Consider the following 70378-nt stretch of genomic DNA (forward strand, 5'->3'; position numbering starts at 1 on the left):
TTTGCGGCTTAAACCTCTGAAATTTTGCTATAGTAAACAAAAATGCAAAAGCCGATCAGTTAGAATTGAGTAAAGCTTGTTTTGATATTAGTTATTTGAAATCAGTAGAGGTTTATATTTATAAAAAAATATTCTGTGCTTATGAATCGAAATATTTTGCGAAAGAAATCTTGGTGTTTATGTTTTGCGCGCAATTTTCTGTGGATAAATCTTGATTAAATATTCAAGGTTCTGAACCGATTTAAAATGCAAAAACGGTAGAAGTTTGAAATTAATTTTATTCTATTGTAATTGTTCAATTTGGTTTTGAATAGCATCAAACAACAAAGCATCCTCGAAGACCCATTGGGAGTTAATCGGGGCGTGACTAATTAAGCCGAGCGGCCAGGGGCCGAGCGGCATAATCGGCGCAACGAAAGTTACGTCACACGGAATTTAGCGCTCGGTTTACTTCGTCTTGCCACGATTAACTGCCGCTGTGTCCTCGGGATGACAATGAAGTTGATCAAGTACTATTATTAAGTGAAAAAGAAGTTTCCTAGGTTTAGTTTTGATTTGGAAGTCAAGATGGACGATTGGCCTACAAGATTAAAATAAATCGAAATTATACAATTTTTTTCTGGTTATGAATGAGGAAATTTTAAAGTCTTGGAATTCAATATGGACGAAATCAAAATCGACTGAAAATATGTTCTGTTTAAAATATAGTTTCCTATGCTTTCAATTGTCAAAGTTCTGAAGTCAAAAAGAGCAAATTTTGGTCTAAGAAAAAAAAACATATATTTAAGGGTGCGTTCCTCTGGGGTCATCTGGATCAGGATCAGTGATCCAAAATCTGTCTGGATCATGGTGCATCAAAAGAACCGATGAATCCACTATGGTCATGGATTCATCGGTTTCTTTGATGCACCATGATCCAGACAGATCTTGGATCACTGATCCTGATCCAGATCACCCCAAAGGAACGCAGCCTTAGTTAAAGAAAAAGGTTTCGATGTTTGACTGAGTTTTGGAAGACATGATAAACAATTGGCCCACAAAATCACATTTTATAGTTGGATACAATATAAAGTTTCGAGGTTTACATGTAATTCAAAGTTTTGGTAATCAGTGTAACAATTGGCCTATGCTCAGAAATTTGTTTTAGAAAACAGAAATATTTAATTGAAATTTGTCAAAATCCTTATTACTATAGACTCCCTTTACAGCCGTTTGTTTGGAGTGTCACACAACACTCCTGCAAACAAGCGTTGTGTGACAACCCAAGTGATGCCTGTACGAGGGGCTACTTAACAATTAGACCCGTAGCCCGCAAGGGCTACGGGTCAATAGCCCATGAGGAAAAGCCTCATGGGCTATTGACCCATGGCCATTGAGGGCGAAGAGACTAATTGTTTTAGTATCACCCAACTAGTCGGACAGAAAAGGTAATAATAAACTTAGCAAATGCAAGTTGAAGAAATATTCATTTGGGAATAAAACAAAAGAAAGCGTCACACTCGATTGTGCCAATTTCACTACTCGAGGACTATTACTAATAGTCCTCTAGTAGCGTAGCCAATGAAAATGCAGGATTTGCATTAGTCCATTAGTTGGGTGATACTAATTAAGATTAGCTCATTCTAAAGTTATTCTGAAAAGAGATAAATTGGTAATTTCAATCGACTGTTTAATGTAATTAGGTCGAATAACTGGCTATAATTAGGTCGAATAATTGGCTAAGTCAATAATTAAAGCTTAAATTGTTTTTAGTTCGAAAAGAAAATCCCTAACCAAGTATCAGCTCTTTCAGAGGAATCCCAGATGACTATTAGCTCAATCTAGTGTCGCTTGTGAAATTCCAGTCAAGCCAGATCAATGACCTTCACTGTTCTAAACTAACCCCAACATCCTGGAAATGTACTACCCATGACCTGCACTAAAGCACTACTGTTTTACATCCTCAACAACAAAAAATTTCCAGATACACTGATTGAAAGCAAACATCTTTGAAGCCAATTAGAATAAAGGTGTGGTATTCTGACATAGTCAAGTAAAGCCAAGAAGACATGAAAAGCAAACTCTCACCTTCCCTCATTATGCCTTCTCCACTTGAGAGCAAACGACCACATCATCAAAGTGTCCAAGTGCCACCATCAAAAATAGCGAAACAGATAAACTCACCAGGATTTCTCAGTTGGAATATTGCAGAGGAACGTCAGAAACACCGTCCTCAGAGCAAGAGTTTCCACAACCCTGCAGGGACATTGATCGGCTAGATGTAAATATGACCATTTGTGGTGTGTGTAGATGTGTGGGCCATCTCAGTTCCTGAAAATAATCTAAAATATGCTAAGTTCAGTGGAAGACATAAAAGCCACTTAAATTGGAAAACAAACAAGCTCATTAGCCCAGTAAGAACAGAAAAAGGCCTACCCCTAGTCCAGAAAAAACCTTACACCTTAGAATATCTTTAGTTATTAACTGGTTCTGAAATGCTATTCAAGTTATTATAATTCAAAGACCTACTTAACTTTGCCTTAAGACTTTTTGGCAAAGAGTTGCAAGACAATAATATTTCTGCAATTCTGAGGTGTAGTTGAAAACAGCAATACCTGAAGATTTCCCTTAGTGAAAGGATGCTCCAAACTATAACAAAATTACTCTTAAGTTTCTTGCTAAGACGCTAGATGCTCATATATATGCAAGCCTGACTTGGCAACAGCTATTAAACCCAAAGGGTGGTACCATTCTGTACCCATGGATTGGATTTTTCTGTCAATTCCCAGCAAGATTACTTTCACATGAACATAAATTTTCTGCCAATGTTTTTAAACTAGCTAAATAAGGAGTTGCTTACTTCTGTGCTAATGAGCTTGTTGTTTCACCTTTAAACAAAGTTGGCAAAAAAAAATCATAAAAAAAAACTTAGTTCAAAATTTTGTCATTTGAAATTGATCATGCAAGAAATAAAAATTTTGAGCAAGATTTCATTTACTGAACTTGTGAAATCCTAAGGATTGGTAGAAATAATTGGCTCATTAGTAATTTCTTTATCAGACAATTGAATTTAATTTGTTGAATTGTTTTACTGTTGAGAAAGTATAGTTTTAGGATGCCATCTGTGTTTAAAGGTGAAAGAATAACATTGTAGTCTCAAGTGCCATCACGCTACTCTAATCTAGAGTAAAAATGTATAAAAAATGAGAATGACTCCACCCGATTAAGTCATAAATGGCAAGGGTTTTTGGCCGACAAGATTACTGTTAACAAGTAAAAGGAAGAAACAAAAGCCTAGAGCATGATGAACATTGAAACTACAAAGTGTCTTATAAAATAAGGAAAAAATTTCTTAAAATACAAGTCCCTATTGAGCAGCTTCTTTCCCAAAAAGCAAATACATGTAGATTACATCAATTTGAAAGATTTTCTTAAGTTAATAAAATCAGGAAAAAATTTGGCCAAGCAAACTAAATTACTTGGAATTCTCTTAATATATCTCAAATTTCAAATGCAATTGTAAAGAATGCTGTCAAATGATGGATGGTACAAATTTGCCAGGCTGAACTCTGAAATTTGTTCCTATCAAAATGTTCAACAAAATAAATGAATGAGCCAGGCTCTTTCCTTTTTTTGTTCAAATTTCATTCACACCATTTCAAATCATTTGAGTTTCTCCAAGGTTCCCCTCTGAATTTGCCTGCCCCAGTCTATCTGACAACATGAATTGAGACAAAAATGAACAGAAGTATAACAGCTAGAATGTAACAAAAAAAGAGAATGCTGCCATAAGATAACTGCTCAATAGGAATCTTGAAAGCAGAATGAACTGAGTTGTCATGAGCAAATAAGTGGCTTCAATAAAATTATCTACAACTTCATATGTAGTCTTGGATTTAAATATGTCTGATCAATTTTCCCTAATATAAACCAAAAGTATCAATTGAACTTGAATGCTTTTCAGTTTTTTAACTGAAATGATTTTTTTTTTTTCATCTGTTTGGTAATTGAAGAAACTTTTGGTTTGAACTCTCCAGGAGTAATTTAAATTAATTGATCTCAGATTTGAATTTGACAAAATGCAATGACCTAGACTAAAATATTTTAAATCTTTTTTATTGTGTACATCAAAATATCTGTACACATGACAAAAAATAAATCAAAGTAAATATAGTTCATTTATAATAAAAATAACTTTTAGTTGAGGGTTTCCACAGTTTTTTTTTTTCAATCAATTTTTCAGTTTTTGATTTGAACAATAATATTCAGTTATTGTTATAATAACAAATTGAGTATTTTTGCACAAATTTGAATCTTCAGTTTGTTCTTGAACAAATTTTTTAGTCCTTTTTTCTAAATGAATTTGAGTCTTCTTTATGTACACTTAACTGTCTGCACACATGAAAAAAAAAACTTTTTTTTTTTTTGGATTAATTGAAATAGATTTTAGCTTTTGTTGAGTCTCAATTCATTTGAAGTTGGTGATTGCTATAAGCAAAATAATGTGCCCAGTCTGATGCTATGAAGGAGACAATTTTCGCAAAATATGTGACGAAAATAAAATCAAAAGATAGGCCTATCTAGAGAGAACACTAATTTGTAAGCAAGCCACTTATTTGCAAATGGATGGCACACACAACACACACTGGTCAGTTCAATACTCTGTTTATCTCAACAGCTACATGTGCAACAAAGTGATATGAAAAGTGTTTTGTAATTAATGGAATACACTGTATATGGCTGTTTAAGACTTCAAACTGTAGGCTGCAAAATGTTCAGGCAATAATTGCTAATTCTAGTCGCAAAATGCATTAGTGGACTTTTATTAGGTTTTTACATGTGATGCACCTTAGTGTTTTGTGTTTAAATAAAACGATAAATCATTGATTGTTTGATTAATTGATTGCCAATGATTGATTGATTGCTGGATTTTAACTGATTGAAGTCAAATTAATTCCAATTTTGTTTCTAGAACCCTGGAACTTCCCTTTTCCCCATGATAAAAAAAAGTCTTTGAAAATAGCTAGATCAATAATTTCTGTAGCGTTATTTGTAGTAGTTATTTTAGTCATCATCTGGCAAGTTTTCTCCTCAATTTGGGTAACAGTCCCCCCAAATAACAACTGCAGAGGAGACTATGAAATCTGAAACACTGGTGCACATGTAACTAGGCAATAAACAGAGTATTACAAATGTTTACCATGAGTAATCAAGGAGTTTTTGTCTAATTTGATGTAAAGCAGTATTGATTCCGTGTTGACAATTTCATTGAATTTCACTTATGTACATGTGTGTGAAATAAAGAAATAAATGAGGAATAATCTAGTACATGTCTTCATGGTAAACATTTGTTAGCTAAAATGTTACCTTTGTTATTTACATGATATTGTTCAGCTTTAGTGCAAGTTCTTGATGTCCACATTCTGTCCTTGGTCTTTGGTCCTCTGTCCTTGGTCCCCTGTCCTTGTTCCACAGTCCTTGGTCCACGATCCTCTGTCCTTGGTCCTTGGTCCTTGGTCCACGGTCCCCAATCCATGCTCCAGAGTCCACGGTCCACAGTCCACGATCCACTGTCCACATCCTCATCCAAGTGTTTGCTATCTCTGCCAACATACCTGCAAAATCAGTTCCATTAAATATTTTGAGTCTGTCACTCACCCTGTAAACCTTGGAATGGTTTGGACATAAAATGTCAAAAATTCTGTAAATATATTTTAATTTCTCTTTAGAATGCTCAAGTTATGCTAAAATGTTCTTATAGTTTATAAACAACAACCTTACACAGGTCCATACTGGAACACTTTCTACAGTCATTAAGCACCAGTTTAAAAAGAGTACTTGGTTGGAGTAAATTGAGTAAACTGAGGCAACTGAAGCTAACATCACAGGGTTTTTAAGGTGGTTGAATGCAATAAACTTCCAGAACTATACTTTGACAGATAACTACTATGTACTTAATATCTCTGTAACTGTGACAATTGTATTACAGATTAAAATATACCCACCATCTGTCTAAGGCATTGTTTTATGATCCTCCATTTTCTTTGGGCCATCTTGATATGGTCTTTTTCTGATGTGGATGTGTCTGTCATCCTCTTGTCAGGAATGAAGGTCCTTAAATTTTAAAGAGATCACCTCAGGTCTAGTTCAGACTAGTTTAACCACATTATACTATAATGCAAGCTACATAAGAGAGTGGTGTAATGGCATGTCTACATTTGTAATCACAGACATCTGGGACGACGGCCATCTCCTTATTTTTTCAAACTGTGTTTTTATTGAGTGCTGCCATCCAGCATAATATTGTTACGTGAGTCATAGATTCATACACACAACCCACTAGGTACTAGACTACAAATAGTCCCTCTTTTGCGCAGTCCATTGAGTGAGACTGTTAATAAATTGCAAGGAAAAAATGGCTGCACAAAATCCTGAAAGCGTTTCCACCCCCAGGATTTTGTGTGGCCATTTTTTTTCACATGGTTTTCTTTTGTGTCACACATGACAGGCTAAGAAAGAAAGGGAATAGTGCCTATATACTCATACTCTAACTAGGTACAGTACATGTACCATTCGTCCTAAACACACTTACCACTGACGGTTTTTAACTCTCCAGTATCTCATCCACTTTCTGTTTTGTCTGGCTTAGTCTGAGCCTCATTTGCACACATCCTCCCTTGAGCTTGGGTTGCTAATGTGTTGATCTTGGTTCTCAGACAAGTCCTAGTGAAGACACAAATTATGAAAAAATAAATTGACCATCATTTGTCTTAATCTCACAATGTGTGACATTTACTTCCAAGGGCAGCATAGGCCCAGGGGAGGGCGACTCCATATGGGGGTGTTTGTCAGAAATTTTGAAAAGAACCCCTAAGAAGTACCAAGATCGTTTTTTTGCAGGCGTGGCTTGAACCTTTTTTCTCCCCCATAAGGTACCAATTTTTCTGTCATATTTTTTTCGGCTCAATACCCTAAAAAGTACCGCAAAAGTTCCCGCTGTGGATATTTTGAGGCTAATCACCCCAAGAGGCACCAAAACCACTTTTTTAACCCCTAACAGGTACGATAACCCCCCTGTCCTTTTTATATGGGAGTTCCCCTCCCCCCTCCCCCCTCCCCCAGAAGCATAAGAACCAACTTAAAACCACTAGATGCCGATTATTATTCTGTAGCACAAAATGGGGGTCAAAAAGGTTGTTGTTGAGGTCGACTCAGAGTGTACATGAAAATTATTTAATAATTTGTGTGATTACAACTGAATGTACTGTATGAAAGATCACACAAGATTTTGTCTTTATAATTTGTTTGGTCTCACAACTGGATGAAGTACACTGTTATAGTGTGTTTAAAAAGTTGTATGGGAAATGTGGACCTAAATATAACTAACATGTTTTGCATGTACACTGTACATGATTTATTTCAGCATTTTTTTTTTTTATTTTGTTGAGTGAACCTCAGTATGTCCTCATGGTTTGTCATCACTCATTATTGGGCTAACTTTGTGAGGACTTATCCTACATGTAACTGAGACAACATAAAAGGATTAATTAACTCACCTCAATAATCCTCCACATATGGTTTGGTTAGTCTTGTTGTAGTTTAGAAGGCCAGACTCAAGAGAGCGGCCGAAATCGAGCCTAAAATGAAAATAAGAGTGTTTTCATTATCATTATTTCTTTGAATGCATCCTAAAGGTTACTTTGACAGCTAAAAATAATAGAATTTTGTTATGGACACCCTAAGTGAGACTAGAATCCTTGATTTATACCCCTAAACAAGACAACAAGCATCCCCGACCTTTTCATCTGGGAATTCCTCCCTGGGATGTCCTGCCATCCAGCACAATATTGTTATGTCATAGATTCATACACATACTCCACTAGGTACAACTGCTGTTCAGCCAAAACACACTTACTATGACTTTTAACTCTCCAGTATCTCATTCACTTTCTGTCTTGACTGGCTTAGTCCCTGGCCTGGACACATCTTACATTTGGTTGAGTTAGCAATATCTTGATCTTGCTTCTCAGTCAGGTCCTTGAAATGTAAAAAGTTACTGTTAATTTTAATCTCACAATGTATGGCATTTACTTTCTTGAGCAGCATAAGAGCTAATTAATCTTAAAACTACAAGCCCAGGTTGTTTGAAGGATGGATAATGCTGTCCACTGGATAAATCACTATCCAGCAGATAGCGTGGTTTGTTTTGTTAACAATCTGCTGGATAGCAATTTATCTGGTGGATAGTGTTATCCAGTCTTCAAACAACCAGGGCCTGGACTGGTATAGCAGCTAACTACTGAACGTACCAGAGTAAACATCAGTCTTACCATTATTGGATCATGTGTACTTACAGCATCTGTCGGTCGAGTATTGGCCGATACTATCTGCCGATATATCAACCGACAGTCGGTTGACATATCGGCCGATACGCGGTGGTGTATCAGTTGACTGTCAGTGGTATCGGTGTATTGTTAACCGTTGTTTTGCTGAAATAGCAGCTGTTTTCTTACCCACAGGAGATGTGAAAGAAGAGTCTATCATCTATGCTCATATGTTGATAGGCGAGGATGCAGCTCAAACTGCCATCATTTCAAATACATGTCAAATGCAACTTGAGGTCTCAACAAGCATAGCTGGAAAAAAACAGTCAATGAGCTAGAAGAATGTTGCCGGTATGAAAAGTCAAAAATGGACGAGGGCCACCAAAAGACCCTCTCAAAGGGCTATAGAAGATTATTTAATATTTGAGTAGAGAAGATAGAAGTCAGCAACATGAGCCGACCAAATGAACGTGTTGGCCGAGTGTAAGTGGAGTATCGGCCAAGTGTTGGCCGAGTGTCGGGGAAGTATCGGTCGAGTGTCGGCCGACATGCATGTCCGTTGATGTTGGTCGATATGTCGGTCGAGTGTCAGACAACATATTGACCAAGAATCAGTCGATATGTCCGCTAAGTGTCGGGCAACATATCAGCTGATAGTATTGACTGATACTTGGCCGACAGATGCCTTAAGTACACATGATCCCCTGTATTATTATTATCTATTTTTTCACATTTAATATAATTTGTACGCCTGATGGCCTAAGTTATCAGCAAGAGCTATTGTGTAACAATATTTTAAACAGTTTAGATAGGAATTTTCTTATATGAATTTAATCTTAATAATAAATTATAAATTATTACGCCTTCAAATTAACATACCTACTCTGTGAAGGAGTGATGTCAATGACCTCTGCTTTCCACCTGCTCTGGTCTCCATCTTATCTGAACTCTCCTTCCCTGGCTTACAGATCAAACTGGTCGGTTCTCCAGGCTGTTCTTCCAACATCTCTTCAGCCAAGTAAAATAAGTTATGTTTTTTTTTTTTTTTCTCAAGCATCTGAGCGGGCCGCATTATCCTTCACTGTAGCCTGTCCTGGTCTTATCTGAATGTCCTCCCTATTGTTTGAAAGTACAATAAAGCATCAGCCTTCAACAGTTCGGTTGTGTCTCCACGGGAAGTGAACATTCTTTCCATGTTAATTCATTCAATCCATACAACTCGTTTTTCCGCCATCTTTCTTTCTCTCTCTTGACTCAACCCCAAGCTCACTCGGTCACAATGTTCCTGGGTAAATTCCATTCTATCCCGCGGGCGCGCGGGTGGCGGATCCCTTACTCGTCAATGTTACGTTTCGAAGGATCGTGGTGAACGCAGATTTTTATTCGGATTCCTTGTCTCTTTTTGTTTCACAAATTTTATTTCATTTAGTAGTTTCTGCAGATTGTAAAGTAAATTGTACCAAGCAGAAATCTTCGATCCTCCTCCAAAAACCTCTTGAAAGTACCACCTGTCAAGTTAATAGGCTATGATCATAGGTGTTTCTCTTTTGTAGCACCTAGCCTATGGAACTCTCTTCCGAACAATATAAGAGGGAGCGGCTCGCTATCAGATTTTAAGACTTGTATAAAGACATATCTTTTTAATAAATTTTACAACTAGACTTTTGGTTAGTTAGTTAATTAGTAGATTAGATAGTTTAGCTAGTTAGTTAGTCAGTCACTTAGTTAAGTTAGTCAGTTTTTATTTAAAGGTTTTAATGATTCCTAGTTTTACTTTCATTTTTACAGCTTAGCTATTTTATTTGTCAGTAATTTTTTATCACTGATGTAAATTTTTAATGTAAATTTTATTTTTAATAACATTTTTACTGTAAAGCGCCATGAGCCCTGGATATGGCGCTATATAAATCTATTATTATTATTATTATTATTATTATTAATTTAATGATTTAGCTTATGTTTCAACTCAGTTCTTTCCTGGAAATTTTTTTTTACCCTAGTCCATGAACTACTGATTAAAAGCTAACATTATTAGCCGCCTTCGAGAACATTACGCCTTTTTATCTAATGTACATTTACGCTAAGTAATGCCTGTGCATCCAGTACAAAGCAAGCTAAAGTTCGTTCTCAGATCTTTCGCTGTACTAGGGGGAGAGAGGGCCCTGGGGGTGAGATTGGATGACACGCTGGAATACTCTCTCACTAACTAGACACAAATACTTAGTAATAAAGTAACGATATTCTTCAGATTACAAGCTCGTAAGACCAAGGAATCTTTCTCAGGCAAAACTGAATTAATTCTGCAATTTTGGAACTTGACATTCGTACAAGATTTTCTTTACCTGATCTGCGCAGGCGTACAAGAGCATTTTAAAATGCAAATGTGTAAAACGACATGTAAAACATTGCGAATTACAAAAATACAAAACTGTCAACTTTTACAAATAAAGGTAATGTACGAAAGAAGAATTCAGAAGAAAAATTGGAAAAGAGTCGAAGCTGATCAAATATTCGTGATAATTCAGCAAAAACAAGTCTAAACAGTTTATCTTTGAGGTCCATACGATCAAGGCGTTTCTTACTGCGACAAGAATTCAATGAACTAAAGTTTGAAAACCGGAGAAGCATTATTAGGCGCATCAAATACTGGTATTCGCTTTTAAGCGAACAAGAAATGACTATGGGGGCTTTTGGCCCTCGTAATACAAGTCATTTTAACACGAAAATAAAGTAACTATGGCGGTAGCACGCGCCACCGCATGGCAATCAACCTGCCTTGAGCAATTATCAGTTACAGACTAGTCTACGTAGATCGGCGTGTCTAAAGAAAACTTACTCCTTATGCTCAGGTGCGAAAACAATCGTTAAATCGCGATAATTGTAGTTTAAACTTTGCAAATTTACTACCATGGCATTTAAAGCTTTTTCAGACAAGTTGGAGTAATCGCGCACCAATATGTCAGTGTTATGTTATGACAAATGAGAATATACGGCACGGAATGCCAATTCAGAGACCATCGCCCATCGTAATAGATCCTACGTTATAGGAAATAAAGTTGTACATACTTAAGCTGGGATCTCACAGCACACTTTAGAACGTTCTTAGAAGACTTGCTTTTAAGTGAAGTACAGGCTTAATTCACATTCTTACCATGAAAACTCCTCGTTTTCGCCATTTTAACCGGCTGCAAAGGTGCTCATGCTAATATTTATTCAAAAGATGCGGGGTAATATTCTCAATGTGTCTTAAGCATTCAATTCTGTCAGGCGGTTTGTGAACATCTGCCCGTACTCTAGATCTACAAACTCTAACTGGTTAACTCGCTGCCTTTGTTTGGGCAGGAGGCCCGGACTCTTTAACAAAAATACACTTCCTGTCACTTTGCCGAGAATGAAGTGAAAAAGCAGTCTTTTTAAGTTCTGTTCTAGTAGTTATTAGGTTTAGTATAGTGGCGAGGTTCTGCACGGCGTTGGATCCGTCAAAATGGCTTCTACAGTGTTCTATCTCGCCGTCCTTTCACTGGTCGTGATCTGCACACTTGCTGGGTAAGAAACGAACGGTAGATAAGTTAAGAGTAAGAAATAAGTCTAGGGCAGCCCGCATTAGCTACAATATCAAATATTAGTTATTAGCTTTAGTTTAGTGGCGAGGTTCCACACAACACTGGATCCGTCAAAACGTCGCAAAAAGTTATCCACACATTTTTATCTTGCCATTATCTCAGTGTTGGCTGCGATCAGTAAGACTTCTCCATTTGTTTGTTATTTATATTATTATCATCAGCAAAATAGCAGTGTTGGCTCGGAACGGCCGGGCGACTTGAGAGGAAACAGTTGTAAGCTTCTGAACAAAATATAACAAAGCAGGGGGTGATTTTTTTCTCGCCTGGTATAAAGGGTGAAACTCTCCGAATTGTTAACAAGTGTTCTAATTGTACTGTTGTATTTGAAATTTCCAAGAAAGCGTAAACACTGTTCAGATATTCAATCGATAGCAGGTATCACCAACTAAGATCAGAAACGTTTTTAATAGATTTACACTCCGACGGAAGTAAAACATGAACAATTTGTTCCAAGCGGGAGGTACGATCTACCACGAGGGAAGGAAGAAAGCCTCTAATTGCTGCGTAACCGACGTAATAGTGATCAACTTATAGACTCTCTTTAAAATATCAGTACAAAGCTAAGCAGACAGGTAAGGAGAATTGAGAAAATCATCAGCTGGAAGATATTGTCTTCATATACTACCAAATTCTCACAGCTATCATTAAAGAAACATATGGAAGTCAAAAATGAGAATGTATATTTAATCTTAGCGATACATACTTAAAGACTGCGTCTTCCGCCGTACGGAGTTCATAATTTGCACTTTCATAGTGTATAAACTATAGCGCATTTATGATGACAGAAATTATGCTCAAATGCACCACTTGTCTCCAAAAGCTATTTCTTTAATTGACAGTTCAATTTATATATTCAACTAATGGAGGTTGTTTTAAATAGAAAACCAACCGTATGCTGGCTTGTATGTACGGTTAAATGTTTCTAAAGTAGCTGAGGGCAACGAAACCGGGCCAGTGAAGCTTATATTGTTGATAAATCCGCGAATTGCGTGCAGCGGTTGTACTATTACGCCGGGCAAATAAACTGTAAAAATTTTGAAAACGATCGTAGAAAGTCAGAGTCTGCGGTATGTTCTCTCTAAGAACTAACTAAAATATGCTTCTGCTGTTTTTGACTCAATAACGTAATGCATTCGTGAGCACTTTAAGTAGGAAAACATGCGGCAGGTATTATATTAAACATACTGGTGAAATAGCTAATTATGCTTTTATAGCTATCCGCTGTTATAGATACAGGTAATGTGTTTTTAAGACTTCCTTTTTACTTTTATTTAAAAGTGTCTATATATAGTTTTGGACCCCAAACCTAGCCTGTAAATAAACAGAGTTTGTGAATTCATTTTTCGACAAATTTAAAACACGAGAAATGAAAATAATCTATTTGTGTTCCGCGTGCGTGTTTAGGCCATATAGCTGCAGCTGCTTTGAACAAAGAGTGTGTTTTCAAATGTTTGACTATTAACTAGCATAAGGACGCCACTTTCCTAATTGGTTTGAAAAATGAATTCAGGTTTCCCACTAGCAATAACAACGCCTCCTTTTTGTTCTGGTTGGTAAATTGAGATGTTTTTGAGTCCTTCATTTACTTAAGTTTCTTTTTACTGTTTATCTTAATATTCTTTAAGATAATTGATACTGAGCTAGACATCAAAGAGAATTTACGAGCAGCAGTCTTCTATCAAAGAAATCCGGCCCAAAAAAAAATTAGTTGTTATATAAAATTTGAACTTTTGAATTTAGATAGTTAGACATTTCCTGAATGTGTGACGCAAAAAAAAAAAGAAAAGCGCGTCAAAGATAGATAGATAGCGCGTGATCGTGTAAAAGAGTGAGAGTCAAAGGGCGTGAACGTGGAATGGTGTGAGCGTGTAAAAGTGTGAGCGTGCAAAAGCGTGAGTGTGTAAAAGTGTGAGCGTCAAACATCGTGTGAGCGTGTAAGTGTGAGAGCTAAAAAGCATGAGTGTTGCAGGACACATTAAGAACTAAAAGGTGCGAGAATTAAAAATAAATAAATCAACAACCAGTCAAGCTACAAAGGCAAGGTGTCAGTGGGCAGTCAATGATGAGGCGCCCGCACGCAGCTGTTTTGTTTTCTTGTCTTTAAAAACATGTTAACTCTTGATTTATAACTCTGTTGGATGGCTTGGCAGTAATGACTCACCCTCCCTTTTCTTTCAGCTATAATCATTAACACTGTTGACCTTTTTGTTAAATGGGCGTAGTCTATATGGGGCCTCTGTAATGAAAAATCATTTATTTATCTCAGCTTCAGTTTAGAAAACACTTTTGTTCTCCAGAAGTTTAAAAACGTACCAAATCACAAAAAACCCTGTTCAATGGTTTTGTATTGAATAACAATATATTCGAAAATTACAGGAACCAGTAAGGAGACGTGAGATGACTAACGATAGCGAGGATTACGATATGATGGAAAAACTTGAGAAACTTGAACTCAAACAAACTTGAGAACGCGAGGCTCGTGTTTTCAGCCGAGTTTATAATATATCATTTATCCGGTGAAATTTTCCAAATATCTTTTCGCAACTTACAGTACCTTTGAGGGTTTGCCATCTCTTTAATTTCATAAGGTGAAGAAGATTTCTCAGTTTTATTTCAGTTTTAAGGGGGCACTCGGCACATGGCATGATTGTATGAAGGTTATCAACACTGTATAGACGTTTAACTTTTTTATTACTAATTTTCAGGGACAAAGTTATTCGTGTCACACCGAAAAGCTCAAATGAAGTCGACTTTCTATCTTCGTTGGAAAGCAGACAGGATCTTGAGGTAGGTCTTAAGGAGGGCCCGGGAGAACTCCGATATGAAAGGTCGGAGATGCTCGTCAGAAAATTTGAATTAAACTCCTAAAGGAGAACAATCTGGGCGCGGCTCCAGCTTTATTTTACCCCTAAAAGATACTTTTTGACAACGGACATGACAGCGTTTTTTATTATTTCTTCCAGAAGAATTCTAAAAGATACCTTAAGAGTTAAAAAATATAGGCGGTTTCGTCCTGAACATCCACAGTGAGACTAAAATCCGTGATTTACACCCCTAAGCGAGACGATAGACATCCCCCATCACTTTATATGGGGATCTTCCCAGGGATTGAGGGCCGGGCACAGGGGAAGGAAAATTATCTCCACGCTCTACACAATAACTACTTAGATAGGCAAAAACCTAAAGCAGAAAATTCAAGAAATGAAAAATAATTCCCTCACGATAAAGCATCGTAACTTATCTAAAATAATTCTACAACACTAAGGACCATTCCAAGTCATCCAAGTGTGACCGCTATATCCAGTGAAGTTGGGGGATTGAGTCCGAAGGAAAATTGTTCCAAGAACTTGGATTTTGTGTTACTTGAGCGAAGGGTCAATATACAGGCTAAGGGATGTACAGCGGGAATTTTTTTTTTGGTAAGCACGAGAAGAACACGAAGTCTTCATGAACATGACAGGATGTTTACTGTGGGAACATTCGGATTCTCCGGTATAGCGGGCTTATTTTCATGCTTTCTCAGAGACGTTCAACATTTTATTTTGGATAAAAATTCATTATACTGAACGTATAATTGGGGACTCCCAGTTCAGACTGGATCACAAGATTTTCTAAAATTAGTCACTTGCGAGGAAAAAGTTACTGGTATTCCGCCATTTTATCATATTACTAATTAGGTCAAGAGAACACGTAAAATAGAGCGGTTTTCAATTGAGTGTCGGAAAAACCAAAACCAAACCAATTACATACCAATTAGACTATTCAGCCAATATCAAACCGTAGAAAAACCAAAACCAAAGTAATTGTCTAATTACTTTCAACACTCAAATGAAAAACCAGAAACTGCAAGGGACCGCATATGATAAACGCTGCCAACGTGGGATCTGGCTGGCGTTACATATCTTCGCTACACAGTGCTGACGAGCCCCAAGAAGGGCGAAACAGCTGTCCACTGTTGCGATCCTACTTTTATCGGTTCTTGTCATGTTGGTGTCTCGAAACGTTTTTCACGTAGTATCAGCCTTGCAGTCTATTGTTTGTCTTCACTTAAATGAAAACCGCTCTATGAGCCCGTATTGAATTGTAGAGTCATAATTGTTTTTCGTCTTTCACATACGCCTTATGCTCCCAGTAGGGGGAATACTCCTATCTAGAAAGGACCGGAGTGCTTGTCGGAAATTTTGAAAAGAACCCCCAAGACGTACCAGGATGCTGTTTTATGGGGGTGATTTAAATTTTTTTCATCCCTAAGAGGTACTAATTCTAAAACAAAACATTATCTCAGCATTATAGTTTTTGGGCTCGATACCCTAAAAGGTATCATTAAGGCTCCCGCTGTGGATGTCCTGTGGCTAAACACCCTAAGAGGCGCCAAGACCACCTGTTTAACCCCTAAAAGGTACGACCAGCACCCCTGTTTTTTTTATACGGGAGTCCCCCACCGGGGCTTATGCAGTCGGTACGATTTTCGGGTGATGCTGTATGTATTACAAAAACTAGAAGCAGAAATAATAGAAAATGACATGATAATGGAAAGATAAGTCACTAACCTCGTGGCTCAGGAAAATATACACAACTCGCAAAATATCCACTCATATTATATGTTAAATCATTGAATAAGGTGTACGTATTTCATGGTCTTGTAGCTTGATTTCTGGAAGGCGCCACAGAAGCCCGACCTCCCCGTTGATATTCACGTGACAGATGAAGCATACAAGGTGCTGGCTGTTATGCTGAAAGAACAAAATATTCAGTTTCAAATAGTAATCGTTGATGTTGAGAAGATGATGCACGATGAAAGGCGTGAAGTACAGACACGTGGTATAGAGTTCGGCTTTCAGTACAGCAGATATCATCCTTTAGATGAGGTAATACGAGTATTTATTAACCTAGCGGTACGAATACGGTGGAAATTCAAACGATCTAATTCAGCACAATAGTGCCAATTTAACGCACTGAGGGTCCATGGCCTTATTTATCCCCTCACCGGGGGAGATACTCCCTTATTCAGGCTATATAGGTATGTGCGGCCCCAAAGGGTATGGGGTTTTTAGCCGTTCTGGTCAGAAATAGGGTATCGATTTTGGCCATTTTGGTCTCAAATGGGATATAGTTTTAGCACTCTTGTCTTGAATTGGGTGTGTTTTTAGAAGAAGCTACTTTTTCCACATTACCGCCATCGGTAAGACCATCAAAAAGGGCCCTTCACAATGCCTTCAGAACGGTCTGAAATAGGGAACTAATAAGGAAGGTCTGAAACAGGGTATCGATTTAATGGTCAGAGGCCCGTTTGTTGAAGGTCCCGAAATGTTTCGCACCCGGAAAGCCATAGCAAAATCTCAAACGTTATGGTTGCAGAGCTGTGTTATTCCCATATTCTTAACATAAACAGAAGATCTCGTCATATAAGAAACTTCAGGCGCATACCCTTCTCTGTTTTTAGATACGCATTAATTAAAATTGGCTTTGCAGGCCCGAAAAGTTTTTAGGGCTTTCGAGAAACGGACCCCAGGTCTTAAAAAGGGCATCGAATTTTTGGTCAGGTCATAGATAGGGTAGGGAAAACTTGCAAATTTTGGTCTTAAATAGGGTAAGGGTTTTGAGAAGTGGGTCGCACACCCCCACCCAATTTTTCTGGGAGTACCCTTCCCCCGCCCCCCTCCTTGTGAAGCTATTTGAGTACAATGTTTGCCGAAAAAAATTAAATAACTATTTTAGTCCACACTGTGACTCTTTTCAGCCCGTGGGTCCATATTAACCGACGCAAACCAGAGTTTTGGCCCTATTTTAGAAAACAAATTAGATCCCAAATATTTGTGTTTATGTTATCCCTGCAGGTAAAAATTTTAACATATCAGTCCAAGTTGAACAACAGGAACTTTTGTCTTTTTTTCTAGATTGTACAAGAGTTGAGAGACCTAGCACACACACATTCAGGAATGGCTCATCTGTTTAGTGTGGGTAAATCTTATGAAGGACGTCACCAGCATGCTATTAAGGTAAAGCCTCTCCTGTATAACATAGAGCGGTTTTCATTTGAGTGAGTATTTTTTTTTTGTATTCAAAGTTTTTTTTTTTTTGAAATGTTGCAGCTAAAAGGCCAATCTTCACCAAACAAACCTGTTTTCTTCATGAACTGTGGAATTCATGCGAGGGAATGGGTATCACCTGCAACTTGTATGTACATGATCAAACAGGTTTGTGACTGCTTGCATTGTAACTGGTTTTCGACCGGGCTGGACGGAAATAAGTAAAATACCATTAGTAACATTTCAATCAACTCAAGTTTGGGTTCAAAAAAACGTAAAGTAGATTCTTTGGAACTAGGAAAATCATAGTGCATCATAAAATGTCACTAAATCGTTGATGCTGCAGTGATTAAAAAAGAGAAAATATGACCAGCCAAGAATCCATTTGCCTAAGGTCCGCGACAAATGAATTTGTGTGTTGTGTGACAACGTGCCTTGATTGATCTTTGTTTGTTTGTAGATCGTCTCAAAATACGGACGAGACTCCAACGTGACAGAGATGCTGAACAAGATGGATTTCGTTATCATGCCTGTGCTGAACGTCGATGGCTATGCGTACACTTGGCAATCAGTTTGTATACATTGTCATAAATTAGTATTTTTTTTTTATATCGAGTACTAGGGAGAAGACGCATCTTAAATTTTTTGTTAGCATTCTTGAGTTTTATAAGAGTCAGGTTGGTTGATGTAACCATATTGGGTCAATTGTCTTCATATTTTAAATTTCGCGCTATCTTTTGATAGAAACAATCAACGATGCCTTGTAAAATCGAACAAGCTTGTGCCTTCGTTCCAGAGTGCGCTCAGTGTTTTCTTATTCCAAAATAAGGCGAAAAAGAAGTTAGCTTGCTACACTTAATTATCTAACTAAGCGTTACCATGGTTTCTGCGTAGTGAAAAGCGCGCTTAAGGTTGTGGTGGTTTGCGCCTTTGTTGCGTCTTTCACACTCACGCTTGTGGGTTTGTTTTGTTCAAGTTTTTAAGAAGAGCAGATGCTGTTTGTAGCCTACAACAGTGGCGGATCTAGGGGAGGGGTCCGGGGGGCTCAGTTGCCCCCCCCCCCCCCACTTTATTTTCGATAAAAAAAAGAAGAAATAACAGAAGGAAGATAAGCCGGCAAGGCAAGCAAAACACCCGCCCCCCGCTAGCTCAAGGTCTGGATCCGCCACTGTGTATTAAACTTCTTACGTCAGTAATGCTGTTAGGCAACTATATTGTATATATTTTTATAGGATGACTACAGTCATAGGTTCTGGAGAAAGACGCGTAAACCAAACCTCGGAACCAGTTGTGTTGGAACAGACCCAAACAGAAACTGGGACTACAAATGGGGACGTAAGTACAGGGTTCATCTGTATGCAAAACTGAGGCGTGGTGGCCTTGTGGCTTATGTGGCTTGTGAGGAAATACACAAGCGGGAGGACTCATGCAAGAATCCAACACCAAAAAGCCAGGGGAATTTAGGAGGGAACCCATCGGAAGCCTTCGGTGGAACGTAGGTCAAAATAAGCGAAAACGTATTTTGAAAGCTAGAAAAAAGGAAGGGAACTCACAGGAAATGCACAGGGAATACACGGGGCATGCAACACACGAACAAATGCAACGGTGCAACAGACGAGCAAACGCATGGTGAAATACACAGCCGACCCCCCGGTGTGTTCCAATCGAACGTCAGGGAAATACATATAGAAGGAAGCCCCCCCGGGCATTAACACAGGGGGAATGTACCTAATTGTTTATAGGGGAAAGTGAAGGAAGGAGGCCCACCGGGGCATCCATGGGAGAACAAACTAGGAAATCTTTGTTCCCGAATTCTCATTGGAATTCTCACTGGCATGCTTGATTCAGTATTGATATTCGGGTGAGAAAATGCTTACTGATCAATGTTTTCTCTATGTTGCGTTAGTTCCAGGTGCCAGTTCTGATCCCTGTAACGATGCGTATCGCGGAACTCAGCCATTTACTGAAATAGAAGTGAAGAATGTGGCGGATTACTTGAGGGAAAACCGAAAGCGAATAGCCGGCTACATGGACATACACGCCTACAGTCAACTCTGGATGATACCCTGGGGATACACCGAAGATCCAACGGACGACCATGACGAACTGGTACGATAACTGAAACATGCAATTATAGTCACCATTTTGGCTTCTGAAGCGTTACATCACCAATGTGAAGATTTAACGCTAAAACCCGACCTCTTTGTTCGTCTGTTTTCATGATTGGTCGAACATATAGCTCCCCTTAACCGGCTAGCAAAATTAAACTTTGATTTCATAGTTTCAGTTGACCGATTTCTTATTTTTTCGCTTCTTCTTCTTCATTAGATAAGAACGCAGAATTTTGCTCATTTGAAAGACCACATCAAAAAGAGAAATTCTCCGATGATGTTTCAGAAACGCTCAAATTAGCCGCCATTTTTCACACCACTCGCACTAGGCTTCCCTCTCTTTAATTGTCATTCACACTACCTGCAACACTGGTACGTCTACTTACACAATTTACAACTATAATACAACTTCAAAAGTCCCTTATATTATTAACAAAACTTGTTATACAATTCAATTACTTATGCACTACTTACACTACTTACAATACGATGCAATTACAATACCACAATTTGCCTAACTTACTCAACAAAACAATACGATTACTTATGTAACTTACGATACTAATACTTACACTACTTATATATTAGGAGTACTGACGCTACTTACATTCATATTATAGTCTAACAATGAGCAACAAAATAAAAGATGCATTCATACTGAAATAGAAAAGCAACAAAATAAGATGGGTACTAGTCTTCTCTCGGTTGACATGGACTTGTGACGTAGAGTAAGGAACACCTGACTTCGCTTTCTATTTCAGAGGTACTTTTCATCAGGAAAGACATAATTTAGGGTTAGTTTACAGAACACCAAGCTAGATCTTGCTGTCTTGATGTCTCAGGGCAACGGGTTTCTGAATCTACGTCATGAAGTGAGCCCTCGCTTTCCTGATCAGCTGGAGGGGTGCACCAAATAAATGTAGAGTTTAAAAATGTCATAAAACGTTCGAATGGAAAATGGTTTTCAGAGAACGTCGACCGCGTTCCGTTTCTACGTAGTATTACAATGGGCAAGGGTGCTAGAGGAAGGGTGAATGATAGACGGCGGGCAAGCGTGCTAGTTTCATTAAAGAACTCTTTCAATTCTAAATTATAAAATGGTAGTTTTCGAAGACACGCTAAAAATCTTACTATTTTTATTTATATTGAGAAAATAAAGATATTTTTTTGGTAGTATTTCAATGAGAAAGTGAAAATATATTATGGCATGGGTACTTTTTCTTTTACCTTATTTCAGATGAGAGTCAGCAAGGAAGGAGTTAAAGCCATAAGAAGGGCTGGTTACGGGACTCTTTACAAATATGGACCATCCTCTGTCATCATCTGTAAGTCACAGAAAATTTTAATGAAAATTCTACAATTTATATTATGTACATAACAAAGGAGAGCTAGGAAATGAATTGATCAACACCTTGAAACACAGCATGGCAACATCAAAGCAAAGACTGACCACCTTTTTAAAGTTCTGAGGAAATGCAACGGCAAGTTCCATTGCTTAGTCTGCTAGCTGTTGAACATAAAAGACATCAAGCTTTCTCTTAACACACAAACCGACTCCGTTCGCGCCAAACTGTTTACGTGACATTTTCGTGCATTTTTTTCCTTACTATGTTCCTTACCTTAGGAACTATTCCCATAGGACCCGGAAATATTTTATGTATTGTTTCATATTTTATATATTCGTATTACACCTTATCCTTTTTCGCTTTTTAACTTGATAATGGCGTAACCTGGCGCCGAAACGTCGTTCACTTTTTTAAATGTGTTTTAAAAATCTTCTAGCGTTTAACTTCTTGGTAAATTGTCTCCTTGGTTTTTTTTTTATTTTTAACTTTTTTGGGGGAGGTGGGGAGGGGAGGGTGGTGGCTATTAAAGATAATTAGACACCACTGGGGAAGGGGATGTTTATCTTAACTACCAGAGCGGTGTTAAATTAAATGTAGTTGTTATGGCACCTTTTCATTGCAATTGTCGTAGTCAAGAAATTCAATGAGGTTAACTTCTGTAGAAGAGGTAAAATAAATAAAACGCGTTGGAAATTAAACGTATACTAGCAGTGATGGGGGTTCTCCTCAGCCTCCCAGCTGAATTTTTAATCTTTATAAACATTAGAAAATATTTCACTTGCTCAAGAATTTACATTTTAGATCTAAAACATTCCAGTTTTGGAAGTGAAAGAATAATAATAATAATAATAATAATAATAATAATAATAATAATAAAATTAAAATTGCTAGGTAGAACTCTGGAGGCAAACATTTCCAAATTGGAAAAAGATATAAATCACAAGCGTGAGAACTAGTTAAGCTTCTGAACCCGAGAGGGGGGGGGGGGGGGAAACTCCAATATAAAAAGGACGCGGGGTGCTTGTCGTACCTTTTAAGGATTAAAAAAAGCGTTTTTGGTACGTCTTCGGGTGTTCAGCCTCAAAAGGTCAACAGTGGGAGTCTTCGCAGTACCTTTAGGGTGTTGAACCGAAAAAGCTATAACAGGAGATAATGTGACGTTTTAGAATTAATACCTGTTAGGGGTGAAAGAAATATTTAAGCCACGCCCATAAAACAGGATCTTGGAATCTCTTAGGGGTTCTTTTCGAAATTTCCGACGAGCACCCGTGTCCTTTTTTAGATGGGAGTTCCTCCCGGGTTCTGAATCGTCGACGGCAATGTCAAAAACGTTTCCTTTTTCTAATATTCTTCCTTTTTTTGCTCGCATTTGCAGACAAGAATTCCGGTGGCAGCAAGGACTACACGTATGGCGAATTAGGAATCAAGTACTCGTTTGCTTTGGAGTTAAGGGATAAAGGACGGTACGGCTTTTTACTACCAGCCGATCAGATCGTACCTACAGCCATGGAGACATTTGAAGGAATCAAGGCAATGGCGAGGGAAATGAAGCTGTAGTTACATGTGCTTGTCTGGGGAAGGTCATACTTGGAATATTCGCTCTCAGAGCGATGAAATAACTTAATAAAAGAGGGACAATGGGAGAATTGTGTCTTTGAGTATTTGAGGGACATGAGAAGACGCGCACGGTTTGTACTGTAAGTATCCCGGAGAGCTCCATACAATTCCTTATACTTTTAGTACAAGGAATTGTTATGGATTAGTCAAGGCGCTGCGGGCGTCGTCTCGCATGATCCTAGCGAGGTGTTTTGCCCGACAGTCTTCTGTCAGCAAATGTCATCTCACGAAAGGAAACCAGAAACGAGCGGAGGGCCAGGACCGGATTATACATGTCGTCAAGTTGTTTTAAACGAGTATTGAATTTCCTGTACAATAAAAGGCCTTTGTTTTATACATCCGAGACGATGTTGTGAAATTAGATAAATCTGGTAATTAGTGTTTCGATCTGGCCAAAATAAACCAGCTACAATTGCTTTGTAATGGCGGAATTAGTGAAGGAGTTCGAATATGAAGAAAAGCGAAGTGAACGGGTCATCCAATCACGTAAAAACACTGCAGAAGAAAGAGCGAGACAGAGAAAAGAATGGAGAAAGAGAAAACAGGAGCAGAAAATGGCAAATTCCACGAATACAGCCGGATCGCAACTACCGCCACTCAACTGGGAAGAAAATGACTTGGTGCCATCTAACCCTGACGCTTTGACCTGTATTCCTGAGGATAAGGAAAAACAGGCGCCTTCCTCGAACCAATGTTTTGCTCCGGTGAATGTTAAGAAACCTCGTTTCGCAGCGCCTAAGGCAGGCAGCGGAGAGAAGAAAATGGACATGGCTTGTTCCTCAAGATGTGCCCTGATGGTTCACATGGCGGTTGGTGCCGACGCAGTTGTCGCGCACAAGACTCAGAAGCCTTATGAAAGCCCGATTGCAAAACAAACCACAATTGCTAACAGCGGATGCAAATTTGAGCGCAAAGAACTTAGGCCGGAAAACATTGAATACTTATCTAAAAATCCAGTCGGTAGTGGAAGCTTCGGAAAATGTTTTCTCGGGCGCTATAGAGGTATCGAAGTGATAGTGAAGCAAATGACTCACAATGAAACAGCGGAGGATAAAGAAAGAGCAAGGAGAGATTTACTCCATGAAGCAAAGATTGTTTCTGCTTTGGGTGACCATCCAAATCTGCCCATGATTTTTGGTGTTGCCACTAAAACTTTACCATTATGCCTCGTGACGCAATTTCACGGTGTTAAGGAAGAAAGTGTAACTCTCCATCAAGCGGCTAACGCCAGTATACTTACCATAGCAAACTGTATTTCTATATTTCAAAAGATATGTTGTGCTTTAGGCCACGTGCATTCAAAAGGCTATCTTTACAATGACATAAAAGCAAACAATGTCGTACTGGAACGAACCTCAGTCTCTGAGGAATTCAACCCAGTTCTCATTGATTTTGGGAAAAGCGGAAAGGCTTCATCGGCCCTGTTGTACCGCAGAAAAGGCAACGTTGTGAACGGCAAAGGGAAAAGCTATTTGGCCCCTGAGGTTGTAAGTGAACGACTCTACAGTGTTGTCAGTGACATTTATTCATTGGGACGAATGCTCAAGGCTATATCATGTATGGTGGGCTTTTACGAGCGGGTCCGAGGATTAGTAAAGGCGTCAACCACAGATAAGCGCTCAGAGAGACTCAGTCTTAATGTTTTCTCAAATAAGATTGCCGAAGTCAAATTTTAGGTGTAGCATCATTCATAATTAAACACGTCTATAAGCTTAAATGGTCATGTCAGAATAACTTCGTCTAAAATTGAAGTATTGTATTGTCAGTGAATTTTGTTACGAACGTGAGATCGTTAGCAATGAAATACCGTGCGTGCCACAGAATGACTAGACCCACCAGTGTAAAATTTGTTTCAATAACCAATGAATAGAATACTTCCTTGCCCATGATTCTGCCGCAACGAAAGTTTAGAAATGAATGTAAGTGGTAAAAAAGTCTTTTATTCAATTTTCAGTTGGATAAGTGAAAGAGATAAGTATTACTATTACAATTCTTGCTTTAATACAATATGTCGCGGTTGAACCTCTCACAATCGAGACAGACCTATGACTGAGTTAGGATTTTGAGTTGGATTTTGGAGGATTTCGAACAACAAGAACAGACGCGATATACATGAAGTTTTCGCAAAAAGGTGCCAAATTGTTCGAAAGATCCATTTAAACCAGGAATTTAATTTCTCTAGTTTCACGACTTTTCCCTTAGTATCGTCTGGGAATGACACCACAAAGCAAGCACCCGAAAATCCAACTCGAAATCCTAATTCGGTAATAAGGCAACCTCCCTACAATCAGCTCTTATTGTATTTTACTTTCTTCTGGTTGTTGTTAAGGACGTTCGCGCCAATTGTTTCTGTGCATCCTTACTGCGCACGCAAATTCACACGCCACGTCATGCACGAGAGCGTGCGCTAAGTAATAAAATGAACAATGATGGGCAGATGACAATTGCTGAAACTTTTCCTGGATTCAACGATCTTGGACGTTCGGTGACCCCTATTTTTCTTTTGATGGATCATTTTCTCTACCGATTTTCTGCGTTTAGCGAAAAAATGAAGAAAATCTATCGACTAGAAGTTTGAATTTTTTACAAAATGCAGCATCGAATTCCGTTCTTTTTAGCTCTTCGTTCATCTTACTAGTGACTACCCCAAGTGAGGACGGGGGGTGGGGGGCGGGAACTCCCATATGAAAATGTCTGGGATGCCCGTCGGGAAATCTGAGTTTACCCCCGAAGGAGACCAACCTGGGCGTGGTCCGAACACGGAAAAAGCTCGATCACGAACCGCTGTTCAGGACAGGAGCCCGCGCTAGTAGACCGGACTCGAGAGAGCGGCGGAAATCGAGCCTAAAAACGAAAATGAGAACGTTTCTTTTATTATTATTATTTCTTCGTGTGCACCCTAAAAGATACTTTTACAGCTAAAAATAGTGGCCTTTTGTCCTGAACACCCTAAGTGAGACGGGCAGAATCCTTGATTTATACTTCTAAGCGACACGATGACCATCCCCAACCTTTTCATATCAGATTCCCCCTGAGAATGCTACGAATAGCGAAAATATCACTAATGATGCTGTGGCTTTTTCATTTTCTCAAGGGGTGCTTAGATTCTCGGAGTGTTTCATGGCGGCATAATGCATAGTTTAGACTTCCTTCCCGGGAAGGTACTCTGTAAATCTTTGGTTAGGAGTGTGCCGCTGGGACCCTAAAACCCTTACTCTATACAAGACCATGATCAGCTTGATTTTGCAACCATATTCTAGACTAGACACCAAAAACCCCTACCCTACGCTAACTAAACCAATATCTTACAAAGTCACTTCCGAGTTTCAATTTCTACCACAGAACCGCAAGTAAAGAAAATTGTTCTGCACTAAATTTAGACACTAGCCACTTTTCAGGTAAACTATACCCCAATCTATACCAAAACTGTTTGATTTCTATACCCTATTCCAGACTAAACTACCTGAAAACCACACCCTTCGCAGAGGCACATACCCATATTGCTTAATATATATGGGAGTCGGTGGCAGATCCAGACCTTGAGCTAAGGGAGGGCCAAGTTTTGTTTTGCTTGCCCTGCCAGCTTTTCTTCCTTCTGTGATTTTTTTTCTTTTTACCCAAAATGAGGGGGCCCGGGGCCACCCGGGCCCCTCCCCTAGATCCGCCACTGGGAGTACCCCCCGGTGCTTCTTTATATGCCGGCCTCACGATATGGATATTAACGCCGACTAACATAAGCTTTCCTATGTACTCTGGAAGAACAAAGCTTTTTGACCAATCAGAGGCGCGCACAACTTAAACTGTATCACAAACACACTCATGAGGGAATCCAACTCGCCAAAGGCGGGCTCCACTGAAAACCGCCTTTGGCAAGTTGGATTCCCTCACTAAATATTATTATTATTATTATTATTATTATTATTATTATTATTATTATCGTCCTCACGTGATGTTTGCTTAGAGTCCTTAGGGCCGAGACCAAACCATGGTCCTGGGACACTAGGGGATAGCCAGTTTTTAGCTTGATAGCACCCTCCTCAAAATGTGCGCTGTACCTAGCAAGGTTATCTTTTGTAGTTCACTGATGCTTAATTGGCCGGGAATTCTTCCAAGATAAGTTTCTAGTCCCTTTTTGATAGCTCCAAGTGCTCCAATGATAACTGGTATCGTTTCCGTTCTCATACCCCACATTCGGCTTGTTTCGATTTCCAAGTCCTTATATTTGGATAGTTTTTCACTGACTTTCACGGATGTGTTTCTGTCTGATGGTACTGCCATGTCAATAAATTTACAGGTTTTCGTTTTGTGGTCTTTAATCACTATATCGGGTCTGTTGGCTGTTATTTTCCTGTCTGTGTGTATTGGCATGTCCCATAATATCGTGACATCCTCGTTTTCGGTAACTGTTTGCGGCTCATGGTCATACCACTTTTCTGATGTCTTTATATTATAGTTGCGACAGACTTTCCAATGTATATACGCGGCTGCTTTATCGTGTCTGTGGGTATATTCTGTTTTCGCGAGTTCAGGACACCCAGACACGATATGGTCAATTGTTTCGTCGTATTTGTTACACATCCTGCATAGGGGGCTAGTACCGTCTTTGATAATGCTGGCGTGGTATGATCTGGTAGCTAGGCTTTGGTCTTGGGCTGCGATTATGAATCCTTCCGTTTCTGCCTTCAGTCCACTGCTTTTGAGCCACTGGTTGGTTTTGTGGTGGTCAACATCTGCCTCCTTTATTCTCTTTGGGTATCTTCCATGTAGGGCTTTGTTCTCCCACTGCTTTGTTAATTTTTCTTGGGTCTTATTTCGTGCCATTTGTTTGGTTCTCTTTGCATATTTGGTGGTTGTTTCTTCTGCTTGTTTATCTGGTATTGTTAGGTCTAGTTCTTGTTTGAATTGTTCTGCTTGCCTTTGTATAGAGTACAATTTCTTTCTGCCATCATGTTCTTGCACTAGTTCGATTAGGGCATCATCAGTGTTCTTTAGGTATGTATCGAGCCCTATCGTGGTTGTTTTGTAGGAGGCTTCTAATTGGATAAGACCCCTACCACCAGCATTTCTTGGGAGGTAGAGTCTGTCTACATCTGCTTTTGTGTGATGCATTTTTGATAGGGTGAGTAGTTTTCTTGTTTTTGTGTCTAACCTCTTGATTTCACTCATCTTCCAGTCGATTATGTTAAAACTGTAGGTCACCACTGGGATAGCTAAGGTGTTGATTGCCTCAAATCTATTGGCAGCATTGAGCTCCGTTTTTAGGACCATCCTCACTCTGCAGTAGTATTCCTTCCTCACTCTTTCTTTCATCTTGGCATGCTGTATACCATCACCTTCATCCACGCCAAGGTATTTATATGTGTTCTCTTGGTCTAGTTCCTTGATACAGGTGTCAATGTCAAGTTGTAAATCGGAAGTTTCTGTCAGCTTTCCTCTTTTGAATGTGGCTTTAGCGCATTTGTCCAGCCCGAATTCCATCTTGATATCATTGCTGAATGTCTTTACAATATTGAGTAGGCCGGTTTGCTGGCTGTCACTTTTTGCATATGTTTTTAGGTCGTCCATATAAAAGAGGTGGCTGATTGTTCTACCCTGGGCTTCATACCCATAAGTGGTTGCCTTTAGTAATGAGCTCAGTGGAGCAAGGGCAAGACAAAACAGGAGTGGAGAGAGAGAGTCTCCTTGAAAGATTCCACTTTTGATATTGATAGGCCTTGATGTTATTGACCCTTCAGCGTGGTTGAGGTGTAACGTTGTCTTCCAACATTTCATGCTTTCTGCGATAAAGTTGACAGTCACAGGGCAGATCTTATAGATTTCCATGCACTTTATTATCCACGTGTGAGGTACACTATCAAATGCTTTTTTATAGTCTATCCAGGCTGTGGATAGGTTCTTTTTCTTGGTCTTACAGTCCTCCAGAATCATCTTGTTTATCAGGAGTTGGTCTTTGCATCCGTAGCTCCCTCTCTTACAGCCTTTCTGCTCTGATGGTAGGAGCTGGTGTTCATTCAAGAAAGTGTATGTTCGTTCTGCTATGATGGATGTCAGAATCTTATACATCGTAGGAAGACAAGTAATCGGTCTATAGTTCTTTGGGTTTTTTGTTTCTTCTGTTTTTGGTAGTAGATATGTAATACCTTCAGTAAGCCATTCTGGTGTTTCTTCGGGGTGTTCAATAACCTTTGTGTAAGCTTTTGCTAGGTCTTCATGTAAGCTGACAAGATGTTTAAGCCAGAAATTAGAAACTTTATCCTTTCCAGGTGATTTCCAGTTGCTGCTTTTGTTGATAGCAGAGGTGGTCTCTTCGACATTTATTGCTCTCCATGATTGGGCCTTAAGGTCTTTGTGCAGGTCTTCTTGCCCTTTTATCCATGCAGAGTCTTTGTTATGTGATTTTTCTTTCTCCCAGATGTTACTCCAGAGATCCAAAACTTCTTCCGGCTGCGGTGGTTCATCCACACCAATCTTTTTCTTTCCCAGTTCACGGTAGAACTTTTTGCCGTCCTCTTTGAAGATCTTATTTTGCCGGAAATGTTTGTTTCTTTTTTCAAATCTCTTTATCCTTTGCGCCTTAGCTTGTATTTGTTGTTTCAATTTTTCTTTGATAATTGGCACATCCCCAGGTTTTTTGATGTCGTAGCGTTTCTCAATCTCTTTCCTTTTTCTCTCCCTGATGTTTGAACCGTTCTGTATTTCCGTCAGAATCGAAAGGTCACTTCGCTTTTTTTGGATCTCTTTCTTAATTTTTGCTTTCCAAGCAGGCTCTTCTGTTTTTTGTGTATGCGACTGTGTTGTCTTGGTTTTAGGCCTATTTTCTCTGTCATTATCGAGGCAGTGGCGTATACAATTTGGTTTATGCCAGTTATAGTGAGTGGTCCATCGATGCCTTCTTTGATTTCTTTAATGGCTTTGTTGGCTGTGTCAATTGTATCACGGGCACGGCGATCTTTCTTTATCTTTGGCAGTAGTGGCCTCTCAGTCATTTCCTGGTATTTGACTGTTTCCCACTTTCTCAGTATATCATTTTTCATTGCTATCATACTCTCCTCTTGCTTCGTTTCTGTAGGTTTTTGTGTTCTTCCAGCACTTTCAGGTAATGTGGAAGTGTTTTCGTCCACATTTGCTTCAACCATCTCTTGTTTGTCAGTGTCTTCAATCCCAAGTATTGATCTGTTCAATTCCTCTGGAATGGAGGTGGTTTGCCTTACCTTTGCTCGTATGGTTTCAAGTTCCATTTCAGTGAGTCTTTTACTCTTGATAATGTCCCTGCGAACATTAGCGAGTTTGTTTGCATCAAGGTTTGGCTTGCTGTGGGGTTTTGTAGCCGCCAGATGTTATATGCAGCCTTGGTGGTAGTAGTCTCAGAGGGGTTATTCGTAGCTTTGTAAAATGCTTCCATCACTTGTTTATACTCCTCTCTAGTCCATTTCTGTCTAGTTCCTTTCAAGGGATTTCCGGTGGATGTAGCTAGAGGGCCTCTGTGAGGGTTGTCCTCGTTGTGGATGTCCTCTAGTACTTCGTGAGCGGAGTTTGTTCCAGTAGCTGACTTTTCGATCCCAGCCTGGTTCCCCGCTGGGGGACGCGGCCCTTGTTGATCCGCGGGACGACCGATGCGGCATGAATTATTCCTAGTACGACTTTTCATATTTGTAGTGCTCGTAACCCAGAGCAGGGTGGCTGCGAGGTTGCTAGCACTTGCCAAAGGTGCCACCCCAGACTCTGGTGGGCGGGAGCGTCCAATTTCCCGAAGTAGGCTAAAGCGTGAGCTTGTCCTACTCCATGCCCTTATTATTATTATTATTATTATTATTATTATTATTATTATTATTATTATTATTATTATTATTATTATATGTTAGCTTTTTAAGCTACCTCTGGCTGCCGCTGTACCGGGCAAAACAATATCTTCCCTTACCCACCCGACCCATTGTTGCCAAAGAGATAGAGAGATAGCCACTTGAGTGTTGAAAGTAATTTGCGATTACTTTAGTTTTACAGTACCACGCTAAGCTTTTAGCTGGAAAACATGCGCCACTTTTTCATCCAATCAGAAGTGAATCCTTCCTTGCTCGCACGCGTTTTCCCGCGCTTTGCGTCGGCTACAAGTTTTAACTGGCTCTCTAGATTTGTCTGCGAGATTTGTGATTGGCCAGGGTGATTAATTTTGTTTTTGTTTTGAAAGCTATCCCACTTATCGATATCAAATACTTCGCAAACTCAAAATGCCTTAAAAGTCAAGAAGACGCGGAAGTCCTTCTTTCAGTCTTAGGGTTAGGGTTAAGGTTTGTCTCTAAATGTTCCGCCAAAACTTCAGAAAAACGTTGCCAGGTGATTTTCTATATAATTTTACCCTCGATAACTCGAACCATGAGCTTGAGCTTTGAACCAGTAGCCAGTACCAGTAGGCTTTGTGCCAGTAGCCCGTCATTGTTCTCTTTAAAAAAACCTGTACAGTTCACAGTTCCTGGACTTCTCCCTGCTGCTTTCCTTTGTTATATTTTTCACATAACGTTACGTTTCGATTTATACAGTAATTTAGAGATGTATTGTTTTATTTTCAATCGACTTCTCTATTCTGTACTTAAATTTGATTAAAATATACACTGCATGAACAGAATAACATTAAATACCGTTTTTTTCCTTATTTCCGGTCATTTGTTCTCAACTCCCGATAACTTGAACCTTTTTCAATTTCCCTTGAAGGTTCGAGTTATCGACATACGACTGTACTACTTTATGAAAAGTATGTTGGCCCGTAAAGATAATTTTTTAAGTTGCTATAAACGTTATTTTTTTTAATTGTGGGATTTTTAATTATGTGTACTTTCCCCAAAAAATTTTCTTTCAACAATGACGTCTTATATCGTTCAACTTCCAAATAAAATATTTATTAGGAGCTTTGACTTTTGCAATATTGACATTTGATTTTATCGCATGCTATCGTACTTTGTTGGCTGGTAAAGACTGCTAAGTTATTCCGGCTTAAGACGAACCAGTAACAAGACATGAAATATCTTTGATTGCGTTTCAAAATTATATACTGTACTGCTGTTGTTAGCGCTGAAAAGAATACTGTTTCAGTATTTACCGTAAATATTGCCTGGGCATTTCCAATGTATCTAACGCAGCTGTTAATTAAATATCGGTAACATGCATAAGACAGAGGAAATTCGCGTTCCCTGTAATAAGCGTCGGAAGAACCAAACTGTCATAACAGATTTCTGTTGGCGATAAATTCGAGCACCAACTGTCAATTAGAAACAAAGAAACCATTGTCCTAATTAACATATTACTGAGCAGCTGCTGCAGAATGCTTCATTTTAAAAGCTTAAGATTTTGCTCCTGAAGTATTTTTGTAAATCTTGTCGGCAGCGTTCCGGATTCGAGCGGTGCTCTAAATTAGCTGCATCGTTTCTAAAACGAAAGCTGTTTACTGCGTTTTAGACTGAGAAATTCGTCACGGTCACTACAAAAAGGTAAGCAGGGCTCTTTAATCGACACCTTGTGCTTTAAAATAGCTTTTTTTGCAAAATGGCAACCAAAGACTTGTTATCTGTCTTATATTATTTTAAACCTTCGTTTGTTGAAAAGGAAAGACGGCGATTTCGTAAACAAACCAGGAAAATGCCTTGTAATAGTGTAGTGAACTATTCAACGATGGCAATAGCCTTGTTTAGTGCAACTGATTGTCTATCGTGCTTGAATATTTACAAGAATCAACACGAAAAAAGAACAACAATTGTAAAAAAAAAATTGACACAGTTTTGAAGGAAACTGTAGAACATTAAGACAACTTTCAGGTTAGATTGCATGGCGAATATGTCAAGGAAAAAACAAACCTAAAAGCTGATATTTCTGAGTGAATGCCAAACAATATTTTCCTGCCAAAACTGATTACAGCGATACCAATGTAAGGCCACAATGTTAATTATAGATTAAGCCTTTTCTACAGAAATTATCTCACCAAAAAAATTACTCTTCTTTTATTTTTCAACAGTTAGGTACAAGTGAAAATTACATTTAAGGCAGAAATTGTATTGACAAAGTTTTTGCTAAATTTACTTTCAGCGCAAATAATATATTTTGCAACTGGGGTAACAAATTATATCAAGATATACCGTCGAGACTGTGTAATAAACATTGGTACTTGGCAAACATGTGAAGAAACCCCCGCTGGAAACGCCAATGTTATCTTACATTTATATGAAAAAGATTCTCTCAGTATAATTCATGTGCTCTATCAAAATAAGTAACTTAGATGGCTGAACTTAACAGATTACTTTACGAGTATCAGCTGCTAGATTCAGTATGACCACATATAGTTTGGTTTCAAGATGAGGAGAGAAGAAACAATTCTTTTTCGAGAAAAGATTCTAATCTACTGTTAGCCCTTACGGTTCATACAGCAAGAAATCGTATAATTGATAATTTCTCAGCCCTAACTGAATAATATATTGGAATCTGTTCACAAATGTACGCATAGAAAACCAATATTTTTACTAGCATCGTAACATGCATAGTAAACTGTCTTCTTTTCCTCCCCTTTGCTAGGCTAAAAAAAAGCTAAAATCCAATATTTTAGAAACGTAGAAACGTCCCCGGCTAGGGATCGTTTGGCCTACGTGAGGGACGGGAGAGTTGGTTAGACATCTGATGTCAAACTTGTTAAAAAGACTGAAAATTAAGCAAAAAAATTGACAGAATTTACAAGGCGCTGAATGTTAAAGCAAGTTCTATCTTCTTCCTTGTTGTTTCAGTATGGTAACTTTGAAATCGATAATCTGTTAAAAACAGTTTTAAACCATAGCATTTAGCTAAACAGTTTTATCAAATCAATTTATATTGCCGCTAACAGAAAATATTAACGTGAGAAATTCTTCATTGCAGAGGTGTGGGTTTAACATCTAATTTGATGTTAATGACAGAAACATTAGCTAATCCATGAATACGTGTTTGTTCCATTAACAGTTTTTCGTTTCTTTATCGATGTTGTGTAAACTGCTGTACTTTTTTTTTACTTTTTTTTTTCTTAGTAAAAGGTTCACCGATTAAATTTCAGTGATATTACGATCGTAGAGCTCTTAGAAGCCTGGATCAGTTTTACAACAAACAAAATTTAATAGCTAATATGTTTGAACAATAATATTTATTCCTATGAAAACTTTGGTTTCATTACTTACATACAAGACTTCGTACAAAAAGTAATGATTTTTCAACAATAGATTTATTTTGTTTTGTTTTTTTACTTGTCTATTGAAAGATGCAATGCCTTTAAACACATAGTTTAGATTTAAGACTAAATAAACCTCACTCAGAAAAAAAAAAGTCACTGATCTAGGTTAAGGAGAAAATGAAGGCTACTATAATAACTGTTTGTTCCATTAACAGTTTTTCGTTTCTTAATCGATGTTGTGTAAATTGCAGTTCTTTTTAAATGCTAGACTTTTTCTAAGTACCGGATTAAATTTCAGTGATAATGCGATAGTGGAGCACGTAGAAGGCTTGGGTAAGTTCTACAACAAACAAAATTAATAGCTAATGTTTTTAACGATAATATTTGCCCTTTTAGAATCTTTGGTTCCTTTTAGTACTTACGCACAGGACTTCCCCGAAACAAACCCACAAAAGGTTTTTTTAACAATATACTCATTTTATTTTTGTTTTTTGTTTTGTTTTTGCCTTCTGCCGGAAGACACACTGTTTTAGAAACATGTTTAAGATTTTTGTCTAAATAGATGTCACTCAGTCAATTTAGTGACCAGGTCAAGAATAAAATAAAGGCTTTTTTCAAAAAAAGTACATCAATGTTTTCACTTCCCCTAAAACTAAAAATTTCATACTTGAAACAACGTTTATTTGTAGTGAACGATTTAAGGAGACCGTCGTGATGGTGTTGCAAATGGCGTCGAGAAACAAAAATGGCGGAATCTTCTGTCATTTAGTTTTGAACAGTTTTTTTGTCTATTTCAATTCATTCTAAACAATATGTACTCTGACTGAAAATTTGGCCCATTTCGTTTGCTCTATTAATTGTTCTACAAACGCAAATCAAACTGAAATGGCGAATAAGAGCGCCTAAAGTGATAACGACTGCAGTATTAAAAAGATTAGCTTTAGAGACTAACAGAGCTTAAATAACAGCATTTTCGACGCATTTTATTCAATTCATTCATAAGCATTATGTATATTTTCTACATCTCTTTAAAATACCACTGTCAATCATGCGCATGCGCGGTCAGGCGAGAGAAAAGAAAAAATTATTAACTAGATGATATTCCGTTGCCAAATGTAAGAAAAAATAAAAGCCTAGAATTTTTAGAAAATTACCAGACGGTACATAAATTTTAATATTTATGGAAATTGGTAAATTGTTAATGGTTAAAAGGCACATGTTTTAAGAACTTCTTGGGGAAAAAAATATCTTTCTATTACCATGGCCAAGCTGGTTCAATCAAATTTGGAAAAGCCTGTTGAAAGTTATTCATAAATTGAAGACAGACATCTTGTTTTACTTTCTTCATGCAGCTGGTAATTTTGCTTTTATGTTATAACGTCTCAAATGTAAAAGATCTTTTTTTAGAAAAGGAAAAAGTAATATTACAGTAACTTCTATCAGATATGATCTAATCTCATCAGTTCTTATTAACAAAGAGCTTAATTTTGAACTTTGGCAGTAATTGCCTGCGTTTCTCATAACACCGTGTACATTTATAAAATACGTATTCTAAGATAAGCTGTACATAAGAAGCGCCGAAAGTAGACATAGATATAGAGAAATTAAAACGCGTCTGATTTTTTGACATTTTGTATTAACAAAGCCACTATTTTGAATTTTCCGACATTCGTTTACTGTTTATATTTGCTTTGTAGTGAGTGCGGTCTGCCCGACCCATCATCTCAACAGAAAGGCGCAAAATTATATCTTTACTTTCAAAGGAGAAAGGCCGAACAGTTGTGGGGAAAAGAAAAGGCTTTGTAAATATTTCAAATTGAAACAATGATTTTAATTCTTTCATTATTAATTTCCAGGCTTTGCCACGAAGACAGCCCTTCTGCCTCAAGACATTCAGAATAAAAGTTTTTTCTGTTTTTATAAAGCTAGAAAGCATATGTCGAATTCTGTTAATTATTGTTTTCAATAAAATTGCTTATATGGAGACCTATTCGCTTAGTTTCATTTCCTTGAAAAAGCGGATAAAATAGTCTAAAAACTAGACATTGCCAAGCAATTAAAATTTGTCTGCTTGAAGACAGTTAAGTGCCTGAAGGTTTAAAACTAAACAAATCTAAATGCGTGGATGCGGTTGTTTCATTGGAAACATATTCGACCGTTAGTCGAACAGCAAATATAAAACAGCAAATACAAAACCATCTGTAACTTTTTCTACTCATTGTTTTTAGAAAATACTTCCAATCTGACACTTTTCATCTACTGTTATAACTAGGAATCGTTCCGTATTTTTCCAGTGCTATTTCTTAATCATCTCATAGTGTTGTTCTTGGAAAAACGGATGAAAACATCATCTGAAAGAAACTAGACTAAACCTAATTAAAAATTCCTCTACGAGGGGCACATTTACTTCCTGAAGGTTTCAAACTTAGCTCTGAGAATAAGTGTATGGGCAAAAGTTTTCTAAAAGAAGACATGTTCTCAAGTTAGTCGGTAAGTGTAACCGGTATAAATAATCTGCAGCTTTTTTTGTAGTTGCTGTAGGAAATTTTTGTGACTCAAAAACTCTCATTCGCTTTTTAAAGATGGAGGTTGTTTAGTATTAGAAATAAAAAATCCAACAAGAATTGAATTTATTAATGTACTTCATGACTAATAACTTTTAAAGAAGCGTCTTGAAAATGTTTTCTAAATTTGTCAAACAGTTGCCTTTTTTGTCCTTTTTTAGCCTTTTCATGCTTTGCTATCTATTTTTTGACATTTTCTCCGTTTTATTCTCAAGGATGTACCGTGCATCTCAAGAAGGGACATTATATTTATCGCGAAAAAGCACGTTTATATTCATAATAATTTTTTCTTCATTGTATGCTTATGTATTCTATGGTATGGTGCGGTGCCTCGATCAAAACTAAACTAAAGCTACATGAATTAACTATACACGGTTAAAAGCACCGACTTATATAAGATATATTGCAAGATTTCACAGACAGATAATTAATATCAAGCACGTGAAGGTTAATTTTGAAATCGACTGAGCACAACGCCTACAAGCTCTGACTTAATTACATAGTTTCCTCTCAGGTCATCAGTAACTTTATTTTCATGATTGAGTACCTGATCATGTATTGATAATTCGTAACAGAAGTTAGATTTTGATCAAATGACAAGGTCTAGATTATTTCAGTGTAATAAAACAGAAGTCTAGCTTGGCTCAACGTTTTCATCACAAAGCTTTTTAACAGACAGACCTCAAATTTGCTAATGCAATTTCATGTTTTGACCTCCATATCTCTTAAGTGTAAACTGATCGACTGGTTAACGGCTAAGATGCGGCGACCAGAATATTTAAATGACAGCTGAAAAAAGTCAAAAACGTTAACTGACAACTGAAAAACTGGCTCAAAAGGACCTTTGTGTCTCCCCACCGAAATATTCTTAAGTAATAGTTGTTTAACAGGATAAGCATATAAAGCGTGCAAGTCAATATAGCGTGCAAGTTAATAAAGCGATACTCTTTGCACGCAAAACGAGCCTATGAAACAGTACATGTTAGGCACGTACCGCGTGCTAAGAACTAGGAACCTATACATTCTGTATGCTTTACGTTCCAATAATGATTTATTGAATATGATGAAGTAGTTTTCTTTTAACTTCAGACATGCAGCAGCTGTGTCTTATTTCAGTTGCTTTATTTACGATCCATCAACATCGCTCACAGTTTCAAGTTGACGGAGGATGCCCAGCAAGCGAAGAGAACGGAAAGCAGGACTGGCGTTTTGCTGTGTTTGAACGCAAAGAAAAAGGTACATTAATACTCAGTTGTGTATAAAATCTACACAGAGCCTTACTGGCCAAGTGCTTAGCACGTTTGAGTTTTGTCAAGAAGCCTGAGTTCAAGAACTGGCCACAGTCATCGTGTCGAGTCCTCGGACAAGACAGTTTACTCTGACAGTGCATCTTTCCACCTTGTAATGTATACATTTGCATTTTGTTGAGCAACACAACAGATTAGTCTTGAGTAAGAGCCGCAGTTCGGGAAAGGAGCCCTTTCTACACTGGACTCGAGAAATGGATCCTGTATACGTAATGAATAGATTTAAAATAGATTGAACCCATTTCTGTGACCACTTCTTATGTGCTCTGTTTTTTATTTCTCTCAGGCATTTTTCGCAGTTTTCTCTATTTTTGAGTTGGAAGGGATAAAAAAAACACTTAATGACTGACCCCACTGAGGATCTCGGGGAAACAAAACTCACTGTTTCCCGTGGGGCCAGTCATTAAGTTCTTATGGATACCTTGAAACCTGTCGTGATCATTGCTCTGTCCTTTCCTTCAACAGGTAAAGCACTCAAAAATCACGTTTTCGACTCGAAAATTGTTCGTTCAGAAACGGAATGTACTTTAACCTGTCTACTGAATGCGCAGTGTGAATCGTTCAACTTCCAAGACAACAGTGTGGGTGCCCGCCATATTTGCGAACTCAACGATCAGACAAGATTGACAAAATCACATGACTTACTGCCGCGAAATGGTTTCTCGTACTACGGCTCTGAATTGGTGAGAAAGTAAATAAGATTGCCATACCTCGACATGCATCTGTCTTATAACGAATACCTTTGCAAGCTCTTTCTTCTCTTCCGACAGTTACCTAGACTAGTAATATAACTTTCCCTTTGAGGTGGTGAACGGCCGATTACACTTAAGGCGGCTCAAAACGGTTTACAATACTTTCCAAGACTTAGATTTCGATGGGTTTTTTTTATTACTCTTGATCAGTTGATGCTACAAGCATGGTATCAAAAAGCCTGCCCAACATTTGGTTAACACGTTGGTATCATTTTCGTGACACAACTGTCACAACATATAGCAATAGTATTACCTGCTAAAAACACCCTTAATTATAGTGATAGTCTTGGAGACTGCTGGAAACTGTTTTTAATTCACTTTAACAGTACTTGAGCTTAAAAAGAGGTTTCCTTGCACACATCCCTTGTCACGTGTTCATAATGAAGTCCGATTTTCGTAAACGTACTGACATCCGCGTGCTTATTTTTTAACCTTTACAAACAGTGTAACCATGCATTTGTTGTCATAGAAACCGTGTTTAAACGTGATTTGTCAGAACGGTGGAACATGCCAGCCAGTGTTTGACAGTATAGAGGCCCCCTTCTGCTGTCAATGTAAACAACGCTACGTGGGTCAACACTGCCAACATCTTAAGGGTAAGGATTAAAAATTAGTTATTGCCGTTTACCTTTACAAGATTGCAATCAGTTATCGTGGAATTTAGCAGATGAACTCCAATATTTAAAGATAGGTGGCGCGGTGGCTTAAAATGGTCGCTTTCAGGACTACAGATCGAGTTCTGGACGCACTCGACAATGCGTTCTTGGGTAAGACACTTAACTCTCAAAGTGCCTGTCTCCACCCAGAGGTATAAATGAGCACCGAAAGCCTGGAATTGAATATTGGTGCAAAGACCGACTTTGTGATGGATTGGCATCTCATACAGGGTGAAGTAGAAAACTCGAAAACGTAACGGTTCACTTAGCCTTCAGTCTCATTAAAAACAAGTGATTACAAATTAACATTTGCATTTCTTGAATTTAAATACATTGTAACTATAACGATATTTGTAATGAGAAAACTAAAGAGGTTGTCCAGTGTTGCTTTGTTACATGTAAGAGTCTTAAAAATACTCCAAGTTGCTGCTTCCAGAAGTACTCCGCATGTTTCGTTCGGAACGGAACATCGGAACTGTCTTTGATATTTACTCATTCCATGGCTCGATTCTCATCGAAGAATATAATTAGGAATAGAATAAAATTAGTAATGTCGAGGGCCATTTCTTTAGGTTGGTTTCCAGATTGCGGAGAAACTCTTACCATTATGGAACGATTATCTCAATCTTTTTTGTCCAACAAATGTTAAGAAGTCACCCGTGCCTTTCTCCATAGATAGTCCATGCAATCTATCCTTTAGGCCTCCCCTTCTTCTCGATGATAACAATTTTCAAGATATCTCTCGGCAGGTTTCCGTTTTACCGGTAGCAGTTCAGGAGATCACGCTTCCGTCCCAGTCAAGGGAAACATAGAGATGACGTCATTGACTGTTTGCCTTCGATTCAAAGCCAGTCAAGTTGAATATGGAATAAGCACCCCGGTGTCATACGTCACCGGGGATTTCACTGCTGCTTTGCAGTTTCTTGCAAATAGAACGACAAGGGTTTATGTTAAAGATCAATACAGGTAACTTAATCTTTGGAAACCCCCATTTTTTATTATCCAACTGTATGGAGCACAAAGTTTAAAAAAGTGCTTCGAGCAGGTTCAGAGCTACCTAAGATATTTGAAAAATGATGGTGGTTATGAACCATCTGCTATCTTTTTGTAACTTGGGAACCTCTTGCGTCACAAAAATGACCATGATTTGTTTGCCAATGACTTATTTTGACAATCTTGTGATGTTTTCAGTGATTTTCTTTATGTGTCTCTATTGGACGATACCTGGCATCACATATGTTTCACGTGGGAAAGCATTGGCGGAAATCTCTCGTTATATACAGACGGACTTCTGATTGGACAAAAGCAGAGTGTACATCCGGGACTGACCTTAAACAGCACAGGGTCGTTGGTAATTGGACAGCTTCAGAAAACCATTGGCGGGCAATTTTACTTGAATGAATCTTTTCTCGGAGATGTTGCAGACGCGAATGTTTGGAAAGATGAGTTGACTCAGGCTGTTATAGAGAAACAGTCAGATGTTTGTTATGGTCAATGGGGAGACTTACTTGATTGGTCTGTATTTTCAAATGGGTCGTTACAGTTTCACAAGGAAGCCGATAGTATTCCTTCAGAATGTTCAGGGTTTGGTGAGTATCAATCAATCAGTCAGTCAATCAATCAATCAGTCAGTCAATCAATCAATCAGTCAGTCAGTCAGTCAGTCAGTCAATCAGTCAATCAATCGATGGATCGATCGATCAATCAATAATCAATTAATCAATCAATCAATCAATCAATCAATCAGTCAATCAGTCAGTCAGTCAGTCAGTAAGTCGGCCAGTCAGTCAATCACTTAGCTAGTCAGTCAGTCAGTCTGTCAGTCAGTCAATCAATCAATCAATTAGTCAGTTAGTCAGACAATCAGTCAATCAATCGATGGATGGATGAATCAATCAATAATCAATCAATCAGTCTGTCAGCCAGTCAGTCAGTCAATCAGTCAATCAATCAATCAATCAATCAGTCGATCGATCACTCATTCAGTCAGTCAGTGAGTCAGTCAGTCAGTCCATCAGCCGAACCAATCAATCGAACGACTGAAAAATAGACTCCTCGATGACTCGATCTCTCGATCAATTAATCGATCAGATCAACGATTTGATCGATCAGTGAATCAATGAACCAGGAATAATTCATAACTAACTAAGTGATTAATTAGTCAATTAACTAATTTGTTAGTAATTGCATCAATTTTCACCACGTAGTAAAAAGCGATCTACTAAGCCAGGGTTATTATAAGGAATACTAGGACATGAAAGTAAATTAAAAAACAAGGCAAGAACATCAGAAGATAAATTTCCTCTCGGATTGGTATGTTATCAGCTCACGGAATGGACAAACACTGTTTTTCAAACGCGGTTTTTTAGTGGCAAACCTTGACTAAACCAGGGCTTCCTTATCACCCACAAATTGACGAAGAAAGAACATCTTATACTAACCATTTAAACTAAAAACGTTTTTGTTTTTTGTCAAATTGCTGTGTTCTATATTCCCAGATCCTTTGACAAACTACGATCTCGAATTTCCGAGGAAGACTGACGACGACTATGTTCTGGGTCCCAGGCTTCCAGTGCTCTCGGCTTTCACTGTTAGTTTCTTTGTGAGCTTCACGCACCCAGGAGACAAAACCTACATAAACTACTTTGGCAAGGGACACTTGAATGAAATATTTATTCACGAGAGAAAGAAGCACTTTACAGTTCGCATCAGATCAAAACCCAGGTAGAATATCAATTCTCTTGGATGACTGGACATACGTAAATACTTTGGGGCTAATTATGAGAATTCAGTTGTACATCAAGACATCATAAGCTCTGTCGATAACTTTCCTTGACCTCATTACTTGTCTAAAAAATTCAGAGAGATTGGGAAAATTGAGGCTGGCTTTTGGGAAGGTAGTTGAGAGTTTTTATTCTATTGCACTCCAGGTTGCACAACTTCGTTGTTTCACCTGACGGTCTATGGCACCATGTTGCTGTGACGTGGGAAAATATCAACGGGACTTATGAGATATTCGTGGACGGCCAGCTAAAGGAAAAAGGACACGGCCTGCAGAATGGAGCCTTGATCAGAAACGGGGGACACATAATTCTTGGAAATGACAAAGATAGTTCTGGTTTTCAAGAGAGAGACGCTTATAAGGGAAATATTTCTCGAGTGAATTTCTGGGACTACGTGCTTCCGAGAAAAACAATTGTGTTACTTTCCAAACGCTGCGGGAAAGAAAATGGCGAGTTAGTAGCTTGGAAGGACTTTAGGGCGGGAACTTTTCATGGAGTGATCAACATCCGGGAGCCTTCATCGTGTAAGAGGCTCCAATGAGAAAAGAGGCACGTGCGATACCGGCCGAATTTTATAAATCTGCCTTGTCTCAAGGAAATTATCTGTAAAATCTAAAAGTACACAAGTATGCGATGTCTCATCAAAAGATGACGAAACGAAAAATGTCACGCTTGTAGATCATGTCATGTCGGACAAAGGTTACCCGTTGAGTATCCAGGCCTTGTGTTCATGAAGCCACGATATCAACTTGGCATTCTTCGTTAACTATCGCACAAGTTCACCACGGTCTAATATTATTTTTATTAGCTATAGGTATTGCGACCTTTTATGAATTTATGGGACACGGTTAAAAACTTTAAAAGAACTTGACACTTACGCCTTGGCGCAAGTGCAAGTGTAGACTGTTTTTATTGGTTCAATTTCAAACTTTGGTTATTGGTTCAAGTTTAAACTTGGTCTGAAACCTGGAACAAGTCGTAGAGGCAAAAGAAACTGCAGTAAGCTTTTTTTATATACCATTAACGCTCTAGTAAACAATAATGATACTGAAAGTGAAGAATGATCATCGCATTCTTCACTTTCATCTACAACCGCAGTTCATATATGAATTATTTCATATAAACTTGACAATAATGATACTATTATAATAAAATACTTCTTAAGCACCATAATTCAGAAAGTGTAATGGCGCTCTTTGAGATGAGTCGATTAGGAGGGTGGGGTGGGGTGAAGGCGATTATTTCAAATGGAAATTGAGCTGGACATATGTTAATAGCAAGTGTTAAATTGTAGACACAGGTAGCAATAAGACAAGGTTGCAACGATGGATGAATGACTCAAAAAGCAGTCCTCCATTTCTTGATCAGAAACTGCTCGACGTTTAAATGCCCCCGTTTAAATGACAGGTGAAAAATTTTAGGGGAGAGATGAAAATGCCCAAACTGATAACTTCTATTCAACTGACAACTCGCAAATGGCTTGTCGCCATTTTAACAGACAACTCATAAATGGCCCAAAACCTTACTAAAACGGACAATTTGACACAGGATTCTTCTAAAATGATAAATTCTTAATCTATGGGAGTGTAAACCGAGTATATGTAGAAGTTCTAAGGGCAAATTCAAAACGCCATTTGGAGAAATATCACATGCAAATTCTAGCATAACACGTGACGTTCAAATACCTAAAGAATAATAAATGAAATTAAACGTCACACTTATGACCTCAGGATGGGCATGCGCAAAAGATGTCAAGTAGAACAAGAAACTGCCAACCAGTTAGTCGCTTCAAAGAAAGTCGAACACATTTCCCCTCTATACCGGCGGGGAAAAAACATTCACAAAGAGAGACCCTTTGCATGAATGGGGCCTAACTTTCAATAACAATACTTAATACATCTTTAGCCTGGTACTGATGTTTCCAGACAAAGGATTTTTCACATGAATGTGAGGCTTAGGATGTATAAGTATTGTTATTCAAATTTAGGCGCAATTTATGCAAAGGGTCTTTCGCACTGTGACAAAATAACTGTGACTTCCTTTAACTCAATACTGTTAGCAGTGGTGTAAACAGCGGGTGAGACTATCGAAGTATTTGAACATTGAGCCAATTTAATCAAATACAGTCTAAACCCACAACTAACAATTTTTCTTATTGACTGCTTCCATTGAGCTTATCGTCATGGTAACGCAGTTGATTGACACCTCTCAGATGTTTAATGCTGCGGCCATGGCCTTAATGGCAGCAAATGTCTCCATTCCAGTTGGCATGATCTGATCGGCTGGCAGAAGAAACCCATATGTACCTTTGTCTCTCAATTCCAGTGCAAATGTATACGTCGTTCCCAAAGTTTTGTAAACCCAATCTTTTGTGCCTCCCGAATTTGCGTCTGAAAAGACAAACCACTATTATGCGGGTAAAAAAGGCTAGATTTACTACGTAAGTAAGTAAGCAAGCAAGCAAGTAAGCAAGGAAGGCTTTACTTAAAGAGGGTTTACACTAAATAGCCAAGGCTAACAACCTTGTGGTCCTCTATAATACTCATTACAATTTCGATGGCACCAAAAATTGAATTAAATAAAAAATACTATACATCTAAAGACAAGATATAACTATACATGTCCGAAATCTTAATTTACTATTATTATTATTATTATTATTATTATTATTATTATTGTTATTATTATGAAAAGCAAGATTAAATAATGGTTATATGCTATATTATTATATGGCTGTGACTCACAAGGACTGGGAAATACCGAATTCACGAATTTGATTGGCTGAAATCGATATTGAAAGCGGTCTAGATTTTTCCATCTAGACCGGAATCTAGAGCGGTTGCATTTTGCGGTGAAAAAGTTGCAAACTAAAATGCAAAAATGTTGACTATTTTGTTCTAATTAACAATTAGACCCGTTCGCCTCATGGGCTATTGACCCGTGGCCCTTGAGGGCGAAGGATCTAATTGTTTTAGTATCACCCAACTAGTCGGACAGAAAAGGCAATAATAAAGTTAGCAAATGCCAGTTGAAGAAATATTTATTTGGGAATAAAACAAAAGAAAGCGTCACGCTCGATTGTGCCAATTTCGCTACTCGACGACTATTACTAATAGTCCTCTAGTAGCGTAGCCAATGAAAATGCAGGATTTGCATTAGTCCACTAGTTGGGTGATACTAACAATATTTATTTATGGAAGCCCGATGAGATAAAAAAAAAAAAAGCCCGATGAGATAAAAAGTAAAGAGGACGAGCAAACTTTGGCAAAATTAAGTTCGGCTCATCGCCGTTCGCAAGCAAAATATCAGCTACTACAAACCCGTTACATTAAACGAATTAAATTGTTCTTGTTCGCCATATAATATACATCTTATTAACCGAGTTTAGTCGGTCTGTATGGGAGAATCTTGACCTCGGTCGTGTGTACAGACCTCACTGCGTTTGGTCTGTACTCACGACCTCGGTCAAGATTCTCCCATACAGACCTCCTGTTCGGTTAATAAGAGCTAATGAAAGATTCAAATGACCACGTACCAAATAGACCATATCCCATTTCATTTTTTCTTCATTTTCAAAACGAAATCTCATGCCCGGCTTTTCATGCGAAAACGAATTTTATTTTCAAGAAAATGACCGTACAGGTGAAGCAAAAGGCAAGTCGGAATTTCTGTAAGTGGCCTATATATTGTTGTTTAACTATAAGAAATAGAGTGTAAACTAAATTTTTGTCAGAAGGAAACGAATATTTACATATTGCAAACATGGGAATACAATCCTCTGGTTACGATTTGACTCCTGTGAGATACGCAAAAATTTCAAGCCACGACCACAAAACAAGGTCTTGGTACCTCATAGGGGTTCTTTTCAAAATTTCCGACGAGCACCCCCGTCCATTTTATATGGGAGTCCCCCGCCGGGGATATTTCTTGCTATCGCACTCAAATAAATACAATAAATGTAATTTTTATGAATAATTTTGCTACTCACAAATGATTATAGATGAAGGTCCAACTCTGTAAGTGGTCCTGTATCCGGCGTCATACAGCGCCTTCACAGCTATATTTGAGACACGTTCCTGATACGAATGAAAGAGATCAAATTAAAATATGCTCTTGCAACGTAGTCAACATGTTGAGAAGGTTTTACCCCCTTTTGTTTTCCTGTTGTACTTGGGGCAGCGTAGCGTGATCGATTTGACCATAGCGCAGGGATCTTACTGATGTGTCACTTACAAGAACTAACTTATTACATAGATATTCCGGGAATTGCCCATTTAGACATTTAAAGATAAGACGTAGCTTGTTAACATTAATTTCATCTTTTGTAATCGGAAAACTCGTCTAATGTTTTCTTTGGATTCCATACTCCAGACTACTCCGCCGTACAGGGACAAAGGCTTTATAGCTGCATCACTGCTTTACAGGAGCTCACTTACGGTATTCTGAGTTATTTTGGCCACATTCAAAATTACCTTTAAGGTGGAGGGACCCTGAAAATGATAATTTACTAAGATGGAAAAACACTAAGGAGATATAAATAAAGCATAAAGGAACAAGGATGGTAAAGGATGGAGAATTTGACACGGATTACAAACGACGAACTTGAAACTTTTAGGCTAAACTTTTCAAGATGCGGAAACCGTGACGTAGGTCCTTTAATCAAGAAAGACTCATCGCGGACGTGTTTTCCTTACAGGTTTTCTTTGCGTATAAAACCAAAACAGGTTTTAACCCGTTTCTTTAAAAAAAAAAATGCTTCACGTATTGGTGTTTAGCCCCAAAGTAGTAGAAATATCCTCAATTTGCATCCCTAAACGAGAACCGACAAGCGTCTGCGCGACTTTCGAAGTGGAGCATCGTGTCCCCAGAGACCGCGTTACTTTTGGTCAGCAACAAGAATCACGACTTCTAGTCAGACCCGATATTCTGAGCATGGGCAGAGTACTTGTTTTGTATTCCTAGCCAGTCAGGATTGTCACATTTGGTGGGAATTCCGTGAATCGAGGACTTCCGATGTGGAACCTGTCCAGAGGTCCCGATTCTTTAAAAGAAGGGCGGACTCTGGGGACGAGAATGGAGCCCCCGCGGCTTCCAAGCCCCTGAACAACTGCATTGGGCCAGATCTAAAACCCACCATCTCGTTGTAGTCCTTCGGTAATGTCCTTGTGTAGCCCCACGGAGTCATCCACAACTGGCTATAAGCATGAATATCCATGTAGCCAATCAGGTTATGTCGATTCTTGTAAAGATAACGAGCAACGTTCAACACTTCGATCTCAGAAAATGGACGTCTTCCGTGATAAGTGTCCATGCACGGATTGGAACTGGTGCCAACACCTGGTAACAATACAGATCACGTCTACGGTCTCAGAGGTTTTTAATATCGTAATTATTAGAGGTCTGGGACCTGGACTAAGAAAAAAAAGATCTTTAGCAGTAATTCACTCTGTATATACGTCATGAAAAGTAATAGCTAGTAACGCAATCGCTTTTCACTGCTGACGTTGACATTTAGAGATCTAGAAGGCTCTGTCGACGTCAGCAGCGGGAAGCTGTTGCTTTACTAACTATAATAGACACGTAAAGGAACAGTAAAAGGAACAGCAATCTTCTGTTTTCTTAGAGTCCAACAAAGACTGGGTTAGCACAAGCCTCCTCCTCCAAGGAACTCTACCGTCATGTAAGATAAATAAACCAAGAATGAAACGAGGGAGGAATGGTATCCACAGAGACCGTAGACCTCTATCCCAGTCTCCTCTCCCTTTGGTTACCTCCCCAGTGGGCGTTCCAGTTCCGATTGGGGTCTGTTCCAATACAAGAACTTGCTGGATTTGGTGATCTTGTCTTCCTCCACATACGATTCTGCAACCATTAAATAAAATATTTGCATTACTAAATAAATAAGACAAATTAGAATATTTAGTCCGGAAGCCACATCAGCCCTAGCTGGTTTTCATGCAGGTCTTCCATCCTGGTTGAATTGGAATTTGGAGTGTTGGGGTTTGTGGAGGGAAGAAAACCGGAGTACACGGAGAAAAACCCTCGGAGCAAGGCGAGAACCAGCAACAAACTCAACCCACACATGACACCAGGCCGGAATCGAACCGGGGCAACATTGGTGGGAGGCGGGAGCTCTCGCCACTGCGCCATCCCTGGTTCTCAAGTGCGAAGTCAGAATGGCTGGACATTGACCAAGCTCATCTCTTAGTATGTCTATGTGTTTGAGTTCATAATTACACAAATAAGAAAGAGGACAATTTCTAGCTATCTTGATCTCGGTCAATAAAGGATTCGTTATATGACAGCCTACAACGCAGGCTAGGTCCAGATATGATTTCTCAGTCAAATTTTCATGCCATCTGGTCGTTTGGCAGTGGTCTGGTGACCCAGACCAGACTCTACTGGACCGTGGCTAGTGAAAACAATAAAACTGGCCCGAAAATAAAAACGAGACTCACCCCGGTATGACTAAATTCATATCCATCCACATTGAACACTGGCATGATCACCCAGTCCATCTTATCCACCATGGCGGTGACAGATGCATCTTTGCCATAATTGTTAAGCATCTGTTGGTTACAATAAAGAATTGAGGCTAAGAAATAGAAAACATGTTCTCCGTATTTCTATCGAGTTTTAGTATAAATCTACTAGCGTTCTATCACGCATGCTGTTCTCTGATTGGCTACGGTAATCACTATCTATTCTGTGATAGATAGGGAGTATCGTAGCGGTGTATCCTTGCTAACAAAATGACGGCCGCTTCTTGGCGCTTTCGAAGTGTCTGTGAAGAGGATTTAGATAGAGTTTTGAATGACTAGTAGATTTATACTAAAACAATAGATTATTCGCTCCCTATTTCTATGCGATTTCGCTGCGTCCTCGCCAACTATCACGCGATAGAAATCTCGAGCTCATAATCTAATTGTTTAATAGAAACGCGAGTGGAATTTTGGATACGGGAACACGAGCCAACAGGCGAGAGTTTTCACAGCTGTTTTGAGTTCTCCCAAAACTGTCACGAGTAAACTGAAATTAACTGACAAAAGGCGCATAAATTGAATGACACAGATCAAACCCACTAGAGAATAGACTTAAATTTCATTAATGAACAAACCTGTTTTATTAGGAAAACCCTGTTTTGTTAGGGAACAAATCTGTTTTTTTTTATCAAAGAAAAAACCTATTTTATTAGAGAACAAAACTGTCTTATTTTAGAACTGGTTTTCTTAGAACTGGTTTTCTTAGAAGACAAATCTGTTTTATTAGAGAACAAACCTGTTTTATTAGATAATAAACCTGTTTTATGAGAGAACGAACCTGTTTTCCTTAGAGATTAAACCTGTTTTAAGAGAGAACAAACCTGTTTTATTAGAGAAAAAAACCATTCTTATTAGAGAGCAAGCCTGTTTTCCTTAAAGAATAAACCTGTTTTATCAAGGAACAAACCTGTCGTATCATGATCATACAAGTAGCAGGAGTCACCCACTCTCTAGCGTGAATTCCACAGTTGATAAAAAAGACTTTCCTTCCAGCCCCTGGATTGGATGAGATCTGAAATTGAAGAGTAAATAAGTGAGCGAGCAAGCAGGCAAGCAAGCAAGCAAGCAAGCAACAAGGCTAGTATCCATAGGGGCATGGAGAGAAATCGAGAATTTTATGCGTTCCACTGAATTGTTTTTAACACAGAATACATAACTCTGTGTGACGTAATTTACAATCTAATAAAAAAGATTACAGAAGTATGAGGTTCGTATTTTCGCAAGGAAATCATTAAGTCCATTTAGCACCTTCAAAGGAACGTCCCTTCCATTTCAAAAAGAAATAAGGCTATTTTGTAATAAGTGCGCCTTATTCTAGGAAGCGTCACTTTTAGAACAGGTCCCCCTGTTTCATGATTGGAGCCCAGCTAACACGGTTTAGTTAATTTTTGAGTTGAGGACAATTTCTTTTTCTAGATTGTAGCTGATTGAAGGGCATGAGGGGAGATATATCACGAATTATAGACAAATTTTACAACAAAAATTTCTTTGGACTGACTGTCACAAGTATGTTTTCGGTTTTTCAAGGCCCTGTTTATTTTTTTAATTTTTGAATTCGGTTTAAACCCATTTTTCCTCGACTGACATCATTACGTAATTTCCCTTGCTTGGCGTCCCAGAATTTGACATGCGTTTCTTGTTTTCCCGCGCTTTGCACGGGATACATAATATTCCCGCGCACTTGAGAACTTCGACATGATTGGATCTCTACATTTCTATTCGTGTTGGTGCTTGCGATTAAAGAAAACTTTCTGAGAACACCACTATATCATTAGACTACAAGGAAATACCTTAAGGGCCGAAAGTGTCCTTCCTTCGTATGATTTTCCGATGTCCACTACCATTTTCGCCAGGTGTGGATAAGCAGATGCAAGACGTTGCATTTCGTTTTCAATCTACAAAAAACATAGGTCCGGAATGGATATAAAATTGCCTAATAAGCTTCTTGACAGTCAGTAGGGTAAAACGAAGGAGGCTTTTAGTTCTATAGACTGTCAGAAAAGTCCTTCGTCTTGTTAATCACTGATGAACGACTAGAAACATGCACTATTATTTAAGATACAGGAAGCAGGTCAAAATTAGTCATCATCGAAAGTTTCAGCATGTAACGTTAGTTAAAAGCCTCCTCACCAGAAATTTCAAATTTATATACTTATTTGTCATTTTTCATTATATGCCTCTAATAGTTATGAAATACAAATTCTCTTTTAGTAATAAAAGTGGAACTATTTAACTTAAGGTTTGATTCATGGTTAAGATAAAAATATAGCAGTATACCAGAGAATATTCTTACGAAATAAATCAGCCATATTTTCACATAAAAAAAGAAATCCCATGTAAGAAGGTCGGGGATGCTCGTAGTCTTGCTTAGGGATTTAAATCACGGATTCTGGTCCCACTTTGTGTGTTCAGGACGAAACGCCACCATTTTTAGCTGTCAAGGTATCTTTTAGGGTTCACTCGAAGAAACAGTAATGAAAAAAATGCCCTTATTTCCGTTTTTAGGCTTGATTTCGGGCGGTCTATCTAGTATGGTCTACTAGCACAGGCTCCTTTCCTGATGAGCGGCTGGTAATCGATGCTATTCCGTTTTAAGTGCTTTCTTTTAGGGATCAAATAAAGCTCGACCCAGGCCCAGATTGGTCTCCTTAAGCAGTTTAATTCAAATTTTCCGATGAGCATCTCCGCTCTTTTCATAAAGGAATCCCCCCTCGGGTATTCAGTAACGAAATCTTACCTGTGCCAAACGATTGTAGCGTTGATAATCAAATCCCACAGCACGGGCGGTCCTTGGAGGTGGGTTCTCTTTGTCCATCAAGCCTTGTACATCCGGGATCAAAATAGTAAATATAATCCCTTGACTATTCAACAGCTTAGCGAGTCCTGGATAATTTGAGGCTTTCACGTGAATATCAACGCCGCCCCCAACATGGGAGGGGTGGGTCCAGAAGTCCAGGTCCAACTAAAAACGTCAACAAAAAAATTCGTATAAATGATAATAGTAATGATAATAATGATAATAATGATAATAATGATAATAACGATAATAATGATAATAATGCTAATTATTATATGGAGAAGAGTGTTTTACTGGGAACTAAACCACTCGTAGATTCCATACGCCACTTCATCCGGGACCCGAGTGGCGTATTTTCCGTATGTCACCTTTGTGAGTGTCGTATCGTTCAATGACTTCACGATTCCCGCCTTTTGCTTTTGTTGAATTGGTTTCTTCATATAATAAAAAGAACATTACATGTAATATCTATTTATAATCATCATCATCATCATAAACATATAACTACATTTACCTTCTTGTATCCATCATCTTGAATGCCAGAATTTTTTTGGACGTCAGAAAATCGTCAAAATTGATCACAATAAGTCAATAATAATATTAATGAAAGGAACTAATTAAAGGAAGCTAAGGTGAATTAATCCAAGTTGGAAACATCATGTCGGGTGATCAAACCTTCGCGCACCAACTCTTCTTCATCAATGAATCTTAGAAAGAGCGCTACTTACGTCATCATTGTCTTCAAGTCTTGCAAGAAATTGTAGTTGATCTTTATTTGTTGGAGTTGCACGGACAACGCGGTCCCTAAAAAACAAACAAACAAACAAACAAACAAACAAATAAGTAAGCAAACCTTGTAATGTAGATGATAGGCAATCTGAAGGCGTTACCTTGATTTTATTCAACAACTTCCATTGTTGAATTTAATTTTTAACTCCAAAGGCAAATACATCGTGTTTGATCAGTTTACTCTAAAACAACAAGAGGCCTTCGAAGTATTAATACAAATTGAATGGCCTATTGAAAAAAGCCTTTGCGGAATAAGCAAAAAGGTTACGGATGAATCTTCAAGTACCAAGAGGCTCAAACGTTGCAGTGAGATGATGATTTCGAAGATTTAGATTATCAGTGAGGCTTGGGAAACGTCGAGATTTCAAATCTTTGGCTAGCAACAACTTAGCAGGGGTGCTTTAGAAAGCCTTGAAGGTCCGACAGCCGAACTGAAAGATTTTGAACAGAATCACACGTCACTATGGACCACAATGCAACATGTAGCAGAGCGTATACTGAAAAGCTTCTCTTGATGGATAAGGATATACAATTAAGAAATTTTGGTGGAATTATAGTTCTGAATTAATAGATCAGCCCTCAACAAATTGAAAAGAAATTAAACTGATCGATCAAATAGTCAACCTTAGTACTCAATCTTCGATTTAAGGCAGTTGCTCGGATTCGAATTCAAACCTAATGTGTTTAAAGATCGTTATGAGAACGCTGGAAGCTAGATCCTTAATCAAATCATCAAGATATATATTTCAGGAAGCCTGAGTACCAAGAGGAACAAGCCAGCAAACAATAGGCTAATGTTTTTGAGTTTACAACTTTTACTCTGATCTCTATCGACTTCTGTATTGACAGAAACATTTTGCTGTAAAACTGTATCTCAATACATCTTACTTACTTACCCTTTGAAGTTTGCAGGTTCCTCGCACAGGCATTTCGCAAGAATGCTGTACAGAAAGGCGAAAATCAAAGCGCAATGCATTTTGAATGTAGATTCAGAGCGCAACAAAGTGCAACAAACTGAAAGAGTACCACCTTTTTTGCCTCAATTGAACTGAAAAGGGGTTAGTTCCTCATGCTTTCAATCACGCGCAGCTAAAAGCAAACACGCTAAAGAATCATATTTTGATTTCTTTTGTTTTTCAACGTCTCCATTAGCACTGCAGGAGTTTATGTCGTATCTTGTCTGCCAAATCACAACCACAGATGAATGCCTGAATGCTCTTCAAACAAAAGATGTTTGTTTAGTTGGAGCTGATCCCAGTGCTGTTCAATAAACCAGATTCGTTGATATTTAAGTAGCTGTTTCATTCATACCCGCACTTCTAAAAGGAATGGTTTCACTGCGCGGTGCATGTGCAATTAGCAACGTTAGCCCTTTTGATTCCACTGTTTAGAAACAATCCAAAGAGAGCTGAAGACTTTTGCGGGAAATTGTTTTTTTTGGAAATTTCGCGGTCAGGGACGAAAGTTTAGCGATAGTGGTGATCATGTCTTCATTAGAATTCGTTTTGCATTCATTTCCTTTGTTTATGAACCAATCAGATGCGACTAGATAACTCGTGTGTGTATCCATAGCAACACCTGCGCCCGTGAGTGAATGCGATGTTCCATAAAAAACTAGACATTTTCTGTGTAAATTCGTCCTTACATTCGGCGATATGTGGGCATCAATTATTTTGATTACGTAAATGTAGTCCGTGATTACTGAACTACATGTGGCTCAGGAAGAGAGCAAAAAAAAAAATTTCATGGTGTCGCTAAAGCTTGGACATGGACATGCGCTCAGGAAATGTTTCGTATCAAATTAGCGTGTCGAAGAACAAAACAAGCAAATACATTGATCTTACAAAATTTCATGTTTTATTACTGAAATTTCGGAAATTTTCTCAGCGCACGACAGTTTTACCAACCCTTGTTCCTCGCAATGATATCGAATATTAGGAAATAAAGGAAATGAAAGATTTAAACGCTAGAGAAAATAGCCTTGAAAATTGATTGAATCTTCGGGTTTGTAATTTATCATTTATGTAAGATTCATGTGGTATTGACCTCATTAATCAGCAATAGTTGATGTTGTCCTTTTCCTGGAATTATTTACTTTTCTGTCTTATTTCTATTTGTTTTCAGTTCAGTGATCCTTAAAAAAAGCTATATCAGTTGACATCACTGATAAATAATTCTAACTATATTTTTACCTTACACCTGTTTAAAGGAAAGTGCCGGAGCGCTTTAAACTAAACATTGCCACTTGGACAAATAATTCTTTTATGTTGGCGCACTTCAGTGGACTCTTTTAACACGTCCTTGACCTGGAACGTGAAAACAACTTAGTATTCATTTATGGAAAAGCGCGTAGCCAATATTACCGCCTTTCTTCTACAACAAATTAATCTGAAGTTGCTCTGTTTGTAAACCATTGCACGACAATCTTTGTTAAAGTTTTTTGTACATTATCGTGATTTACATACGATTAATTTTGCAGAAATGATTCTCATAATATTTCTATTCCTCACGTGTTGTATTTGTACCAGATACTGAAAGAAAATTAGCGTAAATTACTAAAAGCAACCTTTTAATTATCGGTAAACTTATGGAAGGAAAATATTCAAAACATTCCTCTGCACGTGCGCGCGCACTTGTTTGTCATAGTAGTCTGCGCATGAACTTACGTAAGCATCAGACTCGGATCCAGTCGCTTACGTGTTTTTTTGGGGGAGAAGACTGGATACTAGAGTGGATAAAAGCGCGCTGGGTACCATAGGAAGGTTATGATAATAATAACATTTATAATGCGCAAATGAGTTGACTTCGTTGGAACTTTGACAGTTTCCAGTCTGGACTAACTATAAGCAACGTGTGAAGGGGACAAGTTGACAGTTGCTGGACTGACTTGAGTTATAGTGAAGATCTATAGCAATGAACCCTGTTAAGTGAACAAGTGCGTTTAGTTCTTGATTGTCAGAGTGTTAGCCAAGTAGAGAGCTCATCTCAGTCAGAGTTACATTCTCTGTTATAAGAATGAATATTTTTCTTTCTTTTTATTCTGCGGACTTTAAGTTGCAATTATTATTGTATACACTCTTAGATTACAAAGTTCAGTACATGTATTTCCGCTAAATAAAACGGATGTGACCAGAAATTAAACGTATCCTGAAATAAAAATGTATGTAGAACTGTATCTGTGTCGTGTTACACGTGCTTTATCGCTTTATCGCTTTACTCGGCTTACACGTAGGTTTTATCGTTTTGTTAACTAGTTCTCATAGAAAAAGGAAAAAAAAAAATTGCTATACTTGTCAATTGTCAAAAAAGTTCATTTAGAAACATGATGTGATTTCATGATTGTATTTTATTATCCATCAACACAATAAAAAGTTTCCTTTAACAAAATCTAAGCCCTTGTTATAGTCCAAAATATTCGCCTCAATATTCCTCTAAAGATATTATTATAAAACAAAAAGAGTGTACTCTAACAATATCTTTTATTTTTTGACTTTTCAAGACGTGGTCATGACTGTGCCTTTAAGGTCATTCCACTGAAATAGAACCTGCACTGAGATTTTTGTCAAACTTTGCCAATCGATTGTTTGTATTGTAGGAACTTAAATTTGGAAATAAAAACAAGGAGTCCCCATGTTCGTTTAAGAGCAACAGCACCTTGTTTATACCCAATAAATCCTTATAATGGCACCATGATAGTAGTCACGATTACTTGCTATATTCACGTTTCCGACGATTGTTTCTTGCTTAACACTGAGAATTGGCCCATATTTGTTTTGCATAGAGAAATGTATTGCTCAATTCAACACAACAGAAAAAAATGATAGGTCACCGTACTTGTTTTCGAGAAAATGACGATTTACCTTTAGGGCGAGGTCCAGCCGCAAAGAAAAAGCCGCCATTTTTTAATGCGCGCGCGCTAATCACGCGTGAAATTATGCGCAGTAGGGATGCGCAATGCAATACTGGGGAATGACCTTAAAACACTGGAATTATCAATTACCGCTCTTTGTGAACAAGTTTCAGAGACAACGTAACGCAGAGAGAGAAGCAAGAAATCTCGACTGAATTCCTAGCTTCAATTCTTATACGCGACTTCTACTTCATGTCGTGGGTAGAAAGGCAACGCGAGATTACGCGACCCGTGTGTGACGGTGGGTGGTAACGCAACGTCAGATTGATTACGGGAGATTACTCGACTCGCACGTGATGACCTCCTTTGCACATCACACACAGACATATCAGTTACATGTCAAGTCAATAAGCTATTGTATTTACTCGACTTATAATTAACCACTACGATTCATTACCAGATCAGAAAACACTCGTCGTGTTCAAGATGTTACGACGCGAACATTTTAAAGCTTTCTGTCAAATCCTCGTTATATTCACCTTCTTGGACGTCTTGGTTTCTTTAAAGACAAGTCAGCAAAAGCGACGCACATATAATGGGTGAGTAGTAAAAAAAGTAAACTCTCTGTACGCACAAATAATCCCGTGAGGCTTTTGCCAGCGCTGTGCTTTCCGGTGTCATAGATTCGAGAACTTTCCTCACAGTTTCAAGCCTCTGGCACTGAAACATTTGAAAAATGTCGTTTGATTCCTCAGTTGAAACTCAACCATACCGGCAAAGTGTTATACTATCGAAACGGATCATTGTTATTTTAAATGAGTTCCCGTCACGTCTACGAGTTTCAAGTGCATACAGTTCGAACGTGATATTTTTAATACGTCTTCATCCCCTATCGGATATTATCGTGTTATACCATAGTTCTTTCACTCACTGGCGGTCTTAATCTGGTCGATATTTACTCACCAATATGAGTGGTTTGTGTGTCGGTTTGGATTGAAACTTAGTTGTTCCAATTTTACACCTCTTTAACAATATATTCCTGAAAACGTTATCGAATCAAGGACTTCTCTTTAATATTACAAAGAAGAATGTACAGGGATCTGTCATCAACTTTGTGACATTTCGGAGAGTAAATTCGTCTCGTTCTCTTAACCCTGTATGAAATAGGAAATTAAAGGTGTTTGACAATTTTACAACCCGAGATTGTTCTTCGCGGAAGGAAAGAGACAACGCGCGAAAAAAATCGGCTTCGTTATTTTCCCTAGAGGGACTTTGCGGAAAATTTTGGTGACGGCGCGAGGCGTGTCTCTTGAAATCCTCAGCGTTTTTCAAACCAGAAAATATGTGATTTTCGATAACCTGTTGCAGATCTGACCCTAAGTTTAATACCTAATTATTATAGTAGGTAAAAAAAAGGTAAAGTCTGCATGCGAGCCAAGTGGCCCATCAGGCCGGAGCTTATCCCGGTTTCTGTAGCATGAAGCGACTAGGAATATTTCTACTCCTCCCTGGATGGGATGCTAGTCCATCGCAGGGTTACCCCCAGCATTTAGTTCGCCGGTACCCATTTATACACCTGGGTGGAGAGAGGCACTGTGAGAGTAAAGTGTCTTGCCCAAGAACACAACACAATGTCCCCGGCCAGGGCTCGAACCCGGACCGCTCGATCTGGAGATGAGCGCACTAACCGTGAGGTCACCGCGCCTCCCAAATTATTATAGTTCAGACCGTTAAAAGTACTGATCTCTAACAGATGACCTAAGCTATCCAGGAATGGCTTCACATAGTTGCGCGCGTAAAGATTTTGAGAAGAACTTCAAATTCCCCAATTTTAAGTAGGGATAAATATCAGAGCAGTTTTCCCAATTCCAGGCCAGAGTACGAGACATGAAAAAAAAAAAAAGAATGAAAAAAAAACTGATCAAACTCTAGTATCTTCATCTAGTCGCAAATGCAAGTTTTTAGTAATTTTTATTAATTTCTATAATGTGTCCCCAATTAGCGCCTATCGCGCTGGATGTTTTTGATACGTAAATGAAGTTAACTATGCCCTATTTCAGACTAAAGTGGCTCAAAAACCATACACATTGGTTCCCATTGAGCACCTCTGTATTTTTTTTTTATCTTGTGCATTTTATGTTGCGTGTAATTGAGTCACGTACATTGGAGACGAATTTGGTTCGACTACTAGGGGCGGAAATAGGTTTGATTTACTTTTAAAATAGAGACAATCTACCAGATGTTAAGTTGCCTGGTTAGAGACAGGTATTAATTACAGTCAAAACAGCTTAATAACTAAGAATAGCTTGTTGTAATCCTTAGCGGTTTCAATTTCTTGTTTCAAGAGTTAATTAAGAAAGTTATGCTTTTCATCTGAAGGGGTATTGTTCACACATAGCAGAATGTTATTCATGTGCCATTGAATGCGGAGCGGAGTAGATTTCATGCCAGGAGCTAAATATGTAAAGGAAAGAGAATATGGGAGTACTAGTTGGCCCGCTAATAGTGATACTAAAAATACAGTACCCACAGTTTTTTGCTACAATTCTACAAGGACGAAGGTAAGTGTTAATTTATCTAAGATATGATTAATCCGCCCCTCCCCACGAGAAGAGGCGCTCTCCATCCTTCTTCTTTTCGCTTCGTTTTTCGTCCTCTCAAAGATGCAAATTCACTAGTTTTCAAGGATGTATCTGAATACTATTCTTTAAACTTTCATTTCAGAGATCAAGTTCTACAAGTTACTCCCAGAACAGAAAAAGACATGAAATTTCTGGACGATTTGCTCCACAATAAATACAACTTTGAGGTAGTTTAAGTACGCCTTACGTAATACTGTAATCTTGTATATTCTGGGAGAAGACGCGGCTGGTGGTCTAATGCCCTGGCCAAACGGACTCGCAAGTAAACGCAAGTTGAAAACTTGGGTTTACTTGCTACTCCGTTTGGCCAGGCCTTGCGTGCACTTGCGTTGACTTGCGGTGAATTACGCTCACGTCGGTCGAGATCAAATGTGTACGCAAGTCGAGGAAGGTTTTTCACCGTTTGGCCACCCAACCCAAGTCAACGCAAGTTGAGTGACGTCTATTCGTTGTTATAGCAACCTATTAGCTAATGAAAACGGGATCTATCCCGTGCTGGAGTAAGCCGGTAGCCTTGAAATGTGCTTTTGCGACTTGCCCGTACTTGCGAGTCCGTTTGGCCATAGTTTAATGAAATGCGCGCTGGCCTCAAGCCTAGCTGTCCGGGTTTGATTGAGTCCTTGTCGGGATCATCGCATTTTGCTCTTGGGTAAGACACTTTACTCTCACAGTGCCTCTCCCCAACCAGGAGTAAAAATAGGTATTGGTGAATTTAATGCTGAGACTAGCGTCTCACCCATGGAGGGTGGGGAGGGCTAGGAACACTCCTAGTCAATTCAAGCTACTAAAACCGGGTTAAGCATTATGGGTCACATGACCGGAAGTAGTCTTATATATAGCCTCATATTCATAGCCATTTTTCTTGGGCAATTCTGTCCGAGGGGGAAAGTCGCAACCCTGTATGAAGCACCAACCTATGAGACAACGCCAGACCACAACACCGGGAACTCCGTGCCCTAATCTTTTCGATGAGTGTGTGAGTTCTGTAACGTGGATATGTATTCTGGAAAGTACGTCCTTACGTATATAATTATTCTGGAAATCCAGAGCATAATATGTTTGTAGCTCCTAACAAAGTTTTCATTTTGCAGTTAGATTTTTGGACCCACCCCACTGAGCCTGGTAAACCCGTAGACATCCATGTACCTCACAACAGAATGCGGCAATTCAAACACGCCCTAAAACGGAAATCAATTTCTTTCCGTATAAAGATTAGAAACTTGCAGCGCGTAATAAACAAGGCTGGAATGAGACCACGCGCTGTTCCATTCAATGGAAAATTTCACTCATATTCCCAGGTTAGTTTCTGAAAATGTAGGTTTGTTCCATAATTGTTCGTACTTTATAAAAAACTTGATCAGCTACCGGGGTGCTGTACTTTGGAACACTGCACCCAGGTGCTACACTAATAACTTTAAGCATTTCTATGCTAAAGTTAGAAAAGACGTTTTTATTAAACAGCTTTAAACAGTTAGACTTCAATGCGACTTCGAACTCGAAGTCCAAACGCAAAGCAAGAACGTAACGGATTTTAAGTTTTATTAATGTAAATGAATACATATATTATTATTATTATTATTATTATTATTATTATTATTATTACATATTTATGTTTTCTGAAACTTTTTGCTAGATACAAGAACCCACAGGCAAACCAATTACTTTATACAAAATCCTGTTTAAATGAAGTACTGTTGTTGTTGTTGTTGTTGTTGTTGTTGTTGCTGTTGTTGCCGTTGTTGCTGTGCGGAACGAGAGCGAAATTAGAGTTTGGTGAGCGAAAACACAAAAAGAGAGGAGATTGGGAATTGAAATCGCCCTCTTCCTCATTCCCCTTACGATTACCGTTTGCGCAGCTGCTACGCACTGTCAGTTAGTGTTTGCGTTCATTTCGTCTCCTTTCTACCCTTATCACGAAAAATTTTGGTTCTCTTTGTTTTTACTCACTTTTCATAGATCGTTCATGAAATAAAGCGCCTTGCAGGTCTGAATGAAAGCCTAGCGAGGGTTTTCAGCTTGGGAAAAACATACGAGAACAGAACAATGTATGGCATTAGGGTAAGTAACATAATGCTGTTGAAATTATTGACTGTTTGACATATTGACTGTTTGTTGAAGACATAAATAAGTGATTTCCCTTCGTGGATATCTTCGTTTCCTCCAAACTACACAGGGAACTGGGAAAAGTCCCTTTTTGAGAAAAAAAATCATGTTCTGATATTCCATCTTACACGTACACGAACATAATAAATATTTCGACGCACGCAAAAAAATTGGAACGTGGGAGGAGAGGCGGAGGGTATTAGGGGAAAGGAGAGCGTGGAGATTAGCTTAATTCCCGGAGGGAGTCGCAGGAAATCAGTAAGGTCTGAGTAGAAGAGGAAGTACGGACATTTCGTTGGGAGAAAGCGTGAGAATTAGGTTAGTCGGAGAGACGTGTAAAGAAGCATACATTGAAAACGTATATGCCCATTTTACGGATAACTATTGTGGAGTCATGAGAGGGGAGTGGCATATATTGGAGGGAGCCGGAGGGATAGAGGAGTCAATGGAAGTTTGACTAAAAGGAACAGACGTGTAAGGGGAAGTGGTTAGGCACCGTGGAAGTTTTAAAATGGCTATGTGCGCTTCTTTTATCTTTTTTAAGTGTTATGCAATTTTGAGCTTAGTGCTTGTCAATACAGCGTATTAGAATCAGCTACAATACAATCGAGTGTCGTTAAACCAAAACCAAACCAATTACTTGCCAATTTAATAGACTACTCAGCTAATCTTACACCGTAGTAAAACCAAAACCAAAGTAATTGCCTGATTACTCAATTGAAAATCGCTGTACTTCCTATCGCAGATCTCATCAAACATCTCCACCTCAAAGAAATCGGTGATGTTCATTAACTGTGGTATACACGCTAGAGAGTGGATCACTATATCATCCTGTGTATATGTCGCTAGAGAGGTATGTAGGTTTAAATATATTGTTGTGCTCACCACAGCTGGCGTTGTATCAGTTGAAGCGAGCAAAGCGAGCGCGACGCACGCGGGGGTGGGGGTTCTCGGTCTCCACCCCCTACCCAGTCAAGTCTTCCGTTTTGCGCTGGCGTCTAGTTCTCTCGCGATTCTATCCGCGCGTTCAACGATCGAATAAGAATACGAGAAAATCGAGGGCTGTGAGCAGTCTATTATTTCATATGTAAAGTCATTTTTGTGATGTGCAAAATTAACTTTACAATGAAGAATAAGTGCAAAATAAACACTAAGGAGTTTATAATAGACCTAAAAGCAAGTGATGGTTGTAACTGTGAAGCATTAAGATGGATAACGAGAGACACACTTGAAAAAATTAGCTGCTTTTTTCAAGATGCGCGGTTTATTATCTATTTCTTTTAGGAGGAACGTGGTATGACGATCCTGTTAACGGCTGGGAAGGAAACTAGGACATCTCCGGAAATAAAACAGAGTTAGACTTCTTAAGGGTAAACCGATCAATTCCCCCTTGAACAGAAATAACTAGCCTTACGTTTTTGTTCATCCTAGCTTCTGCTTAAGTACTCTACAGACAGCTCTGTCAAGTTCTTAGTGGACAAGTTGGAATGGATAATAGTGCCTGTTGTGAACGTAGATGGATATATCTATTCTCACACCACGGTAAGTAAGGCTTCGTGTGTTCAATGCCAGACCCTGCTGGACTCCAGATCGAGGGGTCTGGGCTCGAGTTCTGGTCGGGTCGTTGCGTTGCACTCTTGGTAGTCATGATATCAAACATGAAAGACCGTGATTGACTACATATCCAAATACCGAGAAGAGAGTTGAAAATACGACGCGCAGCGGAGTCTTTTTGACAAACTTCGAGGTGTGGTCAAACACTGTCTTGAGTGTTTGATTTACCTTCTCAATCAAAACTAAAACTAAGGGGAAAAAAACGGAGAAATAGAATCGTCCAAAACTACGCCAAATAAGATCAGATATCCAAACACCGTCACGGTTATGATAACTCTTACAGAGTCTTTCACCATCCCAAGTATGTAAATAGGTACCGGCGAATTCACTGCTGAAGGTAACCCAGCTATGGACTGACATATATGACATCTAGAGGGGAGTAGAAATCCTCCTAAACAACTGCTTGATGTTACAGAAACTGAAGAAAAGCTCATCTCACAGGATTCAATTGTATAAAAGAGGAGTGAGCGCGGACAACGCAATATTTTCATCCCGTCATTGCCTCATCATTGTGAAATTTTATTTTGGGGGGGGGGCGTGGCGGGGGGGGGCAACTTTGCCGTCAACTCAGAAGTTACTGTGAAAGGGGAAGAATTGATCCCCCTGCCCACCCCGTGACGGGGAAAGAATTGATACTACGAAGCAAAAGGCCGGTTTGCTCACGTGTTTATTCAAATCTTTTGGCAACTAAAAATCAAATGCCTATTATTCTGAAGGATTTATCTTTTATTTATTTTCTCTGCTACATTACAAATAAATGATATGTGTCGCTTGTGTTATTAATAAAAGGATCGTCTGTGGAGAAAAAATAGAAGACCGAACTCAACTGACTGTGTTGGAACGGACCTGAATAGGAATTTCAACTTCAGATGGGCAAGTAAGTACTTCCAATGTCGTTTGGCTCGTATTACCAACATATCTTAAGAACTCTTTTCTTTTCCAAGCATATACACCTTAGTCTTAGTTTTGAAAAGTAATTACCATTTGAAATTCGGCTCACGAGCGCGTTTCCCGCGCTTTCAAGGAGTGCATTTCCCGCGCTTGGCACCGGCTACCTAATTTCCCGCGCTTGGCACTGGTAATTTGGTTTCGCGCGCTTGACACTGGCAATATTATTTCCGGCGCTTTTTTTCTCCGAGCTCTGATTGGTTCGTTGCTATACTTACAATTGCTGTGATTACCCTGATGCGACTACATGATGTTGTATTTTAACCAACAGCTGTTGGAGCAGACTATGGCCAACCTTGCAGTGATATTTATCCAGGAACGAGGCCTTTTTCAGAGCCAGAAACTCACAATTTGGCACTGTACATGTACTCTATAAGAAGACGTATAAAGGCTTATGTAGACTTTCACTCCTACGGCCAGCTTTGGATGTCCCCATGGGGCTTTACTAGACGTTATTTTCCACCAACGTATGCCAAGCATGTAAGTACAATTGTTTTGTTTCTCTTTGTCTGTCTGTCTGTCTGTCTGTCTATCTGTGTGTCTGTTTGTCTGTCTGTCTGTCTGTATGTCTAATAGTTTGTCTTCGATCTCGTTTATCAATGATCAGTGATCAATGATACCAAAGTTATGGTCAGACGGTTTGAGGTTTTTAAGAGAAAGTAATTAACTAGAAAGTGAATTCACAACCATGACTCTAAAAAGCAAAGACAAAGGAGAACCGGTTCGATTCTGTGAAATAAACACATTATGAAATTTTCTAATTGTTGTTTATTTCACCAGTAAGTTACGAGGTTTTACTCCTCTTTAGAAAGGTTTATAAGGCAGTTTCAACTTAACAAATTGAAGTCAGTTTTTCATACGTCTGTCCTGTCATTGACAACGAATTTCGACATATCATGGTCAAGGTAGCTGCGGATCCACGACGTGATATCCAAACCTACTTTGACAATGCTATGACGAAATTAATGATCAATAACAGGACAGACGCATGAAAAACTAACGTCAATTTGTTTTTTTACAATAAATTATCGCATACATTACAAAGTCATGTGTCTGTTCGCCTATTGACGATGAAAATTAGCCGGTGAGCGCGCGAGAATATCTGCAGCTATTGTAATAGACGGCACGCAATGCGTGCAGAAGCGATGACGTTTAAAAATTGTTCCTAGAAGATTGGAACATAAGCAGACAAACTGATTCTTAAACCTTTTTGTTAGAAATTTTAGGGGCTTACATTTAGGGTAGTCCATTTTTGGTTCATTCAAGTAGTTCATGTACCAGGTCCATCTTGTTAGTCCATGTGCTAGGGGTCAGCGAAATGTACCAACCCAAACGAAAGATTAATAACTGAAATAAAAAGCACTCCGCTGAAAAGTTCCTCTCTCTGAAATCAACACCTTATTATCTTTAAAGATATTTGGCAAAGCTAATTACCTCACTGGAAATTAATTTGTTGTTTTAACCATATACTTGTCCAAGAGAAAATCATTTTCTCTTGACATGTTATATCGCGTGTTCGACCCGCTTGTCTATCTAAAATTGTATGTATTGAAGATATGTTATTATGAGTTTGCTCGTGAGCCCAAATTTATCCGACACTGTATGAACCAAAATCTACCCCTAAATCTTCTTTTAAAAGCTACAATTAAAAGCACTCCGCTGAACCTACAAACAGCAAAGAAAGGCAGCAAAGGAACTCCCAGAGTGCATTTCGCTTCCACAGGGGGATAAATCGTGCGCGACATAAGCGCACGGACATAAGCGCGACGAAACTATGCGAAATCACTATCCAAAGGAATGCATGCACGCCAGCATAAAGCGATGACGTCACACAATACGTCATCGCTTAAAAATACGTTGAACCAAGGGACACAGCCGAGTTTCGTTATATGGAGGTGCCTGTATTGTAGCGGTAGATGTTATCTGAATTCTGTTTTTGCTGGGATGAAGTGGACTGTCCGTATTATGGAGGTTTCCAGCCTTATTCTGGAGGTGTCCGTGTGGAGAAGTTTGGCTGTATACTCATAAATAAAGAACTGTTTGTTTACCTAATGTACTGTGATCTATCGATTTACAGGGTGACGATATTGAGGAAACATGGTTTTCTTGGCGCGCAAACGAAGAAACATTTCTGGCGGAAACAAAATGTTACTAAAAAAGGCTAAGTCTATGTGCGTAATTGAGAAGAATCGATCGATGGAAAAATCTTTTCTATATTCATGTGTTTGTGAGACCTTAGCTAGGGGCGTTAGTTGTTTCAAACAATGGTTCATTCATACCAAAGTGCAAATATTACGGCGCTGTCTTTTTTCATTTGACAGTGGGTTGCAATGAAGCGTATTGTTCAAGCTATATTAAACATGAATGGCACTCGATATGGATATGGCCCAGCAGCTATGGCTATCTGTAAGTATTGCATGTTACCTTCACTGATGTGTCTCTTACTTATCAGGATCTAAACATCGCATCTTGATGACTCCGAAGATCACCGGTTCGACTGATTTTGTTTTCGTTGCTTGATTCCTGATAGAAATGCGGTGACTGACTGACTGATTGGTTGGTTGATTAATTGATTAATTGACTGACTGACTGACTGACTGACTGATTGACGACTGACTGACTGACTAATTGACTGACTGATTGACTGACTGACTAATTGACTGACTGACATTGACTGACCGACTGACTGACATTGACTGACCGACTGACTGACTGACTGACTGATTGATTGATTAATTAATTGATTGACCTGTCTGACTTATTGACCTATTTACTTACTGATTCACTTAATTACTCAGTTACTTGCCTTACTTATTAATAACCAATTAATTAAGTAAGTAACTAACAGGGGCGGATTTAGGAGGGGTGGATTTCTTGCACAAACCCCTTATTTGTCAACTTAACTGTACAAATTACCATGCACGCATAATATTTAGTTCCCATTTGATTGACAGATGAGACCTCGGGAGACGCAACAGACTGGGTTTACGGCGTTTTGGGCGTCACGCATTCCTACGGTGTTGAGCTGCAGCCATCTATCTTCACCAACAATGGCTTTGTACTTCCGCCTTCCTTCATTGATCCTGTTGGCAAGGAAGTCTTTGTCGGATTGGAGACTCTCGCTACCTTCATAAGATGAGAAACAATGCATGCTGATAGCCTGGGATTACTAGTTGGGAAATATTTGAAACATGTGTACAGTCGAACCCCTATTAAACGGCCACCCTCGGGGAAATGGACTGTGGCCGCTTAAAAGGGGTTGGCCGCTTAATAGAGGTAGAAACAATAGAAAAGCCATCTTTGGGACTTCGATTGCTGGCCGCCTAATAGGGGTGGCCGTTTAATAGGTGGCAGCTTTATGGGGGTTCGACTGTATATGAAACAGGGCGGTGTTTGTAAGGCCTTTTGAAAATTAAAACTACACTGTCTTTCGATATGCTTGAGCACGCGCTCGCCGTGAGTGTAGGTTTTGCAGTGATATCATGGGTGATAAATTACTTCTTAATTTTGGAGCGAAATTTCAGCGACACTATATAATTTCACATGTCAAATTGCAAAATTGCCATGGCAACGTTCGGCGCTAAATTTCTCGACTCAATAATCAAGTCAAAGCCCACGATTGTAAGTGTAATTTATCAACCATGATATTACAAGGTAATAAAAAAGTATACTCGTGAAGTTAAGAAATAATTTCACTTGCGTTTTGTCAAATGCAAATAATTTCCCTCGCCTGAAGGCTCGGAAAATTATTAGAATTTTTATTACCCATACTAATAGCAAAAAAAGAATAACGCAGGTCGTATCAATATTTACCCAACGCCAAATGTAAGAAATTTAGAATAATGGCAATTCAACTTATGCAAGTATTACGAAGGAGACCAACGATCCAAATTGATATTAAGTCAGTTTTTTTTTGGCAAAGTATATTATTTAAGTTTAAGGGAGGGCCACGTGTTTATCCTCATTAAATAGAGTTATTACTTTACTTTACTTATCTGATATAAAATTATTTGAAGTCTAGAAATACCTCAGAATGATAATGTGCTAATGTTAAGGATCAGTTGAGGTTACAATATACAGTCGAGCCCCTATTAAACGGCCACCCTCGGGGAAATGGACCGTGGCCGCTTAAAAGGGGTTGTCCGCATAATAGAGGTAGAAACAATAGAAAAGCCATCATCGGGACTTTGATTGCTGGCCGCCTAATAGGGATGGCAGTTTAGTAGGTGGCCGCTTAATAGGGGTTCTACTGTACTGGCAGGGATGTCTCCAGTTCAACGGATGTAGTGCCTCGATTTCTCTATTTCTCTCTTTGAGTTGAAACTCTCCCAAGTGTCCCCATCCAACTAAAATAAAGTTTTTGAGAAAATATCCATTAGCTGTCAATCAATAAAAAACTTTTACTTCCGGTAGAAAACGTCACGTTTACAGAGTCTGTATCCATTTTCTCGGGGAATATTTACGCTTTTTGTATTTTACGGAGAAAACCGAAGGTTGAATATTTTTCACTCTGAAAGTACACGGTAATCTTAAAGGAAGGAGAGCTAAAGAGAACGGGGATGGTAAAGACTTGGGAAAACTGAGACGGATCATGACCTACAAATCAACGTAAGAGATTAAAGCTAGATTAAATGTTCATATATGCGTCATTCGTGACGCAGTGGTTCGATACCAAACATCCGCAATGCCGACTTTAAGAAATAAACTCGTTTTCGGGGTAAGGTGTTTTGCACCCGGCGGCCTCATTTTGAAACCAAGTCAAAAGGTATTTTGACACAGTAAAGCGAAAAAAGTGATTACACTTGTTTTCTTTTTTCGACTCTTTGTTATTCGCATTAAAGGGGTTCTACCGTATATGGACCTACATGTATTCTGGTCTCCCTGCGACCAAGTGACGCACCTGTCCGCACAAAAGATATGTCCGTATTATGTCCTCTGTTAGGAGAGCTTTCGTCTGTGATTCCTTCTGCTCAAAAACATCTTTTCATCGTCCAGCAGAAGGTGTTTGCGAAAGAACAAATCTAAAAATGTTCCGTGAAAACATTGAACTTCACAGGGGCGGTCGATTATGTTAACGTTGGCCGGGGCCTACAACATTTTTTACAACACCACCTGAGTGTCTATTAATGAAACTAACGCCCAAGATATCTGAAAAAGCAGGAGGCAGAGAAGTATGATGACACACATTTACATTCAAAAATCTCGTACTAATTTAGGCGAAAACAGTTTTGTTTTCTCTGACCTTGTAGCATATGTGCAAAAATCTCCTCCCACTTAATGTAAAATTGTTCACACTTAATTATACACTTGTATTTTATTTGTGAAACAGATTTTTTGAAAGGCCTTTTAAACAAGTTTTAATAATTCACAATTCTTTGAAATCTAAAATTTTTGACAACAAAATTTCTTCTTGTTGATAAACAGCTAAATAACCAGAACATAAAGGAAATCCTCGGCTACTGCGGACACATTGCAGTCATTGAAAACGAAACTCTAAAAACTAACCGTAATATAGATATATTGCAGTCGGTAAAGGGAGTTCAGATTTCGAATCAGTGATTGAGGGATGAACTAAAAATCTTGCAAATTTTGATTAGTTTAGAAATCAAAACTTTTGCTTGGTAATGCTCTCTTCACCGACAGCACTAAAAAAAGAACGAACCCGGATGAGAATAGAGAACGGTTACATTATCGACTTTCCAGAACTATGCAGTGAAAAGAAATTATTATTTATCAATCCTAACTAAATCTCTTCCTTTCCAAACTTTAATTTAACGAATTCAAGATTTAAATCTCCACTCCTTCAATTAATTCCCTTTACTGAACATACCATGCAATATAAAGGAGTTTTCCAGTTTCATCTTTTTCTCAAGGACACACTAATCTAACGTTCATATAGTTGTATATAAGGCTAAAATGCTCTGAAAAGTGTCAAACTGTTAAACTGTTAAACTGTTAAACTAAACGTTTCGGGCTTAGCCCTTCTTCAGTAGGTGGATTTAGCCACGCCATACAAAAAACTGTAGCGTGCGCACGCACGGAAAGCGCGTATAGTCTTAGGGAAGCTTTCCGGGCGCTGCTATTCATCTGTTCAAAGATGTTTTAGCATCAATATTGTGTTTTTTACAGATTGTTTGGGCCTGAACTGCTCTCCCGTATATTACTCAAAATGCTTTTAATCTTTTGATGACTTTTTGTGATACCTTTTCCAAGAGATTTTCGACATTTGTTTGATCAATCGCAGAACGTTCATTGTTCGAAAATGGCTTTGAAGCTTTGTGTTGAATCATTCTTTTTCACTGTACTTAACACAAAAAAGAACGCATCACCTCAGCGTATTCAGTTGATGCTCAGAAAATAAAGCTGTTTCAATAATTGTTGCAAGCACAATTAACAAAATTTCTTTTTCTTATTCTAAGACGGAATAGTAAGTCAATCCAGATACAACCTTAGTATCTCGTTTTGGCTTTTCACAATCTATATCAAATTACGCCTTTTAGTTCTGTCTTCTTGACAAATAAGGTAAGCAAAACTTTACACCAGCACCTACCCCTGCCTAGTTTTCGATTAGACTAAGACATCTGGTCTTGAAACTGTTTGTTTACGCGGAGGGTGGTAGGGCAACCAAGCCTTAAACACCTTAAGGCTTCTTTTCAGAACACTTCAAATCAACATGAAGGGCGCACGGGAAGTCGCTCTCTTTCTCTTCTTTGCATCGGTGTTTGGCGAACCCGAGTCCTTTGAAGGGTAAGTAATAGTTTAAAACTATTTCCCCTCAGGTCTGGTGTGATAGACCCAGAGACATATATAACTTAACTCTAAATGA

The 70378-nt window shown here is 38.6% G+C and overlaps 7 protein-coding genes and 1 long non-coding RNA gene across 8 annotated transcripts in view; 5 read left to right on the forward strand and 3 right to left on the reverse strand.

The window, feature by feature from the left end:
* Nucleotides 1-5431: 5431 nt before the first annotated feature.
* On the reverse strand, nucleotides 5432-11525 carry LOC110059567 (uncharacterized). The gene is made up of 7 exons (XR_002297781.2): nucleotides 11455-11525; nucleotides 9183-9811; nucleotides 7895-8016; nucleotides 7536-7616; nucleotides 6572-6702; nucleotides 5985-6093; nucleotides 5432-5594 (listed from the first exon to the last, which is right to left on the reverse strand). It is a non-coding gene; the product is annotated as an uncharacterized LOC110059567 (long non-coding RNA).
* Nucleotides 11526-11607: 82 nt separating this feature from the next.
* Nucleotides 11608-23058, forward strand: LOC110059475 (carboxypeptidase B-like). Its single transcript, XM_020766167.2, has 10 exons — nucleotides 11608-11849; nucleotides 14632-14713; nucleotides 16573-16794; nucleotides 17824-17925; nucleotides 18019-18123; nucleotides 18416-18526; nucleotides 19188-19290; nucleotides 19862-20064; nucleotides 21304-21391; nucleotides 22788-23058. The coding sequence occupies exons 1-10, from the start codon at nucleotides 11788-11790 to the stop codon at nucleotides 22967-22969; spliced, it is 1260 nt and encodes a 419-aa protein (XP_020621826.1). The 5' UTR covers nucleotides 11608-11787; the 3' UTR covers nucleotides 22970-23058.
* Nucleotides 23059-23448: 390 nt separating this feature from the next.
* On the forward strand, nucleotides 23449-25473 carry LOC110059476 (uncharacterized). Its single transcript, XM_020766168.2, has one exon. It carries the CDS (start codon nucleotides 23452-23454, stop codon nucleotides 24703-24705), a length of 1254 nt encoding a protein of 417 aa, XP_020621827.2. The 5' UTR covers nucleotides 23449-23451; the 3' UTR covers nucleotides 24706-25473.
* Nucleotides 25474-26941: 1468 nt separating this feature from the next.
* Nucleotides 26942-30677, reverse strand: LOC149101414 (uncharacterized). Its single transcript, XM_089276442.1, has 2 exons — nucleotides 30241-30677; nucleotides 26942-29930 (listed from the first exon to the last, which is right to left on the reverse strand). Exons 1-2 carry the CDS (start codon nucleotides 30675-30677, stop codon nucleotides 27047-27049), a joined length of 3321 nt encoding a protein of 1106 aa, XP_089132568.1. The 3' UTR covers nucleotides 26942-27046.
* A 1649-nt stretch (nucleotides 30678-32326) lies between these two features.
* Nucleotides 32327-43440, forward strand: LOC110059472 (uncharacterized). The gene is made up of 8 exons (XM_020766164.2): nucleotides 32327-32508; nucleotides 37859-38005; nucleotides 38542-38759; nucleotides 39298-39424; nucleotides 40234-40450; nucleotides 40676-41073; nucleotides 41983-42208; nucleotides 42415-43440. The coding sequence occupies exons 2-8, from the start codon at nucleotides 37861-37863 to the stop codon at nucleotides 42806-42808; spliced, it is 1725 nt and encodes a 574-aa protein (XP_020621823.1). The 5' UTR covers nucleotides 32327-32508; nucleotides 37859-37860; the 3' UTR covers nucleotides 42809-43440.
* A 919-nt stretch (nucleotides 43441-44359) lies between these two features.
* On the reverse strand, nucleotides 44360-53462 carry LOC110059474 (carboxypeptidase B-like). The gene is made up of 10 exons (XM_020766166.2): nucleotides 53292-53462; nucleotides 52335-52410; nucleotides 51547-51771; nucleotides 50600-50704; nucleotides 49717-49821; nucleotides 48726-48836; nucleotides 48039-48129; nucleotides 47402-47604; nucleotides 46256-46343; nucleotides 44360-44657 (listed from the first exon to the last, which is right to left on the reverse strand). Exons 1-10 carry the CDS (start codon nucleotides 53369-53371, stop codon nucleotides 44476-44478), a joined length of 1266 nt encoding a protein of 421 aa, XP_020621825.2. The 5' UTR covers nucleotides 53372-53462; the 3' UTR covers nucleotides 44360-44475.
* Nucleotides 53463-56662: 3200 nt separating this feature from the next.
* Nucleotides 56663-67969, forward strand: LOC110059473 (carboxypeptidase B-like). Its single transcript, XM_020766165.2, has 10 exons — nucleotides 56663-56844; nucleotides 58970-59054; nucleotides 59979-60185; nucleotides 60844-60945; nucleotides 61736-61843; nucleotides 62422-62532; nucleotides 63394-63481; nucleotides 63824-64032; nucleotides 65874-65958; nucleotides 66507-67969. Exons 1-10 carry the CDS (start codon nucleotides 56732-56734, stop codon nucleotides 66689-66691), a joined length of 1293 nt encoding a protein of 430 aa, XP_020621824.1. The 5' UTR covers nucleotides 56663-56731; the 3' UTR covers nucleotides 66692-67969.
* A 2005-nt stretch (nucleotides 67970-69974) lies between these two features.
* LOC110059477 (carboxypeptidase B-like) overlaps nucleotides 69975-70378 on the forward strand; it is a 10534-nt gene continuing 10130 nt past the window's right edge. Inside the window, exon 1 of the mRNA XM_089276106.1 lies at nucleotides 69975-70299. Coding sequence (XP_089132232.1) covers nucleotides 70226-70299 — 74 coding nt within the window. The 5' untranslated portion in view covers nucleotides 69975-70225. The remainder of the gene's footprint in view (nucleotides 70300-70378) is intronic.

Source organism: Orbicella faveolata, unplaced genomic scaffold (assembly GCF_042242905.1).
Source record: "Orbicella faveolata isolate gen_17 unplaced genomic scaffold, um_ofav_v1 contig_4, whole genome shotgun sequence".
Taxonomy (NCBI): domain Eukaryota; kingdom Metazoa; phylum Cnidaria; class Anthozoa; order Scleractinia; family Merulinidae; genus Orbicella; species Orbicella faveolata.

Bases quoted from the DNA above. Each gene is read 5' to 3' on its own strand.
- LOC110059475 (XM_020766167.2), top strand. From the start codon at position 11,788: ATGGCTTCTACAGTGTTCTATCTCGCCGTCCTTTCACTGGTCGTGATC. The intron at 11,850-14,631 runs GTAAGAAACGAA...ACTAATTTTCAG, and splicing joins GTGATCTGCACACTTGCTGG to GGACAAAGTTATTCGTGTCA. The intron at 16,795-17,823 runs GTAATACGAGTA...CTTTTTTTCTAG, and splicing joins GATATCATCCTTTAGATGAG to ATTGTACAAGAGTTGAGAGA.
- LOC110059476 (XM_020766168.2), top strand. From the start codon at position 23,452: ATGGCGGAATTAGTGAAGGAGTTCGAATATGAAGAAAAGCGAAGTGAA.
- LOC149101414 (XM_089276442.1), bottom strand. From the start codon at position 30,677: ATGAAAAGTCGTACTAGGAATAATTCATGCCGCATCGGTCGTCCCGCG. The intron at 29,931-30,240 runs GTAAGGCAAACC...AAGCCATTAAAG, and splicing joins TTGAAACCATACGAGCAAAG to AAATCAAAGAAGGCATCGAT.
- LOC110059473 (XM_020766165.2), top strand. From the start codon at position 56,732: ATGTTACGACGCGAACATTTTAAAGCTTTCTGTCAAATCCTCGTTATA. The intron at 60,946-61,735 runs GTAAGTAACATA...TTCCTATCGCAG, and splicing joins GAACAATGTATGGCATTAGG to ATCTCATCAAACATCTCCAC. The intron at 64,033-65,873 runs GTAAGTACAATT...TTCATTTGACAG, and splicing joins CACCAACGTATGCCAAGCAT to TGGGTTGCAATGAAGCGTAT.
- LOC110059474 (XM_020766166.2), bottom strand. From the start codon at position 53,371: ATGCATTGCGCTTTGATTTTCGCCTTTCTGTACAGCATTCTTGCGAAA. The intron at 47,605-48,038 runs GTAACCAAAGGG...TATTGTTACCAG, and splicing joins CTGGAACGCCCACTGGGGAG to GTGTTGGCACCAGTTCCAAT. The intron at 46,344-47,401 runs GTGGGTTTTAGA...CATTCGTATCAG, and splicing joins CGAAGGACTACAACGAGATG to GAACGTGTCTCAAATATAGC.
- LOC110059472 (XM_020766164.2), top strand. From the start codon at position 37,861: ATGCAGCAGCTGTGTCTTATTTCAGTTGCTTTATTTACGATCCATCAA. The intron at 38,006-38,541 runs GTACATTAATAC...TTCCTTCAACAG, and splicing joins GTTTGAACGCAAAGAAAAAG to GTAAAGCACTCAAAAATCAC. The intron at 39,425-40,233 runs GTAAGGATTAAA...ATCTCTCGGCAG, and splicing joins ACACTGCCAACATCTTAAGG to GTTTCCGTTTTACCGGTAGC.